General features: G+C 38.0%; 2 protein-coding genes across 3 annotated transcripts; one reads left to right on the plus strand and one right to left on the minus strand.

The window, feature by feature from the left end:
- Positions 1-3,585: 3,585 nt before the first annotated feature.
- On the plus strand, positions 3,586-27,274 carry Serinc1 (serine incorporator 1). The gene is made up of 10 exons (XM_052751312.1): positions 3,586-3,720; positions 13,723-13,884; positions 17,592-17,761; positions 18,671-18,750; positions 18,989-19,126; positions 19,684-19,853; positions 19,959-20,049; positions 23,916-24,060; positions 24,153-24,383; positions 26,193-27,274. Exons 1-10 carry the CDS (start codon positions 3,682-3,684, stop codon positions 26,326-26,328), a joined length of 1,362 nt encoding a protein of 453 aa, XP_052607272.1. The 5' UTR covers positions 3,586-3,681; the 3' UTR covers positions 26,329-27,274.
- Positions 27,275-30,917: 3,643 nt separating this feature from the next.
- Hsf2 (heat shock transcription factor 2) lies at positions 30,918-56,106 on the minus strand. Of its 2 annotated transcripts, XM_052751310.1 has the most exons (13): positions 55,883-56,106; positions 48,538-48,646; positions 48,259-48,386; positions 47,153-47,277; positions 45,275-45,350; positions 43,485-43,546; positions 42,331-42,418; positions 40,240-40,388; positions 39,628-39,867; positions 38,879-38,984; positions 35,034-35,087; positions 32,272-32,356; positions 30,918-31,887 (listed from the first exon to the last, which is right to left on the minus strand). In XM_052751310.1, exons 1-13 carry the CDS (start codon positions 55,973-55,975, stop codon positions 31,592-31,594), a joined length of 1,611 nt encoding a protein of 536 aa, XP_052607270.1. In that variant the 5' UTR covers positions 55,976-56,106; the 3' UTR covers positions 30,918-31,591. The 2 variants fall into 2 exon arrangements, with proteins under 2 accessions (XP_052607270.1, XP_052607271.1); XM_052751311.1 differs by lacking the exon at positions 35,034-35,087 and having other exon boundaries at positions 55,883-56,105.
- Between the last annotated feature and the right edge of the window lie 15,983 nt (positions 56,107-72,089).

A 72,089-nucleotide genomic window follows, 5' to 3' on the forward strand; every position in this document is an offset into this window, starting at 1 on the left:
GAAAAAGGGTGCTTTGTCTTATATTTATATATGAGTTCAAATTTGAATGTTTTAATTTTAATTCTCTTGAACAGCAGGCAAATAGTAAAAGGAGTGCTGTCCATAATTGATCTAATAAATAAACTTCCAAATTCATGTATTGTCATATCTAGTTATTCTATGTTCAACTGTTTAAGCAAAATCCCATTCCACATTACAGTTGATAAATTAAATGAACATAAAGTGTTTTGTGTATTTTTGGAGAATTAAAATGAAAACTTTTACATTGATAAATTACTCAGAAAGAAACCTTTCTGTTGAGTAGTGTAGAAAGAACATATAAATAAATCAGGGATCTTCTTGCATGCAGCAAGAGACACAAATCTTAAATTTACAAAGACCCATCTTCCTCCATGAGCCTAATCAATTATTCTTTGTGCCCCTAAAATTACTAGTATATGAATGTTTTCCATTGCCTTCTTTGACACCTTGAACATTTTTAGTACTTGAAATAATATTCTCCTACAATTAACATTTTAAGAATGGGTTTCCTGCCGGGCGGTGGTGGCGCACGCCTTTAATCCCAGCACTCGGGAGGCAGAGCCAGGCGGATCTCTGTGAGTTCGAGGCCAGCCTGGGCTACCAAGTGAGTCCCAGGAAAGGCGCAAAGCTACACAGAGAAACCCTGTCTCGAAAAACCAAAAAAAAAAAAAAAAAAAAAAAGAATGGGTTTCCTTCAACTGATTACAAACTACTGATGAAACAGAAGCAAGTTTGTCCTTTAGGTTTTATCATAATAATTACGAGTATGATAAGATAGTGACTGAGAGTCAAGGTTATTCACCACCTTGCCTCATAAAAATCTAATCTCATTCAATAAAGTACTATACAGCCAGAAATGTAAGTATTTTCATGGAGAACGTCTTTACCATGAAGAAGCCTGTACAGATAATTACGAAATACTTCTAAAATATGGGCAAAGCCTTATGATTAGAGTGGCCATGTAATTTATCATTCAAATTTGATAATGACCCTAAAATATTTATGGAAAAATAAAGAACTAAGATCAGCAAAAACATGTTTGAAAAAAAGAATAAAGAAACTTCCTATTCCAAATATCACAACTTATTTCTAAATGACTATAATTAAAAGTACTTACAAGAGACACAAGAATAGGTAGTTCAATTCATAAACAGAACATAAAATCTAGAAACAAACACCTGTATATATGGAAATATTAAATATTACAGTAGAGGTACTGCAAGTGAGAAAGGAAGCTATAGTAGTCTGTAAACTATAGTATGACAATTCATTATATGAAAAATTAAAATGTAATTTTACTTAGGCATGTACCTAAGATATATCAAGCTTACCACCACGTGATAAATATTCAAGAATTTCAAAAGTATACTGGTAAACCACTGGCACCTGGAATTCATCCAGTGAGAGGTCTGTACAATGGAAATCAGTACATGCTACATACCAAAGCTCTCCCACCTTCTGGAGGTTACCAGCATATTACTGGTTGAACTTGTATCTTACATCATATATGGATGGGTTAAAAATCTAAGTGAGCCGGGTGGTGGTGGCGCGTGCCTTTAATCCCAGCACTCGGGAGGCAGAGGCAGGCGGATCTCTGTGAGTTCGAGGCCAGCCTGGGCTACCAAGTGAGTTCCAGGAAAGGCGCAAAGCTACACAGAGAAACCCTGTCTCGAAAAACCAAAAAAAAAAAAAAAAAAATCTAAGTGAACCAACCAAAATTCAAGACTTAGAAATTCAAGGAAATATACAGAGGAGAATCTCTTTTAAATCTCGGGATTTGAAAGAAGTTTTGAACAATAAGTCAAGTCATGTAACTCAAAGGACAAATTTGTTAACTCTGACACTTAAAAATAACTTTAAAGTTACATCACAGTAGTCACTGGAGTATAGTACTTTACAAATTAGAAAAATAAGCCCAGACCAAGGAATTACAATTTCTCGCTCTATATTTTTCTAAAAGATTCGTATTCACAATTATAAAAGGCCATCCAAAAATCAATAAAAATAGGTGTGTAGTCCAACTGTAAATTTTTTAAAGACTTGAAAGAGAACCTTATCTAGAAGAGTATATATCAATGTTCAATAATCACAGAAAAGTTTTCAGCATTATCAGTGATCAAGGTAACATGAAGGGTTTCACTTTTTCCAAATTAAATGTGATAAACTCATATGTTAACCAATAGCAGGGCAAACACAAACATCTGTGGAGAAAGAGTGAATTGAGAAACCTAATTTTAAGAGCAATTTGCAGTGTGAAGCCAGCAAACTGAAACTGTCCCAGCATGGATTGCTGGCTGTCCCTAACATCTGCTCACATCTTCATTTCTCACAATAGAGAGGGGAATGAACACAATTTACAATGTTTTATTTCTTGAGGACAGAAAGCATTAATGGTCATGATATTTCTCACCTATTGATGCTTCTAAAATATTTCATATTTTGAAGATGTTTAGTTTTTGAGTAACACATTATCTCCTCTTTGATATGGCATACGTAAGTACCTAGTAGGCATCTATATAAATCATTTTTTGTGTGGAGTTTTTTTCTTGAAAAAATATTATGCCACCCCTCTTCTCTGCCACCTCTTCCCTCTCCTGGTCCCACATAACTGCAGATTCTCTAAAATATCTTCCCAGCAACTGTACAGCACAAACTTGTGCATAGAAGTCATGATCTTTGTAATTAACATATCACCCTATTATTGGATACATGTGAGGAGTGTTCTCATGTAAATTAAGACATGACTGAGACCTATGCAATTTTTTTTGTCAATCTTATGAGACATTTTCTTTTTTTTAATATTTATAGTATTGGCTATTTCAAACTAAAGTTCTTTCCGTGTGTCAAACTCTTCTTACAGAATATTTTCAAGGGCCAATTACAAAAAATAAGAACCAACACTCTCCTAGGACACATTTCAATCATGCATAGATCATCAAAATGAGGATGCTAATCTTAGTCTGGAAAGCTGTCAATAAAACTACTGTACTATAATAAACGTCTTAACTGATTAAAATATTCTCCAGGCACAAACCATATAAAATCTTACTAGGAAAAGAAGTTAAAATGTGCTTCGACAGTCAACAGAAGATCTGAGAGAAAGCATCATATTTGGGGATGAGGTGGGGATATGGATATGTATATACCAGCAAAACTGGTTCCACACAGTGGCTGCAGGCATTATCTGCGTATGTAAACAGAAAATAAAAGGGGACCACAAAACTAGATGAAAAGGGACGTTACGTGGAAATGAAATGGCTAAATCCCAAGAGGACCCAGATCTCTCAAAAAGCAGGAAGAGAACAGTGCTGAGCTCTGCCACCGTCCAGATTCAAGTAGATGGTAAGCAAGGGTCTTCCCCAACGCAGTCTAATTTCCTTGGCTAAGCAGGCTCACTGGGCAAAGCCAGAAACCTATTTCCAGGAGAGCCGGCAGGACGCACTGCTGCAGAGACAGCCTAACCTCCCAGCGAGGCGCACGCGTACCGCGAACGCGCGAGCCGCCGTCCCTCCGCCCTAGCCTGAGAGGAAGTGACGCAGGCCGAGGGGGCGGGTGCGTTCTGCGCCGGAAGTGCCTGCCAGACAGTAAATAAGCACAGAAAAGCAGGCGAGAAGCTGTCTCCATCTTGTCGGCAGACGCTGGGCCCCGGACGCGGAGGCGATGGGGAGCGTGCTGGGGCTGTGCTCCGTGGCGAGCTGGGTAAGGCGGCCTGGGGTTGGCGGCCGGTGCGGGCTGGTGCGGGCTGGTGCGGGCCGGCTTTTCCGTCCTTCCCCCGGTCTGTGCGGCTCCGCTTCGGGGCTGGAGCCGAGCGAGGAGGGCGAGGCCGGGCGGACAGGGGAGCCGCCCGAGCTGCCAGCTCCCTGTGGCAGTTCCCTGCGGTGTCAGCCTCGGCCGTCGCTGTTCCAGCTCCTTCCTCCGGTGGGCACGTCGTCTCTTCCTGTCCCTTGGTGCCCGGGCGACCTCGCACTGCGGCACTGTCATTCCCGGAGGCCTCTTTTGTTCTGACGCGCAGCCTCCGGGGAATCGGGCCCGTTATTTGGAACAGGTTTGATTGACAGCGGTGTCGAAGGTAGTCATCTCGTTTTTGAAATAAAATAATCTCTCTTAGTACCTTCTTCAGCTTTAGGGGCTTGAATCCTCATACTTCCAAATGTCTGCTTCTAGAAAAGCTCTTCGGTTTCGTGGTACTTAATTTTTTTTTTTTTTTGACGTAAGACATGGGCGTGCAATCTGAAAGTCGATGCTTTGTAAGGGTATGCTGCGTTTCGTTAGACAGTACAACCATCTTTAGTATAATGGCAGGATTTCGTAACCCAGAGGGCACAGACAACCCCATTCCCCAATAGACAAAACATTGGCGAGGCAGTTTATAATAACGAGCTTCATTGCTTTGGGCGAGGTTTTATGGATTCAAACCTGTGATTTCTAAGTTTAACCCTAAACAATTTTCTGACTTACCAAATGGTTCCATTGCATGTACATTAACGAACATACTGGCCAATTTACATGCTTCGTCTCTTAAAATATGCTTTGGTATAACGTGAATTATAAATGCTTAATTTTTATCAAGTACTGTGTGGAAGTTCTTGCTCCTGCAAGCTATTCTCTTGAATTTCTATTTGCAGTCGGATTTTAGAACTTGACCATAGAAATTAAGAGAGTCTAATGGGGTCTGTTGAACCACCTATACAGAAGGCAGAATTTAGTACAATAAAAATTAATAAATAAGCCCGGGTGATTGTGGTGCATGCCTTTAATCCCAGCACTCGGGGAGGCAGAGACAGGCGGATCTCTGTTGAGATTGAGGCTAGCTCCGGTCTATAAAGTGAGTTCCAGGACAGCCAGGGCTACACAGAGAAACCCTGTGTCGAAAAGCAAAAACAACAACAACAACAAAACAAAAAAACAAAAATTAGTAAATAAGGGTGTAGGAAGATGATTCAGCTAGTGCTTGTTGCTTTCTTCTAGATAATGGAGTTTGGTTCTCAGCACCCGCCTCTGGATGTTCACAACTGCCTGTAACTCCAGCTCCAGGGAATCTGATTTCCTCTTCTGCTCTGACCTTGTCTCCCCCCGGGAACATTCTACCACACAGACACATATGCATACATATAAGAATTATAAATAGAGCCGGGCGGTGGGTTCGAGGCTGGCCTGGATTACAGAGTGAGTTCCAAAGCTACACAGAGAAACCCTGTCTCAAAAAACCAAAAAAAAAAGAATTATAAATAGTTATTATGAAACTTTTCCTTTTTTGATATGTTGAGTTATTTGATGTGTAACTCTGAAATTAGTTGGTTGTGATGTGGGCATAAAGCAATTCTATTGAGATCATAGGGATGGAGGGATATGAATTCCCCATTTTATTATTTTCCAGTTCACTTATGAGCACCTATTTTTGATCTCAAGGTCAGTGTTTCCTTTTTTAAAGTTTTAAGCAATTTTTTGTATATGTGTATTTTAAGTCAATATGGCCTTGGAAAACACCATGGGATAAATTACGTTAGTATTTCTACAACTTAGATTGCCACTTTTGTCCACTAAAAGAATGCCTTTGATAAAACTGACACTGCCTTGCCATCATCTTTTATTAGCACACTGAAAAGGTAGTAACAATATGCAGGGTTAAATCTGACAGGAGCTAAGTGGTCACGTTGTTCACCCTGATTCTGCTTCCTGATGACTGAGCTGAGGATTCATGGTATATAATTTGAATCATCCCTTTTGTTCTGTATGCTTGTCTCTATTTTAATTATTGAATTTCAGTATATATCTGTAAGTAGAATTTGCCCTATGACACAGTATCTTTTTCACATTTCCAAGTTAATATGCTCATTTACTTGAAAGCTTTTGATAAAATAAAATTTTATTCAAATATTTCTATCATTGAAATCATTAAATTATGTAGCTATAGTTTTCCTGCCTGGCCCACAGTCAGGACAAATCTCTGTCACCTGCCAGTCCCACAGCTGCTCAGACGCAACCAAGTAAACACAGAGACTTATATTGGTTACAAACTGTATGGCCATGGCAGGCTTCTTGCTAACTGTTCTTACAGCTCAAATTAATCCATTTCCATTAATCTATACCTTGCCACATGGCTCGTGGCTTTCCGGCATCTTCACATACTGTTTGTCATCATGGCAGCTGGCAGTGTCTCTGACTCAGCCTTCCACTTCCCAGCTTTATTCTCCTCCTTGTCCCGCCTATACTTCTTGCCTGGCCACTGGCCAATTAGTGGTTTATTTATTGACCAATCAGAGCAACACATTTGCCATACAGAACATCCCACAGCACTTCCCCTTTTCTTTTTTTCTTTTTTCTTTTTTTTTTTCAAAAAGGAAGGTTTTAACCTTAACAAAGTAAAATTACATATAATTTGGGAATTTGGGCGTAGCTTCTCTTACTACTTCCTGCGGGAGGGGGGCGCTGTATCTTATGGGGACACAAAGAAAATTTTAGGATTATGGAATAGTCCATGAGGGTGTATTGTCTGAGCCAGTTGCCTTCAAACCATTCTGGATGTTGGATCATCTGGGCCATGGTGTCATCGGAGACCTTTCAGGGGGTCTTGGCTGGTCAAACCTGATGTATCTTAATCTGGAACAAATCCATAGCCTCTGGCTTTCTGTGGGAACAAAAGCAGAGTCTCCTTTCCAAAGCAACATATCCTTATATCCAAATTTTGAAGTCAAGGTACCTTTAAAATACACATTTTGGCATAACTCAACAGCTTTTACAATCAAATGTTTTTCTGCAGTTAAAAATCCCAAAGACAACACAATCCAGATTCTCTGTGTAATATTCATCTTCATGTGGCTTATTTTTTATATTAATTTTACTGTCTCTTTAAAGACTTTATTTTTTAAAACTATGTAGGGCGCCATTAACCCATCTTTTAAAGGCTTACTATTTGAACAATTTTTGCAGACTTAGTCAAATTTAGTAATTCTTCCCTTCTTGTTCATAAAAGAATTACAGAATATTGTTACTGAACTTAAAAAAGTATGAAAGAAAAATTACAGGTAAGGATCTCTGGACCTATTATCCAATCATAGATCTACAAATATTATCAGCTACTAATTAACATACCTTTCTCTAAGCTGAGGTCAACATTGGTGTTTTGAATAGGATTGTTTTTTTATAATTAGACCTTGTAAACAATCACAATCTATTCTTTTCCCAAATTAGTTAATGTAGTTAAATAATTAAGAAGAAGTAGGTAGGAATGACCAGATACTGATTTCCTGCCATTGTAGTTCAATGACCTTTTCTTCCTTTTTTTTTTTTTTCTTTTGGGGGGTGTGTAGAAATTATTCCTGGTTGCTATGGGACATAGAACAGTTTGGTGGGACTTGTCAGCTTTATAATGAAATGATCTAGTATTGCCATTTCCAGCAGAAAGCTCATCTAAGGCTGTTGGTGCACTGGAGAAAACTTGCAGCTTCCTGTCTGCAAAGGATACCTATATTTGGGGAGCCAAGTGTGGTGAAGTGTCCATTCTGCATATAAAGCATGATTTTATGTAGTTAGTACCTTGTCAGCTCTACTTGGTGCTCATCTGTCTACCAGGGGCCTTGTTTTGTTCTCCTCAGTTCTGTCTTTCCCTCTTGAGTTTTACATCTTTTATTCCTATCTCCCATGTTGGCCAAGATCCTCAATGTAAATGTAAACACCCATGCTTGCCTTGTTTTAGATGGCAGAAAAAAAAATGCGTTTGATTTAAATGTAGATGAGAATGATAGCTATTTTGTAAATTCCTTTTTTTAAGCCTAGGATATTCCAGCTCTATTCCAGTTCATAGGCTGAGGGTATTGAATTTCATCATGTAGCTTTTCTGCATGTATTGAGATGACCAGGTTGAGGTTTTTCCTTAGTTTTTTTTTTTTTTTTTTTTTTTTTTGGTTTTTCGAGACAGGGTTTCTCTGTGCAGCTTTGCGCCTTTCCTGGGACTCACTTGGTAGCCCAAGCTGGCCTCGAACTCACAGAGATCCGCCTGGCTCTGCCTCCCGAGTGCTGGGATTAAAGGCGTGCGCCACCACCGCCCGGCCACCTTAGTTTTTTAATACAGTGAATTAAATTGGTTGAGCCATATTTTTGCCCCACACTAAAACTTAACTTGGTAACAATATTCTATTCCTTTTATATTTCTACTTGATGTGCTAAAATTTAGTTATTAATTTTTATGTTTATGTCCAGGATGATATTAATCTATTGTTTTTCTTATAGCATCTTTAGATTAGTACTAGTAATTCATGTCTATGTCTTCAGTAAGAATATATATTCAATATCTCTGATAGTTTGCATCTTTTAGATTTGGTTTCCTTCCTATTTTTGTTCCTAAAAAAGTCCATCTTTTGCTTTAACTTTTGAAAACTATTATCACTGACTACAAAATTAAAGTGTTTTTTTTTCTCTCTCTCTTTCAGTACTGACTTTTGTCTGTAACTATTTCTTATCACCAATGTTATTATTGTCTTTTTTCCTCTATATAAATATGCCTTTATTTATATTATTTTTGCCTGGTTTTAAGATTTTTCTGGTTATTACTATTTTTAAACAATCTGTTATGGTGTTACTTAGTATAATTTTTTATCATGTTTATTTTGCTGAGGTTTTATTTAACTTGGATATGTGAATGTGTAGTTTTTATTGAATTGAGGGAAATTTGGTAATTATTTCTGCTGGAGTTCTCCCTTTTCTTCAGTCCTTCAGAGACTCTAATTTCACTCACATTAACGGCTCGAAGTTGTGTCATAATGCACCGATCCCCTTCTTGAAACATCTTTTTTTTTTTTTTTTTTTTTTTTTTTTTTTTTTTTTTTTTTTTTTTTTTTTTTTGGTTTTCGAGACAGGGTTTCTCTGTGTAGTTTTGCGCCTTTCCTGGGACTCACTTGGTAGCCCAGGCTGGCCTCGAACTCACAGAGATCCGCCTGGCTCTGCCTCCCGAGTGCTGGGATTAAAGGCGTGCGCCACCACCGCCCGGCCTGAAACATCTTTTTTATGTTGGGTCATTTCTGTTGCCGTGGCTTCAGTCAGATTCATTAGTCTTTTCTGTTTATTGGTATTGAGCTGACATACCTTTTTTAAATCTCCAAATATTTAATAGGGTTCTTTTAAATTATCTTCCATATCACTCCTTTCCGTGCTTGAGTTTCCCTCAACTATCTTGAGTGTGTGAAGTGTCCTTAACAATCGTATTAAAAGTCCTCTATAAATGTTCCCCTTCCCAGATTAGTTTTTGACTACTTGGTCCTCGTGGATTTTATGTGCCTGCTCTTCTGCATGTCTTCCAGTTTACTGTTAGATGTCAGGTATACATTTTACCTTGATGAAGGCTGGATTTACTTCTATGTTAAAAACTATTTTTGGGTTTTTTTCTTGGACATAGGTGAATTACTTAAGAGATTTTCTTTTTTTTTTAGTTTATCACAAATCTTTTATTCTTTATTGTTTTACATGTAGGTGGGAAGAAGATTTAAAGAAGCAGGACAAAGAAAAGGGGGAGGAAAACTGTGTAAATATAAATATCAGTGGACATAGGAGAAAACAGTTGGTTTTTTGTGTTTTGTTGTTGTTTGTTTCTTTGGTTTTTCTTTTTCTTTCTTTTTTTTTTTTTAAATGCTGAATGCCGTTTATTGAAGGAGGGAGGAGGTCTTGAATACAGGCTTACAGCACAATGGGAGGACCCTGGAGGGCAGAAGTTCGCTACAGATGTTTTACAATCTTGCATCTAAGCTGTTAACGCCCATTATGCAGGATACAGGTGAAACCCGGGAGGGAATTAGCATAGGGAGGATATCAAGGTCAAGGTCAGCAAGCAAGGCAACAGTTATCCACAGGGGCCAGGGCCCCTACAGGTCCCCCTTTTACTAATAAATGAGCTTCTGACTTAGGTTGCGTGGGACGTCAGCAGGTCACCTTACCCATCATGGAGACGCCTGCCCAGGCCACACAGGCACTCTGTCTTCGGTTGGTGAGCGCCCCCCAGGCATTACCCGTCTCTGAATACTCATTATCATACAGGCTCAATCGTGTGTGAGCTACAGAGTTAACTGCTGCCAAAGATCTCAAAGTGTTGCTGGGCTTGCAGTCTGTGTGTTCGACACAGAAAAGACCAACAGAAGTCCTAACCTACCCATAGCCATTCCCTTCCTTAACAAGCCTTACTGCAAATTGGAGTCCTTGTAAAATGGTATCCCAAAGGCAAATGGAACTTGAGTTTATAAATTTATAGTTTTAAAAGCCAATCGAAACGTATATAACTATTGAATTAAATTTATCATGCCCAATAGAACGAAAGATTAATTAACTGTGGTAGCTACTTTTGCTGCCAGGGTCTCCACTGTGCTAGCTGTAGTAAGCAATTATGAAATAGTAATCCCAGAAACAGTAGCAGTGGTGGCCGCCTCTGCTATAACAGCAACAACAGCAGCAGCAATGTCAAATTCTCTTCTGGAGTGTGTGGGCATCCACTGACATGGATACAACTCCAGGAACACGAACCACCAAGGTCCATTTTTATTGATCCCAGCATGACTTAATCAGGCAGCTCTGCAAAAGAACAACTAAGAACCATAAAGAAAAAACAGGCAGCTCACAAGGAGCATAACTAATGGTCTTATAATGGCTACATTTAGGCTGATAAATTTTTTTTTTTGGTTTTTCGAGACAGGGTTTCTCTGTGTAGCTTTGTGCTTTTCCTGGAGCTCACTTGGTAGCCCAGGCTGGCCTCGAACTCAGAGATCCACCTGGCTCTGCCTCCTGAGTGCTGGGATTAAAGGCATGCGCCTCCAACACACTGGCTAGGCTGATAAATTTTAAGGTATCTTCAAAGGGGGCTAAATGAATTTCAGGAGGCCAATAAATGTTGCACAGAGCCACTCCTGAAAAGTATGTATTATACCAGCTTGAAGAGGATTTTGAAAATGAAAAGGCTTAGCTGGCATGCAACTGTTAACAAATAGAGGTCAGTGACCTTCAGGGTTATCTTTAATCTCCAAGGTGTCTGGGTGACACGTTCTCAAACATACTTGAAAAAGCAGTTACCATACATTACCTTCTGGAGATTCCAACCGCATGGTTACAGTTCCTAGGCTTACGTTAATGCTTGCCAAAGTTGGCCATATTGGGCTCTCAATCCCCATTGGCATCAGAAGGGGAGAGTTTATCTCAAAGGCCCAATAGGTCTCTGCCATGTTGGGCTTCAGCAGTAGCCACAGGGTGCACTCAGCACTCAGGAATCCAAAGAGGAACCTCATTGTCCTGAGGAAAAACATAAACAGAACTGCAGGCCCACACCAATACCAGATCAGGTCTCCTCCAAGTGCCAGTAGAAAGATCCTTCCATCGCTCCAGAGGGTGATTTGCAATAGGAGCCCTCCAGTGCTTATCTGCAGCGGATACTCCAGCAGAATCCACCAATAAAAAATTTAAAATATATAAAAAAGGGAAAGAATAGAATGTGGAGAGGAATGAAGAGTCCCTAGTTCCCCCTTTTTACTTTAGCGAAATATGTTTGTTTGGGTTTTTTTTTTTTAATAGTTTAAAATTTTCTTTTTTATTTTTATTTTTTTAAATTAATTAATTTTTCTATTATCAGCTTGATATAGTATAAATTCTTACCTTAATAGTGAAATGTTTCATTGAGGTTTGCTCAGTAATTGAGTAAAACCAAAATTTATTTTAAGCCATAGTCATCCTAGGGTCCCCTATGCTATATATATATATATATATATATATATATATATATATATATATATATATATATATATATATATATCCTCCATGGTTCTGTGGGTTGTAGTCTGATTGTTCTTTACTTTATATCTAGAATCCACTTATGAGTGAGTACATACCATGTTTGTCCTTCTGGGTTTGGGTTACCTTACTCAGGATGATTTTTTTCTAGTTCCATCCATTTGCCTGCAAATTTCATGCTGTCATTGTTTTTCTCTGCTGAGTAGTACTCCATTGTGTATATGTACCACATTTTCTTAATCCATTCTTCAGTTGACGGGCATCTAGGTTGTTACTTAAGAGATTTTTATGTCTTTGATGCTTGCTTTTTTTTTTTTTTTTAAATAAATGAGTACAGCCTATTTAGTGCTAAGAAATTCCAGTAGTAGTTAGTGTTTCTCTACCCAACACCCATAGCCTCCTTGAGTAATTTGTTCGGGTGAATGTGACTGTGCCCAGCAGATAGAGCTAGCTTGCTTGCCCCATTGCTTCCACTGTGGAATCCTGCCCTAGGAGTGCTAGCTGCTTTCACTTCCCTGAATTCCTAGCTCTGTCTCAGCAGGTGGACTGTTGTGCTGAACCATTCTCCCAGTTAGAAAGATGGGCAGATTCTATGGTTTACATCATCTCCTTTCCAAAATTACTACCTTGTATTTCTTCTTTCCAGTTTTATTAGTTCATAATGTGTTTGAAATACTTAATTTTTTTTTCCCATTGCTAAAGCAAAGGTAAGTCTGTTCACTGTTACTTCATCTCAGCCTGCATTTAGATAATTATCTCAAGTACTATTCCCCATTCATAATTTCATTCTCAGCTGCATCTTTTTGTTCCTGGATAGCATGATGGTTAGTTCTTTTGTTTCTTCCCGTTCTTTCCTTCAGTATCCCTGTGATCTGCTATTTTCTCATTTCATTGCTGAGCTAGTGTGTGCACTCTCTCTCTCTCTCTCTCTCTCTCTCTCTCTCTCTCTCTCTCTCTCTCTCTTGTTTCTATAGCTCAAATAAAGTATACTGGCAGTATATTTCCTTCTCATTCAGTTATTTTTATTTAAAATGTCTTATTTTTTATCTTGTAGTCATAGAATTCTTTATTTTTAATTTTTTAAGTGAATGTTTGCATAATCACTGTGCCATCTATTTCTGTTCCTGAAGCATAATGTAAAACATCTTTGTGTACATCTTAACAGTTATATGGGCTATAGCAATGTGTTTACTACAACACAATTTGCCTGGAATGTCTGATTCCTTTCCCCAGGAATACCCTGGTTCATCCAACCTAAAGTCTGACTGATGGAGTTCAGTCCAGGTTATGGCCAGACCTTGTGAGAATACTTAAACTTTGTCTTTTTGAGATATTTCTTGTTAATGCCTATACACGTTAATCTCTTGGTCAAGAGCCTATTCATTTCCTAGTTTAGCATAGAGTTCATTAGAGAAAGTTAGCTAGTTAGCTAGTTGTTAACCAGTTGTTCACTTAGCCTGTTTTTTTAAAGCCTGTTCTTATAGTTTTATAGCTATAAACAGAAAGGTTGAAAAGGAAAAAATAAGAACACCGATTTACTTTGGTGTTGTGGTGGATGATATTTCCCTACCCTGCTTTGTTGCCTCCCTCTTCTTGGGTTGAGAATTCCCAGAATTTTAGGGCTGTACTCTTATCTGGGAGGCAGGGGCTGGAGGTGAGCTTAGTAGCTGTGCTGTTTATGAATTTCCATTTCTTAGCTAAATCTTGGTTGCTCTTGGTTATCTCCCTTGTTTTACTTGGTGTGCAGGACAAGGGCTGTTTATTGTTAGTCCTTGCTCCATCTTTACCTCTAGGTTTTAGAACATTAGATAATGTATGTGAATCAGATATTTTAGTCTTTTTTTTTTAATGAATGTCACTGTTTATCCCCTTTTTCAACAAATAGAATGTACATTTTTGTTGAACCATGTGAACTGTGCTGACCTTTACTGTTTTTCCCAGATACCATGTCTGTGTGGCAGCGCCCCATGCTTGCTGTGCCGCTGCTGCCCCAGTGGAAACAACTCGACCGTGACTAGATTGATCTATGCACTTTTCTTGCTTGTTGGAGTGTGTGTAGCATGTGTAATGTTAATACCAGGGATGGAAGAACAGCTGAATAAGGTCAGTCTTTCATTTTACTCCGAATGAACTGAAATTGTAGCATATACATTAATAACTTTGGGTACTGAAAAGAAAGTAATATAAAAATACAGTAATATGTAATCCTAGTTTTAGTAGGTCACATTCTTTTAGGGAAGACAATATGAAGTAGCTTGTTCAGTTCTGTGATGGCAGCACAGAAAACGTTCTTTGGCTGTTTCTGTGGTTGTTTACTTCCCACCAGAACTAGATGGTAGATTCCATTACTGCAGACACCACATGCTGTGGTCTCAGGACATAAAGAAATCAGGCTGGAAGTGGTCTGGATGCCTCCTTCCTGCCACGTAGCCTTCATCATACCAGAAAGTGCTGTGCAGGCTGTTGGGAAGAATTATCACCAGCAGTCTTACTCAGTTGTTGATTCTGCATACAACAGTAGCAGCCAGCCAGGCAAGATGTCCACTGGTACAGTAGTGGCAAGCCTGTTAGAGATGGCCAGTTACTTTGTGATTAATTTGAGGCCCACTGCACTGGAAGGAATTACATCTGGTATTGTAAATTCTTCTACTGGAAGCCTTGTTGAAAGCCTGTGACTAGAGAGTGTTGGGCCTAGTGGGGATTCTGCAGCTACTGTTTTACTAAATAAACTACCCATCAGATTTCCTTCTAAGTAACTGTTCTTCAAACCTATAGATCAGTGGTATTGTCAGCTTTGGTCAGAGAAGCATACCTTCAGAGGCCCATAAACTGGTTTGAGTGTTGAAAATAACTTGAAGGTTGTATGCTCAGCCATAATTAGATTATCTGTGTCACTGCTTCCAAGGCTCGGTGAACATTGCTTAAGTGGGGACAGAAAGAATATAAGAGCCAGAGGAAAATGAAGAGTGGTGTCAAATCCCAACTTTCAGGCATAACACAAATTCTACTTGCAAACTCACAGCATCTGGATGTGCACAGAATGTGCACAAGATTGAAGCCTCTAACATCCAGTGATGGAGAAGGGAGGGAGATGCTCACAAGATTCTGCCTCTTCTTGGAATTTACTTGCAGTTAGTAGTTACTGGAGGAAAAGATAATTTCTTCAGTGGTGTATCCAGTGTAAAGATGCTCATGGTGCTATAAAGAAGCCTACAGTGCTTCCAGAAGCAACTCTAATGAAATCATTGGGTCAAAGAACAAAACAAAAGATCTAAAGTAGAAAAGGGCAGATAGGAAGATGACAGGGATCAGCAGGAGGGGAGTGAAACAAGAATGGGATGGGGTGAATATGATCAGGTATATAATATGTGTGTATGAAAATGTCATGTTGAAAGACATTCTGTGTAACTTATATGTCAATAAGAAAGTAAAGAAACTGTACTTTGGTAATGTCGTTATAATTGGAAAGTGGACTGTGTGTGTGTGTGTTTTCTTTTTGTTCCTGAAAAGGGGACATTTTAAAAATAAGTAAAATGTAAGTGCAGTGCCTGAAAATGAGGAAGCAATAATGACTAGGAAAGGTTTTGAGTCATTTTGTCTGAAGATTATAAAGACAGAAGTCAAGCACTTAAATAAATATAGAGGCTCTATGATAGGATCCGTGAGGGAACAGGCCTCAAATAGATGTGATTGATGTTGGAGTGACTGAGTCGGCCGCCTGGCATTCCAATATTGGTAGTGCTAGAATTTCATCAGTCAGGTTCTAGTTCTTGGAGACCAGGGGCAAAGTACTGCTCTTAACCCAGAAACAGAGGCTGGAGAGGCGGTCCAGTGCTTGCTGCTCTTCCAGAAGACCAGAATTTGCTTCCTAACATCCATTGTTGGGTGGCTCTTGGCTGCCTGAATTCCAGCTCCCAGAGGTCTGATGGTCCTCTTCTGGTCTCTGTGGGTACCAGTAGTCATGTGCACATATGCACACGCAGACACAATCAAAAAAGAAATCTTAAAAAAAAAAAAATGAAAATACAGTCATTTTCATTTTTTTTTTCTTCAGTGAGTTGGCTAATGGGAACAGAAGGGAATATATAGTCTGTAACATGTTGACTTGAAGCTGTCATATACTTGTGTGTATGTAGTTTAGGCTGCTAAAATACTACAAAAAGGTGGTTTAACAGAAATTTCTTTCTTACGTGTTTGGATGTGGGAGATTTGAAATGAGGGTGCCAAGGTTTGGTTCCAGTGAGGATCTTTTGTTTGCAGTTGACTGTTGTGCATTTTCATGTCGTAAGGAGAGAAGTAGCAGGCTATGTCATGCCTTTTCATATAAAGGCACAAATCTTTTAATGAAGGATGAACTTGATGACCTCATTATTGTCCCCTTCCTAATCTTGTTCTATTAAGGATCAGAGTTACAAGATAGGAATATCAGGGCCAGTTAGATGGCTTGGTGGCTGTGGCAAAATGTACTTGCTACCAAGCTCAATGAACTGAGTTCCATCTAATCTCCAAAAGTGTACTATGGCATATGCATATACCTAATTAATTTTAAATAGATGAATTTTGGGCAGATGATATAGAGGCCCAACACTGTTCACCTATGAGGAATTAGAAAACATTAGTTCAGATCAGAGTGAGTATATGTTTTGAGAACTGGAAATAGAAATCCTGGCAGCAATGCTGTAGAAAGCCATTCAGGGTTAGCGCTGCTAGAACTGCATCAACAGCTCTTCAGGGAGTTGACAAAGAGGAAACACAGCCCTGGAGGAAGCGGAGAGAAAAACCACAAGTATACAGGATTTAGACAGACTTGTTGGAAAGACTGTCAGTGCACCAAGGGTTAAAGAAGGTCAGGACTTCAACAGCTGTTGGATATGACGGTAAAAAACTAGTAGCTAAAATTCAATATCCTTGGAGTACTGGGACTAGGGTGGGAGAAATAGTTTATTCTTATAATACATGTAGTTTTCAATAATACTGACACTTAACTCACAGAAGCTCCTTTTTTGCATCCTGATTTCACTGCAACTTTGTGTCTGTGAGTGTGTGTTGGTAGCGATCAAGGCCAAGGCCTCCTCTGTATTGCATGGGAAGGGCTCTATTACTGCACCTCTCCACCCTACCCAGTTACCTTTCTGAAATGGTCACTGCTGTTTCTCAGGATTATGAATTAAAATATGAAGTATTGTCAGCTCAAGTTAAGTCAATCTACCTATGATCAGAAATAGCACTGAAAGGTCTTATACTCAAAATGGATTTAAATAGCATTGGCCCTAAAAAGCCATTTTAAAAAAATGCTCTACAGTCTTAGAAATGACTGTTTTATGTAATTCTTTAAGCTTTTGTTCATTTCTTCCCACTTATCTTACATATGTAATTCAGTACTTCACAATAGAATGCAAGTCTCATAAAACTTAGAATTATGGTATGCTATAAACGTGCATTTTTGTTTTTATGTAACATTCAGATACATATTTAAAGATTTAAAATCTTCAGCTCAAAAAAATAATCATCCAGCCTAGATATGGCCATTGTTAGTTTATTATCTATTATTTGCTCATTTGGAAGTTTTAACTTTTTTTTTTTTTATTGGTAAGTCAAAGTCTCACTATGTAGCCCCAGCTGGCCTGCTTCTGCCTCCTGCTGTGCTGGGATTAAATGCTTGTGCCACCATGCCTGGCCCTACCCCCATTAAAATGCAGCAGGGTTATTTTGATTATATTTATTTGTATGGCTTGTAAAGCAGATTACAGTTTACATGAAACTTTTAGTTCATGAAAAATATTGATCATAAGCCCATTTTGTTTTCCTAGATTCCTGGGTTCTGTGAGAATGAGAAAGGCGTTGTTCCTTGTAGTATTCTGGTTGGCTACAAAGCTGTGTATCGCTTGTGCTTTGGCTTGGCCATGTTCTACCTTCTCCTCTCTTTACTAATGATCAAAGTGAAAAGCAGCAGTGATCCTAGAGCCGCGATCCACAACGGGTAAGCCTTGAATTACTCGAGAGAAAAGTCTAGAGAGCCTTTTTCTTCCTGGCAATTTTGAATTTACCCAAAGAAATTTCAAAGCAGAGTCATCTTGACCATAAAAAGTTTTAAAAACTCTGGTTGATTTTCCTAGAGAAAGCCTTGCTTTGGATATTAAATAATGGGTAGTGAGTCATTTATTGGCATCACCTCTGATTATGTATCTTATTTTCAAAGGAGGATGTGTATATGTGATTAAAGGAAGAGGTGTTGATGCCCCTTCTTTTAGCTTCTGGTGAACCTGTCCTATTACATAGAACTCTAATTTTCCTAGATCTACAAGGCAGCCAAATCGAAAGAAACTTTATTCCTCAACAAGCATTGATTTTTCTAGGTGATTGTTTTCACAACTTAGTGAAAAAAAGTGCTAATTTAGTCAGTCTCCTTTAATATTGAATATCTCATCTGGTAGTTTATTTGAATGTTTGAATTGTATCTATTTCTTCCTACAAACTCACTTTTCTTAGTATGTTTTATTGCTTATTTGTCAACATGCTATGCCAAAGATGGAATAAAAATGTAATATCACATTAATAAAATTTTACCATTTTAGTTATTAGCTGTTTTGAATATAGGCACTTGTCATAATTTATTAAATTTATTAAAGCAATTCATTTGTGAAATAAAATGGTACTTTATATATTCAGTCCTTTGGAATGAAGCCTATATTCTTAAATGAATTGGTGATACGTCTTTCTTAAGATCAGCCTTACAATAGCCTGTGGAATGGTTTTTTGTTGTTGTTTTCAGTATATGCTTAAAACTTTTAGGTGAAGTTTAACTGTTCTTTAAATGGTTCCGAGAAGATTTACTGTTTGAGTTATTGTTGGGGGCTTATTATTAAAGATACATTTCTTTCTGTCTTAGATTCTGGTTCTTCAAATTTGCTACAGCAGTTGCAATTATTGTTGGAGCTTTCTTCATTCCGGAAGGCACTTTTACAACCGGTGAGGATTTAAAAAAAAATTCTTTGATAATATTTTTGTTTGTTTGTTGTACAGGATGTCGTAGTAACTGCTACCTGGAGTTGTCATTCTCTTACTGTTTGGTTTTTCTTTTATGCCAGTTGCAAAATCAATTTCCATACAAGTTTGTTTTCCCTTTTTGTATCAAGATTATTAAGAAAAATAATAAAAACTAAAGCAGTCATTCCTTCACTTAAAATACATTATTTTTTCCTTTCAGTGTGGTTTTATGTAGGCATGGCAGGTGCCTTTTGTTTCATCCTCATACAACTAGTCTTGCTTATTGATTTTGCCCATTCTTGGAATGAATCATGGGTTGAAAAAATGGAAGAAGGGAACTCAAGGTGTTGGTATGCAGGTAAGCTTTTATTTCATAGAGGATCCTCAGTGTGGTGAACATTGATGAGGACAGAAGAGTGTGCAGGGAAATCCCTTAGGATTTTTGTGTTCTAATTTCCTATGAAGAGTGACTGTATCAGCAACTTATTGAACATTAGTAAGTAATTTACTAATTTACTTCCTAAGTAGCACTGTATCTGGGGACTAGTAAGGAAACCTAAAGATCTGTGAATAGCTGGAATGATGTACAGAGTCTATTGCTTAAAGCATATATTTTTGCAGACAAATTTCCCAGTACATTAAAAGTAAAATGTTAAAGGGAAGACTACTAGAAATAACATAGAATTGTGTTAATTCAGCAGAAGCAGTAAACAAAGAAAACAAAAACTTGGGACCACCTTATAAAAGTATAAAGGCTGCCTAACACCTAAGGGGATTTCTGTAGTAGTATGATTCTAAGAAGCTTGAGTTAATTGGTTAGTTACATAAAATCTAAGATTTGTTTAAAAACAAGTACCAGGCTGAATTTCTAATATTTTTATAAAATCTAATAATTCCATTGTATTTCTTTCACAGCCTTGTTATCGGCTACAGCTCTGAATTATTTGCTGTCTTTAGTTGCCATCATCTTATTCTTTGTCTACTACACTCACCCAGCCAGTTGTTCAGAAAATAAGGCATTCATTAGTGTCAACATGCTCCTCTGCATTGGTGCTTCTGTAATGTCTATACTGCCCAAGATCCAAGTATGTACTTCCTAGCACTCATTTTTATGAAGCCTTTAATTTTCTAAATTTTCATACATCAGAATGTCAGACATTTATTTGTATTACTTAATATTTTATTTGTAGGAATCACAACCAAGATCTGGCTTGTTACAGTCTTCAGTAATTACAGTCTACACAATGTATTTGACATGGTCTGCTATGACCAACGAACCAGGTATGTTTTATTTATAATGAGTTTTGCAGTATTGACTTTTTTATTCAGAACTGATCATTTTAAGGGAAGAAGTTACCTAATTAGGCTGGTAGAGGAATAAAGCATGTAAATAGTATTACTTCATCTTTAAGGTATTACTGTTTTCCTTTTCATTTAGTTTCTTCTTTCACTAACAAAATGATATGGTTCTAAGAAATCCTATGAAAACATATATACTTATTTTTTATAGTGTGTAAGATAGTTGTATATAGGAAGAAATAAAGTATTTTCAATTTTTATGTTTTGTTTGAGACAGAGTTTCACTTTGCAGTCCAGGCCAACCATGACCTCTTGGCATTCCTCATGCCTCAGCCTCAAATTCTGAATATGAACCATTCCTAGCTTTAAGTGTTTTCTCAGTTGTAAATTTAATTATAACTTTTCCACATTTTTTATAACTATCTTGTAGTAGATAACTGGCTTTGTAATGAATCTTTGTACTCATCACACTGAATTCCATGGGAAATAAAATTATGTATGTCCTGAAAGGACAAAGAAATTACTGATTTTAGAAAAGAATTTTTTCACCTGTAAAATCATATTTGTATAAAATACTTTCTCTGACTCTAATCATACTGTTTACAAACTCATTAAATACTTTTCCAGTTGTTACAGAGACAGAGATCTTAGTGTATAGAGACTCCTCTTCCCTCACTCCAAAATAAGTAGTTTTAAAATATCACTAATGATTTGCTCGAGAAGTTAGCCTTAGGTAGTTTTCATTAATAAAGTGGAGATTGAAGATTTGGATTTGTTGGAATCAAAAGTGAATATATATATTGGGCACTTAAGTATATGCTTATCCTTTTAAAATGGCAAAGAAATTGGTAGGAAAGGCATTGTATTTCTTTTCTTTTTTTTTCTTTTTTACAAGATAGATTTTATCTCCTTGAGTTTTTTGAGGGTAATAGACACAGTAGACTCAAGTAATAGATAAGCTCAATGCTTTAAGGCTGTAGCTGTTTAGTTGGAAGCAACAATGCTAAGGGCACAGTTTTACTGAAGGGTTGTATTTCTTCACAGCGTCCTTCCTCTCTAGCTTATAAGAGTAAATGCAGTGAAGTTCATTGAAACAAAAATCTCTTTGTCCACCGTCTGTGGGAAGAATAAGAGTTGTACGTTATGAGTGATGCCAAGAGTAATTTCTGATTTAGCCTTTGTTCTGTTGAAAAAATAACAAGCACAACAGCAGACCTATGGTATCAAGATTAACTCCTACAACCCACCGAGGTGTCCAGTGTATCACCTTAAGGTCACTGTAGGATTCTTTTTATTTTTTTCTTTTATTATAAATAGATTTCTTTCCTCATACAATATATCCTGATTATAGCTTCCCTCCCTCTACTCTTCCCAGTTCCTCCCCACCTCCCCTCCTTTCTGGATTCACTCTTTCTGTCTCTCATTAGAAAAGAACAGGGTTCTAAAAGATAACAACCAAACATGACAAAATATCTAAGATGAAGCAAAAGCTATCATATCAAAGTTGGACACAGCAACCCAACAGGAGAAGAGTCCCAAGAAAGGACACAAGAGTCAGAGACCCAGTCCTTATCAGGGTCAGAAGTCCCATAAAAATACTAAGCTAGTAGTTATAATACATATGTAGAGGACCTGGTACAGAACCCCTGAAGGCCCTGTGCTTGCTCCTTCAGTCTGAGCTAATATGTGCCTTGATTGATTCAGAGGGCCTTGTTCTCCTAGTGTCCTCCATCTTCTCTGGCTCCTACAATCTTTCCACCTCTGCTTTTGCAGGACTCCCTGAGCTTTGAGGGGAGGGATTTGATAGCGACCTTCCATTTAGACTCTCCACATGTCTGGAGAGGGATTGAATTTTCTTTTTAAGACCAGTAGTGTTTGGTTTTACCCTGAAGTCTCTGGAGTATCTAATCTGTGGGTTTTGGTCAACCAAGCAGTGTCGGATATGAGTTCCTTCTCATGGAGTGGGCCTTAAGTCAAATCAGACTGTTTGGCTACTCTCACAAGTTTTATGCTATCATTGCCTTAGCATATTTTGCGAGCAGAACACATTGTAGGTCAAAGGTTTTATGGCTGGGTAGCCTGCAGAGTACATTCCTACACCAAAGAGACTAGAACATAGGGGTCTGTATTCAATAAGTTGTGTGCGTGTTGTCCTCAGCAATGGGGTCCTGGTATCAGTTTGCAGAGAGCAACCCTTTTGTCTTACCAACAGCCTGGGTTGTTTGGGAATTTCCATGGGACCCACTTGGCCAACAACTCAATTGAATGTAACCCAGTTCCACCACTGGAAGCCTCACGTGGCTACAAGAGATGAGAATTTTAATGACTGCTTTTATTTCCTTAGGGATTTAAGGTTTATTTAAATTGTTTATCTGATCTTGCATTTAATTTTGGTAAGTGGTACCTATGGGGAAAATTAGTTTCTTTTAGATTATCCAATTTGGTAGAATACAGGTTTTTAGTATGTCCTTATAATTAATCTAGATTTCATCAGTATCTCTTGTTATGTCCCCCTTTTCATTTCTGATTTTGTTAATTTGGATATTCTCTCTTGTCTTTTAGCTAGAGAGTTTGTCTATCTTGATGATTTTCTCAAAGAACCAACTCTGTCTCATTGATTCTTTTATTGTTCTCTTTGCTTCCTCCTGTTTTTTCCTTTCAGACCTCAGTTTGATCATTTCTTGCTGTGTACTCTTGGGTGTGCCTACTTACTTTGCCTCTAGAGCTTTCAGGTGTGCTGTTAAGTTGCTATGCTAGTATGAGATCTCCCCAGTTTTTCATATAGGCACCCAGTGCTATGAACTTTCCTCTTGGCACCGCTTTCATTGTGTCCCCATAAGCTTGGGTATGCTGTGTTTTATTTTCATTATTAGAGTCTTTAACTTATTTCTGTCTTGACCCAGTTTTCACTCAGTAGAGAGTTGTTCAGTTTCCTTGAGTTTGTAAGCTTTCCTTTGTTTCTGTTGTGGACAGCCATCTTTAATCCATGGTGATCTGAGAGGCTAAAGGGAGTTACTGTAATATTCATACATCTGTTGAGACTTGCTTTGTGTCCAACTGTGGTCAGTTTTGGAAAAAGTTTCATGAGGTGCAGAGAAGGTATATATATGCCTTGGTATTCTGTAAAAATCTGTAGCCGGGTGGTGGTGGTGCAGGCGTTTAATCTCAGAACTCGGGAGGCAGAGGCAGGCAGATCTCTGTGAGTTCAAGGCCAGTCTAGTCTACAGAGCAAGATCCAAGCACCAAAACTACACAGAGAAACCCTGTCTCAAAAAATAAATGAATGAATGAATGAATGAATAAATTAAATAAAAAGAAAAAACAACAAAAATAAACATATAAACATGTTAGGTTCATTTGGTTTGTAATGTTTGTTAGCTCCAGTTTTCTCTGTTTAGTTTTTGTCTGGATAATCTATCCATTAGTGAGAGTGGGGTATTGAAGTCTCCCACTATTAGTGTGTGAGGGTCAATATGTGATTTAAGCTGTAGTAGTGCTTCTTTTACAAACTTGGGTGTTTTGGGCATAGCTGTTCAGAATTAAAATGTCTTGATGAATTTTTCCTTGATAGTAAGTATGTAGTGTCCTTCCCTATTAGTTTTGGTTTGTAGTCTATTTTGTTAGATATTAAATGGCTACACCAGTTTGCATCGTTTTTCTAAATGTATTAACTTTAGGTAGGTTGTCTAAATTGTATCCAGTTGTTGATCAAGATATCTTGGCTCTCATAGGGTTGGAAATAAAGTAATTTAAGTTTTCTAAAATAAAATTAGGCAGGAAAAACCCCTTAATATCCTGATTTTTTTATACTGCTCTAACATTTATTTTGACTTCAATGTACTTTATAGAAACAAACTGCAACCCAAGTCTTCTAAGCATCATTGGCTTCAATAGCACAAGACCTCTCCCAAAGGATGGGCAGTCTGTGCAGTGGTGGCATCCCCAAGGGATCATAGGACTGGTTCTCTTCCTACTGTGTGTGTTTTACTCAAGGTAAGAAAGGCTATACAATCTTTTACAGAGAGTGTATTTATATAGATTAAGGAATTACTTATTTTTAAAAGTCGTTTTTCTTTTTCATGCAGCATCCGTACCTCCAACAATAGTCAGGTTAATAAGCTGACTCTAACAAGTGATGAGTCAACACTAATAGAAGATGGGAATGCCAGAAGTGATGGATCTCTAGAAGATGGTGATGATGTCCACCGAGCTGTAGATAATGAAAGGGATGGCGTCACTTACAGTTACTCCTTCTTTCACTTCATGCTTTTCCTGGCTTCACTTTATATCATGATGACCCTTACCAACTGGTACAGGTACTCACATCTCACATTAACTTTGGGTAATTTTGGTGGTTTTTTCATGACTCTGTTGTAAAATATGTGACAGTAAGTACTTGAGTGCATGTGTACCTGGTGTGTGAAGGCCAGAGATGGAACACCAGATAGACTAGCTAGCTAGCCAGAAAACTCTGGTGATTACCCTATTTCCATCCTTCCCCTAGTGGAATGACAAGTGAGTGCCACCATACCTGGCTTTTTAAAAATGTGGGTTCTGGGATCAGACTCCAGTTCTTATGTTTGCAAGGCAAGCCATTTCTCAAGCTTCAAAGTACTTTTTAATCCTCTGATGTAGTTCAATATTTAGTTAAAATGAATTCTGAGAGTGAGAAATACAGATTTTACTTCCTTAACAAATACACAAATGTGGTTGCCCAAATCTTGAAGTTTAAATGAAAAACTTTATATAACCATCATGTTAATAGTTGATTTAATATACTGTTTAGTTATTTTTAATACTGTAAATTTATTCCTAACACAATATAGTAATAGTATACAGTCTTAAAAACAGTGGTTCTTTTAAAACTCTATCATTAAGCTGGGCTGGTGAGATAGATGACTGGTTAAGAGCACTGGCTGCTTTTCCAGAGGACTCAGATTCAATTTTCAGAACCCATCTGGTACTTATTTGTAACTCCAGTTCCAGGGGATCTGATACCCTTGTATAGACATGGGCACCGCATGCTGAGACATACATAGAGGCAAAACAATCATACACATAAAACATCAGATATAAGTTTCAGGTATAAGATATCTGAACATTTTTGAATGTGAATACATTATGTGATTCTATTTTTAGTATTATTCTCTTAACTGTGTTTTTTATCCTTCAAAATTCAGACTTTCCTGAAAAAAGTAACCATTTGTAGTTTTTTTTTTTTTTTTGAGACAGGGTTTCTCTGTGTAGCTTTGCGCCTTTCCTGGAACTCACTTGGTAGCCTAGGCTGGCCTCGAACTCACAGAGATCCGCCTGGCTCTGCCTCCCGAGTGCTGGGATTAAAGGCGCGCGCCACCACCACCACCGCCCGGCTTGTAGTTTGTTTTTAAACTGACTTTGTCTAAAATGATTACCAAAAGATTCTACACAAGATTGACATTGACCTATATAGTTGGACAAGTGTGTTTTCAGTAATTTTTAATGCATATCTGTAAAGTGTATAAAATACTTATACCAGCAAAAGATGGAGAAAAATATTATTCTTCCCTGATGTTTTTGAGGCTAGTATTTATATTTTTATGATAAAAAAGTATATTTTAATCGAAATATTAAACTATATCTTATTAAACCAAGATGTAGGTAGCTCTCCGTAATTCATAAATTTTACTATCAGATGATACCAAATGTTAAAAAATTAGTTTTAAAAATGTAAAATTTATATTTCTGCTTGTATACAAAAATCAGCTAACTTCAGGACATATTTCCTATCTGTCAAATCTGAGAGAGGAAGTAGTGTTAGCTGAGAAGGGAGGCCCATAAACCTTCCAGTCTTGTACATAATAGTCACATATTATTTACTCAGGTCTCATCTGCTCCTATTTAATAACATGTATAATTACATACTGTGCTTTAGAACTATGCGAAAGATTGCCTCAGTTCTGTGCTGTGCTCAAAGGAAGTCTTCCTGATGCGTCAGTATGGAAGGCATGGCAGCAGGATGAGCTACTGCACATTGGTATCCCAAAACCATACAAAGGAAGCTTGAGTGAAGGGGCCTAGTAGTTTGATGGCTTAGTAACACAGTCCATTCACCAAAGTAGTCACTTCTACATTTCCTCGAATTTTAGGTATGAGCCTTCTCGCGAGATGAAGAGTCAGTGGACAGCAGTCTGGGTGAAAATCTCTTCCAGCTGGATTGGCATCGTGCTGTATGTTTGGACACTGGTGGCACCACTTGTTCTTACAAATCGTGATTTTGACTGAATCGGACCTCTGGCATGAAAGCCCTACTTTGGTAATTGTTTATTTGACATTAACAGTATTCCCAATTTTTGTAAAGTTTTATGTGTTGTTGTATAACGTACTGTTTTTCTCTTGCATGAATTAGATTTACTCTGCCATTTTATCCATGTTCTTGCTAAGTGTATTGATGATATGGATTGCAAAGACAGAATTTTGAATAAGGTGGCAAATTAGCAAAGATGAACACTGATAGGCATATCATCTGCTCTGTACATATGAAATTAAAAGTAAAAAAATTCTTGACAGTTGGTCTCAAATTGTGTTAGACCTTATGCTATTTTAGAAACATTACTGTATGGCTGCCTTTTGAAATACTTGGTGTGTTGCCTTACAGGACTCAAAGCAAATAGTTGTTCTAAAATTATGTAAATAAGTCACAAGCTAGTTGTCTGCAAAATGCAAGTCACTTTAGGTTTGTCAGGATTTTCTCTTACTAGGTACAGAATGGTCATGTTCATTGGAAAACAGTATAGGATGTGGAGGAAGGCTAAGGAACAGACAAGAGCCTTCACACAAAGTCTCTGGTAGTGGGTTTTAAAGTGAATAAATACTCTTAGATCATGAGATCTAAGATCTTAGCTTTCTCTGTAAGACAGGGTGGCCTTCACCAACAAAATGAACTTTGTTCTTTACAAACATACAGTTATGGATTTCAGAGATGTTAGCATTTACACAAAGTTTTGAAATGAAAATCATGTGTTAGAAAAATTTTGAAACTAAACATTTGCAAATCAAAACTGGGATTCCTCAGACAGGATGTGAAGTATTAGGCTCTGGGTTAGGGACTTGGGATCCCGTCCAGCTCTTACTTTAAAAATGAAGCAGAAGCACAGACTCAGCTAGCTCAAACAGCTAGTTAGTGGCAAAGTTGAGAAGTTATAAGTTTACCAAAACTAGCCAACATTGACATAAAAATTTTTATATCCAAAATACAGTAATTCATTTCATAAATCATTAATGTTAATTTGTGATATGTATTGCCACTGTTCTGCATGCTTTTTATACAAACATGAAGGCCAGGCGTATAAGGAACTTGTAGAATAGACTACTTACATTATATTACACTATACATTTAAACATGCTTAAAATGTATTTACTGCCATGTAACTGATAAAATAGTCAATTTGAAAATCAGTATGCCATTTAATTTAGATAAAAATGTTTGTGTAAATTAGTTACCTAGTAAAGCTTAGTTTACATTTGCTTCTTAAAAATATTTATTCTGCACATGGAATATAACAATTCCTCTTAATTTCTCAAACTTACTGTGTTAATATTGTGTTTCACAATTTTGAATGCCTGTGTTCTGTCTCTTAAATAAATGAATTCAGAGAAACTGTGTGGTGGTGTTTCCTTAGCATTAAAACCTCAGGTGGGTTTAACTAAAGATTTCTTTTTCCTTGTGTGAAAAGAACGGGGCTCTAGAGAGCAAATACCCACCTTCTACTCTGACAAATTATTTTGAAAGTGATTTTACCCCTTTTGTGTCTGTTGAGTCCTGAAGTTGGTTCTCAAAAGTAAAGTGGTATTCTTACCCCTAAAGAACCTTCGGTAGATTAGCCAGTTCAGTCTAGAGAATGGATTTTAGTTCTGAAAACTGAAAATGCACACCTCTTGTGTCCTCCACCAGCCATGGTTTTAAAAGTTGTGGCGTGTCCAACAATATAATTGGTCTCAGAGTTTCTTTCTGTTGCTGTGAAAAAACACCATGACCATAAGCAAACTGGGGAAGAACCAATACAGAGGCCACGGGGGAGTCCTGCTTACTTACTGGCTTGCTCCCTATGATTTGGTCTGTCTGCCTACTTTTATATCATTCCAGGATGGCTGGGCCCTCCTACATCAATGATGGTTTAAGAAAATGGCCAGAAGGTGGCCAGTATAGTTGGGACATTTTATCATTTGAGGTTTTCTATTCCCAAATGATTCTAGCCTGTTTGTTGTTGATATAAACACTAACTAGTACACAACTGTACTGATAAAACATCCCTATCCATGAACTACTACATTAACTTCCTATCACTATAATGGAATATGTGAGAGAACTTACGAGTCTGTCAAGGTATCATGCCAGTGAGAATCCATGGCAGAGCAAGATTCTGGACTCCTCACCCCTCAAAAGGGGCCAGGATTACATCATCTTCAAGAATATGCCTACAAGGCCCCACCTTCTGTAGTTTCCATCACTGCTCCTTAGTACCCTGGGAACCACACCATAAACATGGGAATATTTGACATCAATTATAGCAGCTGCCAGACTTTGGTATACTTTGTTTGTAAATTCTTTATTCAGTTAGAGTATTTAGGCAGGTAATTGTGTATGAGAGAGAGACAGAGACAGACAGACTGGAGGCCAGTGGATGGCACTGGATTCTCTGGATCTAGTTACAAGTGGTTGGGAACTGCCTGACTGGTGCTGAGAACTGAACTCTGGTCTCTAGCCAGTACAGCAGTTCTAATAGTCAAAACTAGAGAATAGATGTCTTTCAGTGTGCAAATGATTAAATAAGTAACAACTCAAAATCTGGGTTAGTGTATAACAATTACAAAATGTGGAAATGGCTTGTTTATGAAATACTACTTGTAGCTTGCCTTTGCAAACCAAACGTTAACCTGTGGCCCAGTTAATAGCATTTGAGAGCATTTACAACTATGTACTCATTCTGCCTGTTTAAGATAACTTTCAATAAAAACAATGTAATCAATCTTACTATGCTTTGGAACCCACTGATGTACCTACCATATTCCCTATTTTTTCTTTGTGGTCCATTCATCCCCTAAGTATGTATGTAAGATGTAGTGGCTAAACTGCTATTTGCTAGAGACAGCCAGCGTCAAAAGAAACACTCCCCCTGTTATGTAAGTCTCCTCTGAGATTAAAACATTGCATCCTATAGTAAGCAGCTCTTAAGTAGTAAAACTCAAAATAGCTTCAGGAAGTTCCTGAAACCGATCAGATTCACTAGTCCCTTTCCTACCAGAATAGGCAATAAAAGCTGAGCTCCACCGGGCGGTGGTGGCGCACGCCTTTAATCCCAGCACTCGGGAGGCAGAGCCAGGCGGATCTCTGTGAGTTCGAGGCCAGCCTGGGCTACCAAGTGAGTTCCAGGAAAGGCGCAAAGCTACACAGAGAAACCCTTTCTCGAAAAACCAAAAAAAAAAAAAAAAAAAAAAAAAAGCTGAGCTCCCCTTAGAAAAGAGCAAAGCTGCAAAGACTCAGACAAGCCCCAGCTGCTTGAAGAAGAAACCAGCTGAGCCAAGCTAAACCAAAGAGGTTTAGTTAGATCAACTGAGTCACTTAGAAAGGACACTGTCCAACCTGTACCTCATTCCCTTTACATAATGTATTTGCTGTGCTGTTCAATAGTGTACAACCTTTATATTAGGAGGAGAGATCTGAATTTCTCTGAACAGATCAGGCCCAGACATGGGTAGATGGCGCCTAGGAGTCAGTTTCTTGTATTTTGCTTTCAGAAAAATTAAACATGACCTGATGACTAGCTGAATTCTGACATATAATTATGAAAGAGTTAAAAGAATTAACATTATAACAAAATTCCTTTATTTTGTATGAATACATGAAATTTGTTATATCAATTAAAAAATCAAAACTGATGCTCAACGGCCTTTATTAAATCCTGTTTATCCCAGTAAAAGATGTACTTGTGAAAAAAATTACCTTTTTATGTTTCACAACTCACAAAATTTGGACTATTATGTACCAGTGCACACTAAAAGCTTTAACAGATCAACTTCAAAAGCTCAGAACATAATCAAAGATGACTGATTAGTCTAAAGTGGGTATGCAGGAGGGTTGGATGGCTCTTCTATACACTTATTTGGAAAGCCAAGTCTGTTCCTTTTGTGAATAATATTTTTAGAAGCTGTGTACACTTCTCTGCATGAAGCCAGTGAAGGAATACAGACTGGAGGACTGAACGAAGGAGGTCAGAAAAGACCAGGAAATCCTAGATTTCATGTTAATTTATTAGAACTCTAATTTACCACATGGAAGAAAATTCTAATACCTGAAGCACAGTATGGCCAGAAAAGCCTTCTTGAAGTGCCTACTGCCTAATTAATTACATGTACTATTTAGATATTAATTGCACTGCTTCTAGCCTTCTGCCTGAGTGTAGACTTCCTGAAGTTTTAAAGTACCCTGGCCTTAAGGCCTCGCCAACCCTGAAAGAGACGAGTTGATTTGATTCTCTTATCTTGTATCAGGACAAAAAATGTAGGCATTTGGTGGCATCAACCGATAATGTTCTTACCTTGTTTGCAACAATGAGAGGTATTTTTCTCTCAGTTCTTTATTAGAAACATAAAAAGCAAGCCAGTATGCTTTTTAAACAAAGAACATTAAAATACATTAAGATCAGAAGCATCATATTCTTTCCTTACTGCAATAGACAGTATTTTTTCAGATAAAGCACAAGGACCTTGATGTGACCAACACTGTGATAAAAATGGACAACACATAGTTTAAAGCCACCACCTTCATTTCATGTGGGCATCACTTCCAAAGACGACACAACAAATACTAGTACTCAACATTCGTCATATTTATTTACTAAATACCATGGTTCAAAAGAACAAACCCAAAAACATACTTGAGCTAGTCTAAGTGGACGGGTTTAACTGCAACCACCTGTCTCCACGTTCTTTCACATATGTGGAGCTGGAACCCCTTCAGAGATTACTCGTGCACACTTTGCCTTTTCTGTTACTAACACATTTCTCTGAACATAAAAGAATTTCTCTGAACCAAGAAAGACTTGAAATATTACAAGATACAGGCACTTTATGTTCCCAGTTTTACAAATAAACCAAGTCAAAAATACTTTAATAAAACTAACTAGAACAGAGTTTTCTATCTTTAGTTCTAAAAACTTAAACTCAATTGCAAATAAACAAGTTCAACTGGGATTAAATGGTCATATTTGTATATAAAAAAATTCAAATTACTACAACTTGAGAAAATGGTCATTTGAATTCAACTTAAGATATTCCAATAATGTGCATTAAAATTTATATACCTAGGCAGCCGAGTAACATCTGAAAGCTTTGCAAGAGTGTGGTTAGTGAGAAAAGCAAAAGGTGCTTTTATTCCACAGTATCTGATTAAACAAAAAGTAATTTACAAAACAAAGTACCAAATGATACTTTAAAATAAATACTTCATCATTTTGATGAATATATACATAGTGTCCATTTGTGGGTTTTAACTATCTAAAAGTGGCATTTCACTATCCAGAGGTGCAGGAGCAAGTTCACATAAATAAAACAGTGTGGCTTCACTAGCTTCAGCTTCAGTCAACGGTTCCAGGCGAACAAGCTTACTTTGGGTTGGTTCTGGGTCCAGGTTGCTAGCCAGAAGCTCATCAACTTCTACAGGTTTATTTGTAGAGGGTATAACTTCTGATGATGCTGTTGTACTCCCCTGTTCAAGAGCAGAAGCAGGGTTTCCATCGAGGAGTGCAAGAAGTGGAAAGGCAGTATACTGGATAAGTTGTTTATCTACAAATATCATAAAAGATACTTTTATATATCCAAATGAGAAGTTATCTGTCAGCAAAGTTAGCCTAAATTCAATTTAGCTATAAGATTTGTCTTTTAATGTTAAATAAGGGGGAGAGGGGATTCAAACTCCAGGAACCATTACCTCCCATTTACATTTTGTTTGGGTACTATAAACTTAAGACACCATCCAAAGAAGCCAAGGCAGCAGTCCATCTTCACTTGTTTATATGGGTTTCATTTTCGGTAGTGCTACACTACACTTGTAGGATTCAACCCAGGGCTTTACAAATGCTACGCAAGAGCCCAGCCCATCCAGCTGTTGAGTAAGACAATATTTGCATGGTTTGCAACTACAGAAATTAAGACTACTTGAATACCTACCTGGTTTGGACTTGGATTTTCTTCCCTCTTCTGAAACTTGTTGAATGACACTGCTCTTAGTAGCCTCTAATCCCTTATTCTCAGACTAAAAGAAAATAAATTACATGAAAATACTTGTTTTACATTTTACATTCCTTAAGGGTATCAAAAATTAACAACTGATAAAATAACATCAACACATCTGAAATATACTAGAAAGGGGACCATCAGGAAAGATGAACTGAAGAGAAAAATCTCACTGGAATTAACCAGACTGGCTAAGAAAGTTGTCCTCAAGGGCCAGAATAAAGTACCCGAAGAAGGAAAGAAAAGGGCATTTCAGTGATAGGACAGACAGAATTGTCAAAGACTAAAGACGGGAATAAATCAAAGACAGGTGGTTTTACATGCTAGTGAGGATATAATTAAATATGCATTTTAAACAGTTTTGATTAGTAATGCATCCCACAATATTCTTCATGTGACCAGAAGAGCTAGCACAGATAAATGCCTCAGAGTCGTGAAGGATGACACAGTGACATCTATGAAACCATCCCTGCTCTTGGGAGCCTCAACTGTGATGGTTTCTTCTTGTCCTTTCTGTGACTCCTTAGGTTCTTTTATTGCCTTGCGGTTGAGTCTTTCAGCCACTGTCGTCTTCCTTTCTGGCTCACAGGGGATTTCAATCTACAGTGCTGCTGAGATACCAGCACCTTTTCAGCAGTACTCCAACTCCCAGGTGCAGGCGAGGCTCAATTATTTCTGATAATCTTAAGTTCCAGATACTGCCGAGTACCACATGTCTACAAGTTGCTTTAGTATGCATAGTATAACAAACATCTGTATAATTCGTACATCCCTCTGATAGCTATCACAAAGTGAAGCAGTAAAAGTTTCTATGATACTAGAAAGACAATGACCCTAAGATAAAGACTAAACCATTCTAAATATTTAAGTAAAAACAGTCCATCATTTAGAAGTCACAATATATAAATGTTAATACATTTCATACTTGAAACAGGTATTTCCTAAGGATGCCACTGTTGATATTCTAATCTCAGAACCAAGATTATGAATGTATTTATGTATTTTTTCCCAAGAAAGTTCTTATTCATTAGTAGTGGACACTCAGCTACACTAAGGAGTATAAGGTATCCAGACTAAGAAAATATTATGTTAAATGTCATTATACCCTTGTCATGAATAAAATTTAGAGATAAAAATACCAATAATTTGCAATCACTCTGGACTCAGAACTATAAAACATTACTCTTAAAAATATTTTTCATAAAAATAAAAAAGCAATATGCAATTTTCTGTTACTGAGACTAATGAAAATTCTCAAGTTATTGGTTTCTAGAATGAGGACAATCAAAGAACAATGACTCAGTTTTAGCAATAAACAGCAAAGCATATTCACTAAGTTAAAATATTATGTCTTAATAACACTCAATATACTGACAAAATATATATACTATAAGCCTAGCAAATGATGGTGAAATTCAGCTTACTGCCAGTTTATTTGAAATGTCTATCAAAACATTCTTATATGCATTACCCCTATCTGCTTAACCTACAATTACAGCACTGACAGTTGTGACATAAAACTTATAAAACCAAAAACATCTAGTAGATTTGGCTATTTACAGAAATAGTGTGCCGTATGTCAATAACTCAAACAGTGTCCCCTACAAGTTCATAAAGTTTTGAGGCTCTGTGTCAGCCAAGATGAACCTTCAAAAACGTCGGAAAACTGGCCAGGCTATCTCCTTACACATGACAATAGAACATTTCAACTCATCAACTCTACAATCATTCATATTTATTTGAGATATCTCATTTTGGATTACAAAAGACAAGAATGTAACTGACTTCTCTAATCCAAAATTTGAACTTGATTTATTTTGTAATCAGTAAAAAATAAAGATTGACAATTTGGTATACATACTAGATATGGGGAATAAATTTAAGATGATTAAGCTATATAAAAATAACATAGATTTATAAGCATCTGCCATGAAAAACTGTCCTTAAGAATCTCCTGTCGCCGGGGCGGTGGTGGCGCACGCCTTTAATCCCAGCACTCGGGAGGCAGAGCCAGGCGGATCTCTGTGAGTTCGAGGCCAGCCTGGTCTACAAAGTGAGTTCCAGGAAAGGCACAAAACTACAGAGAAACCGTCTCGAAAAACAAAAAAAAAATAAAAAATAAAAAATAAATTAAAAAAAAAGAATCTCCTGTCAATTTCTTAAGTCCAACTGGAGTTCCTATATGTTGAAAAAAAAATATTTTGGGGAAAAAAAAAAGGAGCTTTATACAGGTAAAGCTCCTACCTAGTAAATTTTGCCTTTGCTTTAGTTACTTTTTAAAATGCTAACAAAGTGAAGGAACTTACAGAAGAAATATGGATCAGTTATTTTCAACTGAAAAAGCTGAGAAATTGTTTATGGAAAGAAAGAATATAAAATGTAGAAATTATATTTTAATCATGTATATTTCAAAGAAATATCTGAACAAGCCAAGGCCAGGTGATTTCCCAGCACTAAGAGGCTGATTTTCTACTGAGAGTGAATCCCACATGTACCAGCAGAATTGGGCAATGAAGAATAACCCCATAATCAAAGGCTGATTTTCCATCTAGTACTTTACTATCTCAATCACACACAAGGTAAGGATATAAAATGTTTTCTGTAATTGAGAGTGATACTGCTTTCTATGTATGTTTACTAGGACTTTTTCATATTTTTATAGCTATGGGTCCTGAGCAACATGAATTAAAACTTACTTTTGTATTATTGATGTAATCTGTGGGATTCATCTGCACAGAACTAGTGAAAAGCTGAAAGACCAAACAAGAAAGATGATAAGTTTAAAAAATATTTTAAAAGATCTGTGTGTTAAAAATTTCTATACAACCATGTTGAGTGAAGGGCTGTCACTCCTACACTGGGAAGTTTCCACAGATTAACACAAGGTTGGAAAAGCAGGAAAGCAGAGCGAAAAAGCAAACAGAGGCAGGGCGAGCTGGCCATGCACTAGATGGGAGTTTTATGTTGTAAGGATTTCTCTACAGGGGGATAAATCATCTGAGATAGTTTCCCACAATTCTTATCCCTTCCTTAATCTCCATTCAATTTCTTATCTTTTTTCTCTCCCTAAACATCCTTGGCCATATGTAGCACCAAATGCTAAGTCCCATGTCTTTAAACTAAGCATTCATTGAACCTACTCTGACAGTGAAACCTAACATACATGACAAGTGGAGCCCTGACAAAATGCCATACCTACTTCGTTTTATGTTCCACATAGCAAAGGAAGTTGGTAAGTGTCAAAATAATGCCAATGAGCTATACTCACAGTCCAGCCAATTCATAAATACAACTTTTAAGTCATCACCATGAAACATTCTCTCTGCTCTCCAGGAGCTTACAATCTACAAGACAATACTGACATTAAATAGCTAACTCATACATGATCGAGTTTCACAACAGTTAGTAGAGCTTTAAAAGCAGAAAGGCGTTTGGAGACCAAGAAGGGAGGAAAGCACAGACACAGGCATAAACATGATGCTACGAGGTAGGTATCAGCAGTCCCAAGAGAAGACAGCAGAGTCCTGAGTTACAGTTACACCAAAAAGGTAGAGCATGTTCTAGAAATGGTTCAGACCAACCCAAATAACACAAGTTCTGACTTGAACAGTTATATACACAAGTTTAAAAGAAGCAGTGCAAAGCTATTCAGTGGATGAGGTCACATCCTATCAGGAATAAGACCCCTAAGAATAGTCTGAGCACTGAAACAGAAATTAGGTTCGCATTTTATAAGAATGACCAAAGTCAATGGTTCACAAACAATGAAATACAGAGGTCACAGTTTTCTTTCTTCTTCCATTCTCTTTAGACATGGACTCCTTTCTTAAAAGACCATAGCTGTCCTAAGAATATCCTCAGTTCCCTTTCATTTTATTTCCCTTTCTTTTCCTATCACCCACTGGCTGCTGAAGAGGTAAAGAGCTCAAATCTCCGGTGGTAGATGACTACTATTTGTATGTCAATTCAGCCTGTGACTATTTTAGAGAAGCCTGATGAAATTTTGTACCTATAAACAGGGTGGTACACCTGAGTGAGGCCAGCAATGTAAGCTTCTCTCTCCCTTTATGCCTCGAAATCCTATTTACTGACTTTGGAGTATCTCGCACATACTCGCAGAAGATAGATGGGACAATACACAGTTCACATATAAAGAACTGACACAACTTCTTCAATTGTGAGGCCTGATGACCTCCTCCTGACTCCACCCTGATATAAGAAAAGAACTGAACTTTGTAAAGAAAAGCCAGAATTCTACAATGCACTTAGTGGTTTACATTTTGACGATCTTCACCACCCATTTCAGAGAACAAGTAGACTTTAAAATTTATGACACTACAATCTAATTAAATAATCTAAAGACAGGCACATAAAGCAGAATATCCCAAAGTTATAGAGTGGACTTTGAGCCAAGTTTGCATTTAAAGTATTAAGAAACAGAGATATGCACATTTCAGAACAGCATAGTAATGTCAAAATGTTTTCACAGAGGAAGAACAGAGAGACAAGAAATAGAGGGAAAAAAAAAGATACAAAATTGAGTGTTCCAAAGTAGAAGAAATCAGGAAAAAAAAAAATTCTTACAGGAAAAGAGAATAATTAGGAAGATGCTGAGACCCTCATATGGAACTCATCTATAACCCTAGCATGTGAGAGGTGGATGCTTAGATACAAGACCAGTTTACGTTATATGAGATCTTGTCTCAAAAACAAAATGAATTCTCTTGTAGACCACTCTATAGTACTAAAATACAGCACTAATAGTAGGGTTAATTATTTGTAATTCTTCCAACAGTCCTTCATGTTAAGCATTAGCCCTATTTAATAGATGAAGAAACTGGGAAAGAAAACTTTTCCATGTTGGAGATGTAGCTCAGTTGGGAGTGCTTGAGTAGCACGCATGAAAATATATGTTTAATCACACCACAGTGTAAACTGGGTGTAATGGTCTAATGCATGCCTGTAATCCTATCACTTAGGAGGGAAGCAGGAAGAACAGAAGGTCAAGATCATCCTCAGCTACATGCCATGTTCAAGGCCAGCTTAGGGAATACATGAAACCCTGTCTTAAAAAAGGAAGTTAATTTTTCTAAGGCCAGTAACATTTACTAAGTATTGAGAAGAATATCAGAACTCAGACTTGTCTAATTCAAAGCATGTCATCTTCCACCAGCCCAGCTGATGAAAAATGGATAAAGCAAACAAAACCAGAGGGACACTGAGAGAGAGAGAGAGAGAGAGACAGAGAGAGAGACAGAGACAGAGACAGACAGACAGACACACACACACACACACACACACACACACACCTGGGCTTAAGGAGGCATTGAGTTATTTTCTCTAAGAAAGGATACAAAACTGCAAAGGGCCGAAGCTTGAGGCCTGAAGCACAGTGAAATATTCTGAGCAAATACAGAAGTTTGAATATGAATTCAGTAAATGTTCAAAGTAAAATTGAAATGATCCAAAGACCATAGGATAGATAACCAGAATTTTGTTTTTAACACCCACATTCAGAGTTGGGAATGGGTCTGATGAACTCAAGGACTGGTAGGTTACTGCTATCTAGCTGAAATGGGATATCATATGGAAGTTTAATTCACTTACCATGGTAACAAGGTCAGCATGGGAAGAAAATCTTTAAAGACAGTGAAATACAATCCTGAGTGGTACTGATGATTTGGGAAGGGTGTTTAAGCTAGGTGACAGATTAATTTCATGAGAAGAGATGCAAATGATTAATTAACCAGAAATTAGACTGAAAAAAGAAAGGACTAATTCCTTTTGGCATCATTAAGAAGTTAAAGTTTAAGACATTAAAGTGATATATTACGGAATCTTTTGATGTTAAAGAAGGTTCATTATAAGGCAAAAGATTTCTCAGAATAAACAGATCCAGCAAAGAACAAGACTCATACGAGTAGGCCAAAGTTAGATGAATCTAGAAAGCTTTGGCTAGGGTGAGAAGAATGCCAGAGAACAAAAGCAAAATGGGTGAGAAAGATTCGTAGGGCCTGAAATCAGAGAAAAGATTATCAGTCCAGACAATACTGGAGTAAGTTCACACAGACGGTGACAAAGACTGGAATAGGGAATCACTCAAGATATTCAAAATATAGCAAATATAATGAAAGGTATTTTACTAGAAAACATTAACTCCCCAAGTATTAAGAAGTGTCTCTATGATACTCCCTGATTAGGTACTTCTATTACTAACTTTCAAAGATCTTTATTCAGTGACAATGTATTCTAAAACAAGATATACATACAGTAACACACAGCAACAAGTCCAGACACAGCCTGTATTTAGTAGTGGTAATGTTGAAAAACAATGGTACGTTGTTACCAGAGAAGCAACTGCTCCTCAGAGGCACACAGTGATCACATTATCAGTGTCCTATATCCGCCTGTTTATGCTTCCTAATAAAATCATTAATTAAGAAAGTAAAATGCAGAAGTGTAGACTACAAAAAAGTATTGATTTTAAATATATAGATGTACACAAACTACCAGTATAGTAAAGATTATCCAAAATACCTACATCAACCAGAAGATCTGGGTCTATGCTAAACTGTCTTCCTGAAAGCATAGCTTGGAAGTCCTCTAAACTGCAATCAATGCTGTCAAGATAATCCAACAGCTCAACCCTAAAGAAAAAAAAAAAACAATTTCACATTTATTAAGTATTCTCATACTTACATTTCAAATCACTGCTGGTAATCCAGCTCTACAAAATCACCTTAGTGACGTAAGTCCTTACCAGTTCTAAAGACATCACATTTAAGATCTGGGATTTCTAAAAATTGAAAAACTCGTACCTTTTATACCTTTTAGTATTTTCAGAGAAGATGTGCTGCCATAAAGGTGTACTTTCCCCCTTTCTTCTCTATCTCATTAATACTCCTAATATTCAAATTGATTACTTCTGTACAATAAATTACTATATTTTTAATGTAATGTGTCCCTTGATAGATACTACACTAGTATACAGAATTGGTACAGTTAAAAGCACGAATACCTTACAGTTACAAGAATTTTATTTAAAAAAAAATTAATGAATTGCTCAACAAAGTTCCAAGACTACTTATGGGACAATTAAACCCCTGACTACAGAGTTTAACTTTGATCAATACAAAAGAGACAAGACAGGGTCAGCATCTAAAAGGAAGATCACTGTACCACTTGAGCTATCATTATTACTTTGAATTTATAGAAATTTAATATTTACTTCAGGTTTATTATTGAACTGAATACTAAAAAGTAACTCAAAGCTTCTAGATGAATACTCACTTTCCCAAAAGGTTAATGTTATCATTCAAAATGGAATCCATCATGGTCACAGGATCTTCGGAGGGCAGACCGGATGAGCCATTTAGCTGGACAGCACCAGACATAACAGGGCTGCTGCCAGCGGTTCCCAAACTGAACGACTCTCTGGCTAGTTCGTTCTGATCTCCACTCTGAATGACAGGAGCATACTCATCTTCATTGTCATCTTCAACAATCACAATATCAGGATACTGGCTACAGCTACAGCAGTGATATGAGAAAAAAAATATAATTTAGAGAAGGCAAATTTATTTCCATTCTCTGGTGGGATTCACAAATCACCTATTAAAAGGCTTCCTTTTCTGGAGTAAGTAGCTTAATTTTGATAATTCGTAAGATAGAAAACCACAATGAATCAAGGAAAAAGGTTTAACTCCAAATAAAAATCATCTATTTTCATTCTTTTTTTTTTTGGAGGTACGGTTTATCTGGTTCAATACTCTAAATATGAGGAAAAGATTAGTATTTCAAACCAAATATGGAAAAATTAAATTTTTCAAAGAACCAGGGTTTGTAATTTGTTTGCTAAGAACAAATAATGAACATTTTCCCAAATATCTCCTGATTCCTTACTTGGAGGGATCAGATATAACATCCTCATTAGTTTCTGGAATAACTGGAATATTTTCTTCATCCGCATTATCATCAGTAACATCATAAATAATTATGTCATCTGAAATCCGCTCTCTTGACTTTAAACCTTCAGTCCTACTATGTGGAACCTAAAGAATCAGGAGAAAACAAGAACGTATGGACTACTACAAAGGATATCATTAAATAAATAAACTGGACACATTCTATTTACCAAATGTTGAGGACAGTAAACAAAACAGCTTTGTCCTCTGCCCTTCTGGGACTCACATATTAATGAGTTGTAATATCATTTGACAGAGCTATGAAGTATATACCCATATTCTACTTAACAACAAATTGCTTTATTGTAAGAGACCCTGAAGATGACGTGCCCAAAGACTGTCTCTCTGAAGATCTTCAAATTCTAAAGGACTTTATAGATAAACAGTAAACAAGTGCTAGGCCTTCAGAAATTTCCATCATAATCTCACAGCCACTGCACTGACAGTGACTGCACTCTCTGAACCTGCTGTTTACAAGAGGCTTTATTCTTACTCATTAAATAGCTTCACTGAGAGATATTCAGAACTTCAACAATTCCATAGTTAAAGATACTTTGGCTGTTTTACCAACAACTTGTTCTTTTTAATGTTAAGAGGTAGCCCAGGCCTGTTACCCCAACTACTCAGGAGGTTCAGACAGGAAAATTCCGAGTTCAAGACCTGCCTGGGCTACAGAGTGAGTTCAACAGCAGCCTAGACAGCTTAGTGGGATCCTATCACAAAATGAAAAAAAGGAGCTGGGGATATATGTCAGTGGCACAATACTTGCCTAACAAGCATGGGACCCTAGGTTCAATCTCTACTATCACCAACAGAAAAAGAAAAAATGTATGGGTACATTCAGGTCAGTTACATTAAGAAGTTCAATTCTCTAAAAGTAAGCAAATCATTATTATAGTGCAAATTTTTTTAAAGTTTTAACACTAGATGACAGAGGTAAAAGTTGAAAGTGCTTAAAAATACATAAGTTCTATTTTTAAAAAACCATCTAAAATACATGAAATACTTTAAAAATATGTAAATTTCAGTTAAACTAAAACAACCAAACAAAACGAACACTCATCTACTTATATAAGATCAATCCAAAACTCAGGCTACAACTACTTGGTTTAGAAAAAGAAGTGGGATGAACACTGATATTAAGTTGACACTGCTTTGTCCCAGAGAGGGTAAAATAAAAGATAAATAAACAAAATCTCAATAAAAGTTCAATAATAAATCTGACTCAATATTTAAAAATCCCAACATTCAAATTAACAATAGTAACTCAGTGGTACAGCATTTGCGTTGCCATGCAAGAACTTAGATTTGATATCTAGTACTATCAAAAAAGAAAAAAAGGATTATCAACAAGAAAGCAGTATCAAAAAAGAGGCTTAGACTAGCTTGATGTTAGACTAATCTGCAATTAGATATGTCTATAGAAAAAATACAAGTATACAAAATATTTGAAATTGCTAGAGAAAAGCAACCTAGTCAGTACATTACTTATCACAGAAGATGAAAAGGAGTAAGTAGCAGTGAGTTCCACAATCATATTATACCAAGACGACATTATCATTCTGTTCAATCTATACAGCAGCATAGCAAACTGCATTTGTTTTATCAATTCCAAAAGTAATGAAAAGGCCACACTGCTGAGATACAGCTTAGTGGTATGCTGCGAGCTTAGCGGGTAAGAGGCCCGTGTTCAATCAAACCCTTGTATCAAAGTGCAAGTCACAATGCAGAGTATTGAAATAACATCATCTGTATGAAATTTAGACATATGCAAAATAGCAGCAATACTCCTGAATTCACACATAAAACACCCATGGCAATAACAAATATTAAAGCTTGGAAATAAACAACTATTTTGTAATGATTTATTTCTTAAAACACTTAAAGCAAATAATGAAAATGTCATGATTTAATAGAGCTGGGGAATGAGCACTTACATTATTATTCACTAAATGTCTTTGACTGCATGAAATACTGCCATAATAAAATTTAGTTTGAGACAATAAATATAAAATACATTAAAATTTACTTTATGATGGTGATTATCAGTTGGTTCTTTGACTATGTGCTGAAATAGATTCTTCTTTTGAGCTCCATTAGTGTTTAGAAGTAGAGGCCTGTAAACAAGAATAATAGTTATATAATCCCAAGAGGAAAAATAAAAGGGATTTAAGGTTTCTAATAATTTACTCAACACCTCAAGCATACTTACTTCAATAGTGAATAAACACCTTCAATAAAAATACAACAGAAACTCCTGAATTCCTTACAACACATACTGAGTGTTTTTTCAGTGGCATCACAGAAAGAGGCAGCAGACATTATAACCTGCTGAAATCTTGGCCTTACAGGTCATTCTATCTGTGCCTCTCTCAGCTCTTCTGCTTTAGGTGTACCAATGGCATAACCAGCTAATATAACCATCACAACCTATCATTAAGATTTGAAAAGACTGGGTCAACCATATTTAAAATAAACCAAATATTTGATTCTCTCCTTATCCACAACAAATGACCTATTTTTAAAGAGTTTTCCTCACTAATGCTACTTTAAACTGTTAATATGAATGAAAAATCATTTATTAGTAACACCTTCAAGTGTACAAAGTGACCATCTAGCCTAGCCTCACTTCTCAAAAAAACAAAACAGAACAACAACAACAAAACATCAGCATGGAGCTGGGCACGTAGGATAAATAGGTTGCATATTTCCAAAATAAGTAAATTTTTGAGCATTAGTATGGCATAAATGGAAAAGTCACTTATATTTCTGTGATGGGCCATGGTCAATTAAAAGCATCATTCTCAGCCCTTTTAGCTGCTTGACAAACCAACTACCTAATGTATAAAATTATTGAAGAGATAATTACTTTCAGACTACATGCATGCATGAGGTATGCCTAATACCTAAATGAATTTTGAGTTCAGACATAAAGTTTATCACAGACATCTCATATGTATGTAAATATCCCAGAATCTGAAAAAAATTACAATTTCAAATACTTTTACTATCCTAAAAGCATTGTGTTAAGGGATGCTTACCCTGATAAGACTACTCTTGAAGTGCTAACATAATATAACAAGGGAAAGAGTTGTTCTTTGGTACCAGACATATACTCAGCAAACACAGGTACTCATGATTAAACACCAAACAGTTTTTAAATCAAAACTTAAAAAAACTTACCTTTTACGTTTTAAGCTCACAAGCTGATTATTCTGAACCAATGTAACAATAAACTGGACAATCTGAGAGGAAAATGTAAATAAAATTCTTTCATCAAAGCTTCTGTCCACATCCTATCAGTTACTACCCAGCTTTCTGCCCTTGTGCAGGGTTCTCAATAAATGATTCTAAAACACACACCAACTAATGCTCAGTCACTTTAAGTTCTCACAAGTTAACACTTGAGATCTGCGGTTTCTTTAGGAAGATTTAAGTGTGATGCAAAGACAGACAAACTGGTGTTTGATAGACAACATTCTCCTAACTAAGGTAATATCATTAGAGGCAAAAGTAATTACTAACTCAGAATAGATCATAATCTTTCAGATCCAAAAAAGTATAATGGCCAGTTTTATAAATATTACTGTTGCAATACATCCATCTAAGCTTGCCCAATCAGACATTTATATCAGCCGTAAATTTAAAATATCTGATTAAATTTAGAGTGAAAACTACTAAACTGATAGCCCTGTAAATGAACCTTATTTTATAAGTTTGTTTCTTTAAGTAAGATATGGCCCAGCAGCACTATTCTAGTGTCTTCTTATACATTTAAGTCCTCAGCCTCAATATAGAAATTTCCGATCTGAATTCTGATGGGGTCCAGCAATGAATTTATTAACTGTTTAGTCTTCTAGGTAACATTTATGAGAACTACTCTGGCTTAGCGTAGGACCTGAAATTTTACTGTCAGCTTCCTACCTAAAGATGCCAAGTCCAAGTGCAGAGAGTGGGTAACAATGAAAAGAGTGCTCCAGGGTCTGAATAAAGGCCAAAGTGGTTGGAGGACTGTCTTAGACTCTGTAGAGTTGTATATGCGTATGGAATTTAACATGATCAAGAAAGAATGTATCACCTAAGTCTATCATATAGCATATAACTTCAAAACTGAGCAGAAAAGGTATTGGTGAAAAACTGAAGTGCTGAGTTAACTAACTATTTCACCAACTATCATTGCTCTGGGGAAAAAAACTCAGATTAAGTAGTTAATATTTATCCAAAACGCTGTTTTGTGAAAAACAGTAACAGATCTTTTCATCAAGTACAAAATTAAAAACACCTGTTATTTTAACTCAACTTTCCTAAACAGGGCTATGCATTAGAACTGCCTACAGAAGTTTTAAAAACACACATATTAAATGAAACACTGGGAAATGAATTTTATTATGTCCAACCTTAATGCTATCTTATTTTACAAAACTAGTATACTATTTGACCATAGGCCAAATGTGACAACTGTTATTCATCTCCACTGTAAGCCTGGTTCACTAGATCCAAATCCTGTCACTCATAAGCTTATTTTTAGCTCAAGTGCCTTTTCAAGCAGGAACAAGATTCCTCTCTCCCTCACCCTCTCCTCAAAGGAACCTGTTGCTGAGTCCAGTTTACTCCTAAGCAAAAAATAGACAGCTTCATTACGCTCATGTTTCTTTTTTAATAGCTAGTGGAAGTTGGAATATAAAGATTAAATGACAAGGACATGATGCCATGGGCAGATTCTAATTCTTCCATTAATTTTCCTCAATATCTTGAATTTATTTTGTAACTTTTTAAACTACTTTTATACTAAGCCCAATTATAGCACACACTGGAAAAAACACCGTCGAACTCCCAGGAAATTTGGCCAAGTGACTTAAAAATTAACTATGCCGATCAGAGTAAACAGCAACAACTACCAACAGTCCACAAACAGTAAATTGTCTACTTATCAAGCAACTGTAGAGCACTGTGTGGGCAGGGAGGCTTCTTACCTTCCTAATAACTTGCTGCTGCTGTGCGTGCTTTGCTCTTAATTCTGACACCTCCTTCCAAAGGGACTCGTTTTCACTGTATTAAAATTTATTTAAAACCAAACAAGAAAGATTTGGTCAGAAGACCAAGCCACATCTTTAATCAAGAAAGCCAGAGAATTTCACAACTCTACAGGTAGGCAGACAGAGGTAGGAGAACTACGAGTTCAAGACCAGCTTAAGCTACACAGTGAGACCTTGTCTAAAGAAACAAATACTACATAACTATGCTTCTCCTATGCTATAATTATTTGTTCTCAACTGTATTATCTACTAGTCACGGCAATATTTGTAAAAAGCCTTAAGATACATAGTTGCATGCATATAGTAGCAGGTAATTTATTCCTTTTGATAACAGGGCTTGGTACTTTTTGTTTAAAAATAAACTAAGTTTAAGCAAGAGAGCAATTATATACAGATTTTGATAATTCCTTCAGGACACAAAGGAAAGGGACACTGACCAGCATGCGACATGCTCCAGGCACTATGCTCAGCATCTTACATGTATGGAACACTTAAACTTCCATAAACACTGCCATGATCTTGCTATGTAGATGAAGTGATGGAACTCTGCCTAATATCATACAGATAACTCTGCACCTATTAAAGGAAACTCAAACCCTCTAAGGAAGCACAGAACACTTCCAAGCATTTCAAAAGAAGTCCAATAACTTACCCAATAGCTATAATTCCTTTCCCTTCTTACTTTCCTTTGTAAAATCGAAACTGTAGTTATTAAATACTGCTGAGCTAATAAAATACAGAGGATAATCCAACTATCAAATGCTTATTTTAACTTCTATTAACATCCTCAAAGTTATCTTCCTCAAGTTATCTGTACTATTATAACAAAAGGGCAGATTCACATATAGTTATCAGGAAAGAAAATTGTTACAGAATGATTAAATGATCAAATTCTTGAATTAACTTAAAGGATGCTACTAGCGGAAGACAGACAGAGCAAACAGCACAACTAGTTAGATAAACAAGCAGTACTGGAAAGTGGAAGGCTTATTCAAACAAGGACTCGGAGTCCAAAGTCACTCATGAAAACATTTGAATTAGGACAATTAACAGCAAAACTGTGAGATGGAATGTGTGAAATAACCACCCTCAGGCTCTTGTTATTAAGGGAACTCCTCATATATATAAAAATAAAACACACCTACTCTATATACAAGCTAACAGTGCGGCAGTTAAGAAAATGCTACTAAATAATGTTATAAAACAAGATAAGCCACGTTTTTGAGGAAAGAGGTCTGTGGAACCCTCTCCTGGGTCTATGTGCAGTATCAAGTTGGGCAACTGTGTGTGTGTGTGTGTGTGTGTGTGTGTGTGTGTGTGTGTGTGTGTGTGTGTATGTGTGTGTTATTTCCCATGCCCTACTTTTTCCTAATAGACAGGCCACAATTAAACATACATTTTAAGTCACTTATATATGATGACCTTATGAAAACTAATCTATGTAAAACTGTATTTACTACACTATCCACTAGTTATATGTAAGATTTCTAATGTGTGCCCTCATTTACGTGTGAAAATCACATGAAAACTAATCTATGTAGTACTATTTACTATATTATCTTAAAGACTTATCATTTCATAAGCAAGACTAGCTTCATGGCAACATTCTATAGTCTGACAACCATAATTAAAACCTGCTATTAGGACAAAGTCTACAGCTACAAACTAAAAGTAAAGAGAACTGATACAGAAAACAAGATGACCTTTGATCTTGGTTATTGAGGATTAAAGTAAAACACCAGACACTCTCCAAACCCCAACACACACGCCCCAACCTCCATAATATTAGGATTATATTTGGAAATAATATTTTACCTTTTTAATTCTGAAAGCCTGGACTCAATAGTTTCTTGTTTTATTTGAACCTTCTGAGCACTACTTATAATTTTTGTTAAATCTTCCTGACGAATTTTATTTTCCTCTGGTTTTGAAGATGAAACCTTCCAAAAATACAAATTTAGAAAATTAAATATATACTAATTGTAATTCAAACTTCCTATTATGAGAAGTTTCTGTATCCTATTAAAGAAGTAAGATGTGGTTACAAATTTCTAGATAAATTCTAGAGCAAGAATAAACTTTATAGCTCAACACAAGGGAAATCAAGGACTAACCACTTTATTTTTCACCCTTTCCCTAGCCTACTTTCTTCCATGGGCTCTTCACCTTTTGTTTCTATTCTGCAGTATTTAGGATTGAACTCAAGGCCTTGTTGATTTTAGATTAATTAGACTTACATATTCTAGCCGTTGGGCTATAGGTATTCCCCTGCCTCATTTTTACCACCACCTCCTACATTTTTGGTGACAGGAATTGAAGCCAGGGTTTTCAGGGTGCTAGAAGTGCTCTACCACTGGACTATCAATATGCCTATTCTTTCTTTTCTATATACCTTCTATGGATTTAGTAAAGACATCTCATTTTAGCAGAAGACAGTTGCTATTTTTCTCTGCCAACTCAAGAGTAAGCCCTCCTATTACACTGGGTAACTCTACCCTCTGTGACTCCATGGTGAGCATTTTCCTTCCCTCGTTAAAGTGAAGACTGTATTACTCTCAGCACAGTTGAGCTCTGAAATAAGTGCTGGGAACAGATGAACAATTAATCAAAGATTTATTAGTCATCTCCATAAGAAATAGCTCTGTATTTCTGCATTCATTTTCATTATTCATATATCTGTTATTATTGGGGGGTTACTGAGACAAGGGTCTTATTCCATATTCCAGGCTGGCCTGGAAATCACTTAGACCAAGCTGGACTCAAATTTGCAGCAATCCTTCTGCCTCTACCTCCTGAGTTCCGGGATTACACGTGTGGACTACCACAACTGGCTTTTTCTGTATACTCTTAAACCCAGCAGCTTAAAAAAAAGTTGTGCCTCATGTCTATAACCTAATTAATGCACGTTAGCAGCAGCTCACCTTCCTTTTAATGTTCTCCAACAAGTCATCCTGGCCTTGTTTGAAGTAAGGATGCTGAAATTCAACAGGGCCATCTCTTTCCTGTTTTATAATTCCAGAGTCGATATGTACCACTTTACGGAAGCCATCTGACAAAGATTCAAATTTACATGACTAAAATTAGACAACTCAAAAATTAATAAAGCTTATACAGAAATATACTTTATTATTTTCATGAGAAAAACTGGCTCAAACAGTGATTGTTAATGGCATTAGAAGCAAACCACTGGTCATACTCACACATATTTAGTTGTCTCACAAAGCTGGCCATGTTATTGTGTTTGAAGTACTTGGGAAGAATTTCTTTTGCAAATCTCTGCTCATCCAAGACCAGAAAACTTTGCCCATTCTAAAAAAGAAAAAAAAAAAAGCCCACAAATGTCACTTAGTTAAGGTCCTCTGATGAAGTTATATATGTGAATCTAAATCAGCTCTGGTAAACCTTTCCAGATACATTCAGACCAACATTCTATTTATGGTAATGGGGGAAAAAGGCATATATATATAATATATATATTATATATATATATATATTTTATATATATAAAATTACAATTCAAATTATAAGAACATTTTAGGTCTCAGCATCAAACCAAAAACTGCACCATACTCTGTGATAAAATATTGAAAGAATTTCTACTGCCAGGCTGTGGTGGCACAGGCCTTTAATCCCAGCACTCACTCAGGAGGCAGAAGCAGGTGGATCTCTGTGAGTTCGAGGCCAGCCTGGTTTACAAAGCAAGTCCCAGGACAGCCAGAGCTGTTACACAGAAAAACTCTTGTCTTGAAAAACAAACAAAAAAAAGAATTTTTACTAGGTAAGCAAAAGGTCTAATATGTAGACAGTACTATTAAGTTATTTTAAAGCTAATATAAACAGACAAAAACAGAGAAATCATCATTTTAACACTATCCAGAACATATGTAACAGTGTAATTAGTATATTACACTGAAAAACTATAAAAGAATTTAGAAAGATTTCTGGTTACAAGATTAATTAACTGATTAATTAATTACTGGGGTCTACATTTAGAGCTAGGCAAGTACTAACCCACCGACCTGCATCTCCAGCCCCCTTTTCATTTCTAAAATAAGATCTTTAATTATATGTATGTAAGTGTTCTGCCTATATCTGTATGTACACTAAAAATATGCCTGGTGTTCATGTAGGTGCAAGGAATGCTTCAGATCCCTGGAACTGTGTTACATGTGCACCAGCATGTGAGTACTGGGAACCAAACCTAAGTCCTATGCAAGAACAAGTGCTCTTAACTCCGAGCCATCTCTCCAGCCCTTAGTTTCTGAGACAGTCTCATTAGTTGCCCAGGCTGGCTTAGAACTCACTCCAGGCCTCGGCCTATAAGAAGCTACAACAGGCTGCACCACCATCACCAGCAGGTCAGGCTAGCTTCTAGATTAGTACCAAGAAAACAAGATACTCATATGTACAACAATACAGTTGAACTCTTACCTGACATCATGTACAAAATTTAACTCAAAATAGCTAAAAAAAAACTAAACACATTAGCATCAAAGATCTGAATCTTGCCAGGTGATATGGCACACACCATTAATTCCAGCACTCAAGAGGCAGAGGCAGACAGCCAGAACTACATGGAGAAACCCTGTCTCCAAACACCAAACACACACACACACACACACACACACACACACACACGAGAAAAACTTCATGACTTTGGAACTGCAAATGATTTCTTGAATACAATACTGAATACAGGCAACATTAGCAAAATCAGAAATATGGGACCATATTGTTTAATAATTTATGCATACTGAACATCAACAAGAGTAAAAAGGCCTCCTGCAGAATGGTAAAAAAGATTTGTCTATCAGGTATGTGACATATATTTAAAACAACAACAAAAAAGCCAATTAAAAATAAGCAAGGTCTCTGAGTATCATTTTTTCGAAAGATTCATAGTTGCAAATAAGTGCATAAAAGATGCTCAATATTCACAAATGGTTAGGAATACAAAAACAATAAGATACTACTTCCCAGCAATTTAGAATGGCTTTTATAAAACAAACAAAAAAAAACTTGCTAAAAATAAACAAAAAACAAAAATTAAAGAAATACTCAAAGAGCTAATTCCTACTCTATATAAACACTCCAAAACTAAAAAAGAACCTGAAGAGATATCAGCATTGCATGATCCCTGTAGTATGTCACAAAAGCCAAAACGTGAAAGCAACTTAAGTGTTCTTCATCTCATCAATGGTTGAGCAAAATGTGGTACAGAAATATTATTCAGTGTTTCAAATAGAATTTGACATGTGTTACAAAATGGATGAACCCTAAGGACATTATGCTATGTGAACTAAGCTGGTCCCAAAGCAATAAATACTGTATGATACAACTTACAGAAGGTATTTTAAAAAGCCAATTTCTTAAAGGTAAGTGTAGAATAGGGTGTGACTGTTCAGGATTGAGAGAGGTGACAGTTACTGTCTAACAGGTAGGTATTTAGTAATGGTTTTAAATAAAAATGGCTCCTTAGGCTCAAATATTTGAATGACTGGTCCCCAGTTGGTGGAACTGTTTGGGAAGGACTAGGAGATGTGGTTTTGTTGGAGGAGTATCACTGGGGGGGGGGGGGGGGGGTCGGCTTTTTGAAGCCTTCAAAAGTCCACACCATTTCCAGCTAGCTCTCTCTGCCTCTTGCTTATGGATCAGATATAAGCTCCTAGCTAATGCTCCAATGCCATCCAATAACTATGTATAGCTGGAAGATTTTCTAGTCCCACCTGGCTCATGGTCAGGACAAATCTCTCTCACCGGACAGTCCTGCAGCCACTCAGACCCAAATAAACACACACAGGCTAATATTAATTAAAACTGCTCGGCCATTAGCTCAGACTTACTACTGACTAGCTCTTGCACTTAAACTCAGCTCATTTCTATTAAACTACACATCGCCATGTTTTCCATGGCTTTACCTCTGTGTCATTACATGCTGCTCCCTGGACAGCAGGCTGGTGTCTCCTGACTCACTCAGCCTTCCTCTTCCCAGAATTCTCCTTGTCTGCTTATCCCGCCTATACTTCCTGCCTGGCTAATGGCCAATCAGCATTTTATTAAACCAGTATACAAAAGCATTATTCCACAGCATTTCCCCTTTTCTGTTTAATTAAAAAGGAAAGTTTTAACTTTAACACAGTAAAATTATATATAACAAAACAGTTATCAAGCAAGAATTACAGTTACAATATCTAGTCTATTTATATTTGGCAAATTCAAATAAAATACTCTATTTATCCTATACTTGTGAGTCTAAAGTTTCATATCTAACTTACCTTTTATCATAACTAAGGAAAATTATAACCATCTAGTCTTCAACTACATCAAAGACTTCAGAAGGATATAATATTACCTAAGTAAATAGGAAGTGCATTGTAAGCAACTTCCAAAAATCTAGAATGACAGAGACAGCTGGCTGCCTGGACAGTCACCTAAAGTTCCCTAGTAATGTTGGGGTATCCACCTTCAGCCCATAGGCCTAGTCCCTTAGTCATTTTTTTTTTTTTGGTTGTGTGTATGTCCTGTAGAATGTCTGGCAGTCTCCTCTGCAAAGTAGGAACCTGAAGGACCATCTCCCCTTGTTTTAGCAAAATTTAGTGGTCATTTTTCCATGGGTCCTATATGTCAAGTCGATACAACATTTTGTCAATCAGTCTAGGCAAGAACAGTTTCTTGCCCAAATGGCCAGTTCTGTCAAGAAGATAAACTCCATATAGAAGGGTCCTCGATGCCCATCTTGCTCTTTGAAGTAAATAGGTGCTGCCAGGAGCAGACACATCTCACTGTCCAGAAAGTCTGTTTTTAAAACATTTTAAATGCCATATTCTGTACAAACCTAATTGAAATATATCTATGTATACCTAGAAAACTTAACTAACATGACTATAAGTTTGACTATCATAGAAGACTAATTATTAATCTGTATTTCTTAATTATTCATTACAATTTAAATGAGTTACATACACATAATACCTGTGTGTCTGCTATGCTCCCCATCCCAATGGGTCATAGACTCACCTTCTGAACTGTAAGCCTCAAAGAGACTCTTCTATAAGTTGCCTTGGTCTTGATGTCTCATCACAGCAATACAAATTAAGCCATAATTTCAGTTTGGAAAAGATAAAAGTTATTCTAGAGTTGGGCAGTGATAATGGTTATGTTAAAAAAAGTGATGTAATTGAAGTGTACACTTTAACACAGCTAAAATGATTAATTTGATGCCATATTATTTTACTAGAAAAAAAAAAGACAACACAAAGATGGCAGCATAAATTGTCCAAAAAAGGATTATTTAATAAAAGATGCTGGACAACTAAGTAAATGAAAAAGCAGTGAGATGAATCCTTCAACCAGCTGAAAAAGTTTATTCTACATAAATTTAAGACATAGAAAAGAAAAAGCACATTTCTCTCCATAAAACATTAAAGAGAAGACAATGTGAAACTACAATAGAGTAAAATATCCCAATAACAAATTATCAAAACACATGGGACCTTTATATAATTAAACATTAAACAGATCCAAGGAAAACAGAGCATTGTAAAGCTGCTAATTCTCCTTTAACTCAACCAATACATTAAACTGCCTCAACTTTAAACTATCTTAATTTTCAAAAGATTTTTAAAGATGAAGAAATACAATTACAACAAGTAGGTAACTATATACTTGTTATAAAGGAACTCCTATAAATAATAAAAACATTGATAAAAAAATCTACAATACAAAATTTCCACAGAACAGGAAACCTAGTGGCTAATAAACAGAAGAAAACTTTAGAACTCACTAATTACTAACGGAAATATAAATTAACGCAAAGCCTCCTTAAGGGAATATTTTCTATCTACCCTCCTGAAAACCTCTAAGATGGGTAATATTTTCTTTGAAGTGAAGTGACTGAATGCCTCATGCACAGCTATCAAGGGGAAAGCTGGAGAGAAGGCTCAGCAGTCAAGAGCACATACTGCTCCCCAGTTTGGTTCCTACAACTCATGTGGGTAGGCTCATGATAGCCCTTAATAATACCAGCATCAGGAAATCTGACACTCTCTTGCCCTCTGCAGGTACCTGCACTCAAGTGTGTACACACACACACACACACACACACACACACACACACACAAATCAAATCTTTAGAAAAGAGAAAATAACTCTTTCCTTTAAAAGAAAGAAAATAACTTTTTTCAGTTTTCCATCCAACATCAGCTTAAAGTTTTACCATTCAGTATTGGCATTGTTTTTTTGGAGAAATCTGTCCAAAGAAACTAGGATTAGCTCTAGATAACATTTACCCAGAACTTCCTATTAGTTGTAGAGGGCAACACTGATATAGAACTAAAGACAGTACCGGCCTGTATAGAAAGTATACTGCAGACAGTGGGAGAGTCTGGAGCTCAGAATTTTGTTAGGCGTCTCATCTACCCTGTACACACATAAGCATTACAGCCCACTAAGCATGGAAATAACTATACAAGAACCTGGATGATCTAGATGATCATCCACCAGGGGTGTCCAACCTTTGACATTACAATATGACTTTGTCATCTACAAATGTGTTGGGCCACATTCATTGTTATCCCAGGACACCTGTGATACCATTTCAACCAAACCCATTACATTTTGTAGCAGCTTCATTGATTTAAACCTTAAGCACTAATTGTGTCTCTAGAACAAATATCCTACTGAGTTTAGATTTTGACTTGCCTATTGGTATATTAGAAATGGGCAGTTAAAATATAAACTGAGACTTAATAATGAGATAAATAAAAATAATTAAGTAGCTTGTTTCATGTAATAAGACTTCATATTTAAGCACTGGTTTAAATTCTCCACATTTTAAATCGATCAAAAGAAAGTTATTAAAATGTTTTGGCTAATTTGAATTTATTAGACTTACTACTTAGACAATACTCTTTAATTAGAACCAATTATCAATGTATTTGAGTAGTACTTTTAACAGCACAAATAAGCAGCCTTTTGCAAGTTAAAGAAGTTCAATAAACTCAGCTTGGCTGGGGAAAGTATTTCAGTCCAATTTCTAATGTTAAAACACAGCTGAGTAACAGTCTGTACTGATCCAGCCTTGTCAACCTTTAATCCCTCTGACTGATGAAAAGCATGAGACATCTGTTTATTTTAAGTACACACTGGTAGCTACCTTTCTTACTTTCACTTCTTTGTACCAAATTCACCAAATACTTAATATACATAACCTGCAGGGGGTGGGGCGGGGCACCTGGCTGACAAATACATAAGAAAAGTAAATTCTAGAAGTTTAAAAAAATAAATGACACCAATACCACGCAAAATTCAATATCGTTGTCAAAATAACAGGTACTCCACTGTTCGCTATTAAAAGCATGTAAAACTGAAAACTAGTTTAACAAACAAAAAGACACAGAAACAGAGGAAAGAGATATCATAATAAGCTGTTACGTTTTCACTTACTCAAAAACTGTAAACATGAAAATACCCACGAAGAGGTGATCGTCTACAGTCAGAGCGGCCAATCCCCTTCATAAAGTGATTCCAATAATCTAAGAATTGAGCCTACTAAACCAAAGGCACAAGGGATGTAAATAATCACTGCAAAGAATCTTTGTGTGGAACTAGGAAAGGGGGGGGGGGGTGTCCTTGGGTCACCTAGGCAACGCATTCATCTTACGCATAACTTAGACCAGGCAAGATACCGGGCTTGATTAAGGTCATCTTTATTTATAAGTAGAATCTGGATCAAACTGATCAGGGAGGGCGGCCACATACCACTCCGCCAGCAACTACTCAGTGAGATTTAACGACTCGTTTTTAACTCCTCGCTAAGTTACCAAGCATGGTCTCCGGCCACTTTCACTAAAATAATTAAAAAAAAAAAAAAAAGCCGGCTAAACAAATGGTCCAGTCTCCAAACCACAACTGGTTCATTTCCGTGCAGTTTTAATCCGAGTCTGTACATTTTTTTTTCCCCTTTCAACATCATAAAAGATTCCCCACCCCACCCCCCCACCCCCCGCAACGCGAGGGCGAGCAATCCCCGCGGAGGTGATTTCCTTCGCGAGGAAGACCCGCGCTCGCCCTCCTGCCCGCCCTCCCGCCCGCCCGCTCCAGGCTCGCTCGGCGAATGACCACCGCGCCCGCAGCAGCGAGCAGACGGCGGAGGATGAGTGTGCAGAACGCGCGGCCGCGGGGCCGGTGCCGAGCGTGCGAGCGAGCGAGCGAGCGCCGGGCCGGGCCGGGCCGGTCGGTGGGTGGGTCGGCCGGCCGGCCGGCGGGACCGTTACCAGGGCGCCCCTCCCCCACCGCGGCCCGAGGCGAGCGGAGCCGGCCGGCCGACCGAGGCCCGGCTCGAGGCTCACACAAAGCCGGGGGGTCCGCGTGAGTGGGGGGGGAGGGAGGGAGGGACGGACGGGGGAGGCCGCGCGCTGCTGCCGCCGCCGCCGCCGCCGCAGGCCGAGCCCAGCCCAGCCCAGCCCAGCCCAGCGCCGCGCGGCCCGGCCGGTCCCCCCTACACGGGGAGCACACCCGGGGGCCACGGAATCCCCGGACCCGTACCTGGCTCCAGGTGATGAACTCATTGGTGTGGGTTTCCTCCACCAGCGTCCACAGCTTGCTGAGAAAAGCCGGCACGTTGGAACTCTGCTTCATTGTTAGCCAGGCGCAGGGATTCCGAATTCTACTCCCGAACGCGGAGGTCGCTGAACGGCGGCGGCGGCGGCGGCGGCGGCGGCAGCGGCTTCGGCTTCGGCTTCGGCGGCGGCAGCAGCTGCTCCCCGGGAAAGCACACCGCGCAGGCGCGGCGGCGCCCGGGCTCCGCCCCCTCGGCGCCGCGGGGCGCGTGGTGAGGCGGGGAGACCCCGCGGCCGCACGTGATGGACAGGGCTTCGCGCTCCACCCAGGCGCCCTGCTCCCGCCCCGGGCCTCTTGGAGTCCAATCCGAAGCCGCGGGGGTGCACCACGGAGCAAGGCGATTGGCTGCTGCTGCGAGGAGGGGGTGGGCGCAGGAGGTCCGCCTTGTCTTTTACCTTTTAGGCAAGACCCCTCTGAAAGGGAAGGAGGTTGGGGACCGGGGAAACCTTGTTTGGCGGATTCACGTGGAAAGCGTTTGGGTGCACGGGCTGTGGCTGGCAGAGTGCAGAAACGCCCCCGGGGCCGTTGACTCATAAGTTTGGCCGGCAAAGAGTAATTTGCTCCGGTCTAAAGGAAGGAATAAATCACATGCGGCAGAGAGGTGCTCCTGAGCAAGATGTGCTAGGCCCCTGGTTGAAGCTATCTTAAAAATAATGAGCCTTGTTTTACATTTTGCAATGGGAGAAAATGGCTCGTTTGAGACACTTTTTAATCAAAACCTGAAGCTTAAATAATAGTATATATAATAGCAAGGACTCAGTAAATGAGCTATTATAAGGCAGCAACTGTTAAGAGCATCTTACACGCTGTTTTTAATTCAGCAGACATCAGGTGCCTGCCATAAACCCAGTTCAAAAGCAATTAGTCTAGTTCATAGTATTTGGGTCAAAATTGTTCTGTGTGTACCTTACAGAGGTTTCCTCTGGCAATGTGTGATTTGCAAAACCTCCTTAATTTACTAGCACAGTCCCCCGCATTTCTTCACTGAGAATAAGACTTTTAACTACTCAGAGTGGCTGTAATAATGTAAACCTCTGAAAATACTTTGAAAGTAAAGAATTCTTTAAAGGTTCTTTAAAAAAAAACAGGAAAAACAGATGAAAGAATGATTTGCAAACAGAGGTAATAGTTAACACTCCATTCTATTCCAGGTTGGTTTACCTCCTGGGTATATGTACAGTAATACATTAAAAACAATAACTGAGCATCGTGTTTTGGACCTGTAAGTCCAGCACTCTGGAGGCTGAGGCAGAATTGTGGAGCAGGGGAGGCCAGCCTGGGTTAAATATGAGCTCCAGGTCATCCTAGCTACATGGCAAGATCCCCTTTCTCTCTCTCAAAAAAAAGGAATCATACATTATATATGTATATAATATATATAATGCATGTATATACATATATGTACAACTTTCAGTAAGAATATACTAAACATAGTCATATACAGCACTGTTTGCTACAAAAAAAATGAACATATGACAGGGTAATTATGATAAAAAAGACTAATATTTGATGAGACCTTATTTGACAAGGGCTTTACATGTGTCATCTTATTTAATCGTCACAACAACCCAAAGAAGATTGTTGTTATTTAACTTTTTTTGCTCTTTTGGGGGGCCTGCCACCCAGCTCCTAAATAAATCACAAACAGAGGCTTATTCTTTTTTTTTTTTTTTTTTTTTTTTGGTTTTTCGAGACAGGGTTTCTCTGTGTAGCTTTGCGCCTCTCCTGGAACTCACTTGGTAGCCCAGGCTGGCCTCGAACTCACAGAGATCCGCCTGCCTCTGCCTCCCGAGTGCTGGGATTAAAGGCGTGCGCCACCACTGCCCGGCCAGAGGCTTATTCTTAATTATTAATTCCTGCCCTTAGCTTGACTTATTTCTAGTCAGCTTTCCTTAACTTAAATAATCCCATTTATCTTTTGCCTCTGGCTTTTATCTTTCTCTATTCCTGTATACCCTTCTTTGTTTCTTGCTCCATGGCTGGCTGTCTGGCTGGGTGGCTGGCTGGCTGGGTGGCTGGGTGGCTGGGTGGCTGGCTGGCTCGGTGGCTGGCTGGCTGGGTGGCTGGCTGGCTGGCTGGCTGGCTGGCTCGGTGGCTGGCCCTGAAGTCCTCATCCTTCCTCTCTTGTTCCTTCTTTTCCTCCCAGATTTCTCCCTCTATATAGTCTCTCTGTCTGCCAGCCCCACCTATCCTTTCTCCTGACTCGCTATTGGCCATTCAGTTCTTTCCTAGACCATCAGGTGTTTTACACAGGCACAGTAACACAACTTCACAGAGTTAAACAAGTGCAACATAAACAAAAGTAAGACACATTAAAACAATATTCTACAAAGATGCTGCAAAGGGTCTGATTCAGGTTGGTACAAAGTCTATTCAATCAATACAAAGCCAATCAGAACCAACCCTGTTACCAGATTTCCAAAGTGGGTTGGATACAAGTTTCCAATTACATTCCAGTGTGACATTGTGTTGTTTTCCCTCAGTTTGGGAATATAATCCAGTCCTAGAGCCTCATAGATACAATGCCAGTGACAATCCTCATATATTTACTTCACAAGACAAAGATCAAGTAAGTTGCTGCTTCTTCTGGTCTGTTTCTGAAATCTTAGAAAATCTTTCTGAAACACGAATCTGAACAGTCTCCAAACCAGCCCATGGCCTTCCCTACTTTCCAGAATAAGTCCTGCCCCCTTAAAATGGCACAGAAGATCATTAGTGATCCCACACCATCCTCTAGCCTGTTCACTGTCAATCACTCGTCATGTCTTGGTCACATGATAGCTGTACTGCAGGTAACTGTTCACATTCTTTCACATCTCTTTATAATTCTGGAATGTTGTTGGCTCTGCCATGTTCCTTCTTAACTTGGGAGGTCAAGCAGAATTCCACACAGAACTTATGATGTCTGTTCTATGATGAAGTTGTCAACTTCATTACGTCTGGAATTACAAAAACCCCCAAGTAGCTGGGTACACCCAGGAGGGCTTTCTCTTGATTGAATGATTTAAGGTGGGAAGACTTGCCCTAAATCCAGAGCTTTTGAAATGGGAAGATCTGCCTTAAGCCTGGGCCACAATGTTTGCTGGCAGCCTGTACAGAAGAACATGGAAGAAGAATAAAGTACTTGTTCTTTTCCCTGCTTGCTCTTGCTGGCAACATCATACCTTCATAGGTGTTAGATCCTACTTCTTCAGGGCTCTGACATATACTGAAGAACAGCTGAGACAACCAGCCTCGTGGTCTGAACAACTACTGGATTCTTGGATTTCCCTTTGGTAGACAGCCATTGTTGGATTAGCTGGACCACAGCCTATAATCCACTCTAATTAATCATATATATATAAAACATATACATATATCTTATATATATATAACACAGTATAAATAATATGACTTATGTAAAATATATTAAATGAATATATGTATTCATTTATCAGTTCTGTTTCTCTAAGAACCCTGACTAATGCAGAATACATCTGTTTTTGTAAAACCTTACTTAATAATCTTGTATTATCCCATTTAACATAAAAGTATATATTTTTATTTACATACTTTTTATTATATATTGTAAAATTTATTAGACTTATACTAGATTATGAAAATATTTAATAGAAACAGTGTACATAGTGCCTTATGTACATTTGCCTATCTCATATTTGTTGACTCAATCAATAAATACATAAATAGGTAAATGTTAACCATCTGCTTAGTCTTCCATGACCAACAACTCTAGATTGGTGGTTCTTCCTGTGTGTCCCATAGCTTGTGAAACTTTGCCTTCAAAATGTTGATCATACTCCAGTTGCTCATTTGCCTCTCAACACCCTCATTAGTCTGGCAGACTGCTGACCCTGTGTACCCTGTATATCCAGCACTAAACACGGTGCTAAAACATAGGGACTGCACAATAAATATTTGTCACATGAATAATTTCAGCTTTAAAACATCATTTGGATAACATATGCTCTACCTAATAATCAAGAAGGCCCTTTCAGTTTCCTGTCACTCAGTGCAAACCTTTTTGTTTACCAAAGAAGAAACTGGCAATGGGGCCTGAAAGGGTAGGCGGGGATAAGACTAGTGCAAATTAGAGGCATATAGCTGAAGAGCTATTAGCATTGAGAAAATATCAGAACCTTGAAAAAGACAAATAATAATGGAATGTCATTGAATCCTACCTTTGAAGTCACTTGTGGTGTCAAAACGAATTACAGGGACAAAGTGCTTAAGCCCCCTTTAGGAAGGTATTTCTACAAGTGGAGAACTCGCAAGAAGACTCAAAGTTCACTACATTTTTTTTTCCCCAAGGAGGCTGATGTCTTACTTTGCTTTTTATTTCTGTGATTAAAAACACCATGACCAAAAGCAACTATGGGAGAAAATAGTTTATTTCAGCTTACAGTTGTAGTCTGTCATGAAGTGAAGTCAGGGCTGGAACTCAAGCAGGAACCTCGAGGCAGAAACAGAAGCAGAGGCCGTGGAGGAATGCTGCTCACTGGCTTGCTCCCCAAAGCTTGCTCAACCTGCTTTCTTATAGAACCCAGGACCACCTGTCCAGAGGTGGCCCTGTACCCAGTAAGCTGGGCCCTCCCACGTCAATCGTTAATCAAGAAATACCCTACAGACCTGCCTAAGGCAATTGATGGAGGCATTATCTCCACTGAGGTTCCTCTTCCCTGATAATTCTAACTTGTGTCAAGTGGACAAAAAACTAACCAGGCTAACTGCCTGCCTTGTCAGTTTGTCACGTCAATACAACACTATTACACAGTAATTTTTTACTTGTTTATCCCTAAGATCTCATATCAATATCAACATCATAATAGAAAACATTCCAACTTTGAAAAGTCTCATAGTATTTAAAAATTCAAAAAAATTGAAAAGTTCAATCTTTTTAAAATACCCAAAGTCTATTAATTGTAGGCACCTGTAAATCAAAATGAAGCTAAACACCTTCTTATTTCGAGAGAGAAGAATCAGGGCCCAGTCACAATCAAATCAAAGCAAAACCAAGCTCCAACGGTGTAAATCAAATCCTATACCTTAACTATTTGCACCTGAAATTTACTCATGATATTCTGGGCTCCAAAGAACTTAGGCAGCTCCACCTCTTGGGGTCTGCCATTCGCAGACATGCAGCATCTCTTATAGTCTTAGGCCAACACCATTCTACACTTACTGCTGTTCTTGGCAGTCACCTATGGTTCAGTCATCTCCAGTATGTTTGGGGTCTGCACCACGACTGGGCTGCACCTTCACCAATACCTCTCCTAAGCCTTCTTCAGGGACTCTGACCCAGCTACATAGTGCCAAACCTCCGCTTCTCTCCCTGACTCTGTAGACCCATGCTTGTCACTGCAACTGAGGCTGCACCTTTACCAATGGCCTCTCCTGGTGCCAAACCTCACCTATTCTCCGTGATTTTTCCATACCTTCAAAACCAGTGTCACCTGGAAGACTTTTCCACATTACCACGTTCAGCTGACAGCATGAGATGCAGCCTTGGCCGCCTCTGAACCCTATCTTCTGTGTACTGACTATGAGGAAACACTCCCAGAAAATTCCACTTCAGTGACGCTGAGATCTTCTTAATCACAGCTGACTTAACTCCAGCTAACCAGAGTTATTTGTTCCAGTAAAAGTTTCACTTCAGTGGTATTCGTCTCTTCTTAACCACAGCTAGTTCTTCAGCTGCAGCTGACCAGATAGATACACCAGATTCTTAATACAAAATATCACATGAGTGCCTCCCATAGAGTCTTTGAAGCACTCTCAAACTTCCCCTCTGAAGTGTCACAAGCCAGGCCTCCATATCTTCCAAGAAAATGCACTCTTCTCAATTATCTTCCAAGTTTCCACAACAGCTTGTTAATCCCTCAACACTAACTGTTGTTCTCCACCCCCTCCCGCCCCCAGCAAACTCCTTCCACAATCCTCCCCTAAATAACATGGTCAGATTTGGCACACCATCCCCCACCCCACCCCCCATCATTGGTACCAATTTTTTGTCTTGGTTTGTTTTTTATTGCTGTAGTTAAATACCATGACCAAAAGCAACTTTCAGAGGAGAGGGATTATTTCAACTTTTAGTGGTAGTTCATCATGAAGGCAAACCAGGGCAGGAATTCAAAGCAAGAACCTGGAGACAGGAACGGAAGTGAGGGCCATGGAGAAGTGCTGCTGACTGGTTTGCTCATCTTGTTCAGCCAGTTTTCATATACAGCCTACCCCAGGGGTGGCACTGAACAAAGGAAGCTAGGCCCTCACTCATAATCATTAATCAAGAAAATTCGCTATGGGTGATAGGATGGTGGCATTAATTAAGGCCTTCTCAGATAAGTAGTGTCAAGGTGATAACAAGCTACCTAGGGCAGCTGAGCAACATCCTTCTTCCCAAGGCCACACTTGTGTGTGACAAGCATGGAGGGGGATGGGCTAGTGTGGTTTGCAGCAGGTATTGGCTTAAAATGCCGCGTTGTGTTGAAGTGGTAAGAATCTAACTGACCTTCTGGTTAAAGTAATGGTATACTCTAGGTTCGTCCAGGGTATATCTTAAGTTATTGAAAGTCCTATGCCCCCAACAAGGCAGGATGGTTAATCACCTCAGCTCTAGTCTCGTTCAGTCATTGATGCTGGACAGGAAGCAAAACTTGACAAGTTAAGCATCGAGTATCAACAGGTGACTTAAACACTTGAATACCAGCTGTACCAGTGAGTTTTCATCAACTTGACACAAACTAGAGTCCCCTAGGAAGAGAGAACGTCACCTGAGGAATCACCTCCCTCAGATTGGCCTGTGGGCATGTGTGCCCGGCATTTTCTTGATTACTACATGATGTAGGGTGGCCCAGCCCATTGTGGACAGTGCCACCCCTGGGTAGGTGGCCCTGGGTTCTGTAAGGAAGTTAGCTGAGGGAGCCAGAGGAAGCCAGCCAGTACGCTGCATTCCTGCATGGTTTCTGCTTCAGTTCCTGCCTCCAGATGCCTGCCCTGGCTTCCTTTGATGATGGACTGTAAGCTGTACTGTAAATAAACCCTTTCCAACCTGAGTTGCTTTAGGTCAGAGTGCTTATCACAGCAACAGAAGAGCAGCTAGAACACGGGCTTTAGCCTTTTCGGAAACTGAGTGGAGGTATTCTTTGACAGGCACTCCAACAGATGGCTGATAAATGGATTCACTCTGTATCCTACTCAAAGCCCTGACGGAAGTTTGCTTATTAAAAAGGAAACAGGTCTAGACAATTGAAAGGTCTGGAAATAGCAGAAAAATGGAGTTAGTTGGTAAGTGACTTTCAACTGAAGCCTTCTGTTACTTTCAACAGAATAGAATCATATTAAGGCTACAATTTCCGTTCTCCTCATTCCAGTTGAAGGTGGTGGTAAAAATAAAGGAATTTGCAGTCCATCTTTCTAAATAATTGTTTAAGTCACTTGACAACAGAGATATGTGAGCCACCTCAAATATTAAATGTGTTGTATATGGATTGAGCTCAGATGTATATAGACTCTTAATTTGAATACTATATTAAAATGTAGATATTGGCTTCTGAAAGATGCAACCACTATTATGGATATGTCATGATCTGAGAAGTGTGTACAGAGATGTAGGATTGATGGGAACACTTCTAACTTCTTTGCTGTTTAGCTAATATAAATGGTACCCAGGCACCAGCTATATCGAGAAAAATTTCCTTTCTATTCTATTCATTCACAGTGTGTGTTATGATACAATTGAGATCAATCAAAGGCTCAAGCCATGTCCCTGGGATAGGATTGCATAATAGCAACCTTCCAAATTGGGGTTTGATATTGTCTTAATCATGACTTTGTGGGACATGAGAAATGATTGCTAAATAGCAAAAACCTTAATGTTTATACCTGTAATTTATAACGGTTGTTAACATTTATTCTAATTTTCTGTAAAATACCATTTAAACAGTATTGTAAAGGGTAATAGTTCATTGTAATCTGTACTCTAGTGTAGGTTAACACTTGAAGTATTGTAATGATGATGAATGTGTATTTTTCTGGCAGTTAATTAACATTAGAAAGATTTATCAAATGCCTACTATATGAAAGCTTATCTAAATTTTTCTTCCTTTTTAAAAGAACATCAGAAGATTTTTTTAAAATTATGACAGAGGATGTAGAAATGAAGTTTTACTTTTTGATAGTACAAATAAAGTTTAGAGTATGTATATCAACTAAAACCAGTGTTTTCTTTTGAACTGTTGGACCAATTGGGAGTCACAGTATCTTGAGTGACCACCTATAGCTTGGTGCAGATACCCACATCTTTGGGTTCTCATAAGTTCTACTGAAAGAGTTGAGTGGCTTGAGGCCAACCTAAAAAATAGGGGGCTGGTGTGCGTGAGTCGCACTGAGTCATACTGTCTGCGTCACTGGGCGAGCTGACGAATGCTGGCGGTGGTGGCGCATGCCTTTAATCCCAGCACTCGGGAGGCAGAGCCAGCCTGGTCTACAGAGTGAGATCCAGGACAGGCACTAAAACTACATAGAGAAACCCTGTCTTGAAACAAAATAAAACAAAACAAAAGAGGGCTACACACTATTTTTAGAGTACTTAAAGCCTGTGAATCAAATTAACAAATCATTCAATAAAATGAGTTCTTTTCTCTACCTCTTAGACTGCATGTTCATAACAACAGATTAAAAGATGGATAGAGCCACACAGTTTTTCTAAGATTAGTCTAGAAAGTGAGTGTGTGGTTCACTGATAGAGCTCTTGCCTGCCTCCCAACCACAGGTATTATTGTCTGGTGTTTTAATGGTGAAAAGGTGGTTTTTAAATGATGAATAGCATAAAGATACATAATGATTTTATTTTATTTCATTTTTTGAGACAAGGCTTTTCTATGCAGTCCTGGTTAGCCTTGGGACTTGGTATGTAGAACAAGCTGGCCTTGAACCTACGGTTTGGAAGTTTCCTTAGCTTCACAGGTGCTGGGATTATGGGCACACTCCGCCATACCTGTCTGTGATTTATATGATTTTTAGCCATATAATTTAAATTATATAATCATAGCATATAGTTTTACATATATATATATAGTTATATGATCATTGAATACAATTATTGTTATAAATATTAACTTCAGTGAAGTCACTGGTTGGTTTGTCCTTATTAAAATTATCACATAATTTGAGTTCTGTTGGGAGAATTGATCAAAATATGAAAAATGCAGTTATATTCAAAGCCCAAAAGAGTGAATGTGCTTTTCTTTCTAAACTATTGAGCATTGAGAAATTATGAAGTTATGCTCATGTATTTAGATTACAAAAATTTAGAATTATAAAATTTTAAGCTACATATGAGCCTAACAACTTCAAATTTTAAAATAAAACTATCCACAAAGAATTGATATTTTAGACTTAATGTTTGGGCAATATAATCAAATTTTATTATATTTGAAAAAGTGAATTAGTTCCTTATACTGAAGCCGCTTCTGTGTCTGATAGCGGCAGACTTCACAGCCTGGAAACTGTATTCAGGTCATTTGGAACTGAAGCATTTTCCTGGAGTCTTCCATTGCTGGAGTGGTACAGAGTGTTCCAGGTTATTAATAATGAGTGTTAGAACTCAAGTGGTAAGAAGTATCCACTTATCTCTTAATACATTTTTCAATTTTATTAACCAATGTATTAATTGTTTTTTATGTGGCTTTGATAGTCTGGAATTTCTAAGTCTTGGCAGAGACCCAGCTTTCCAGAGGCTGAAGGTGGATTCATCACTTCTCTGCTGCAGTGGTTTGACATTGGGAACCGAGGCCACTTACAGAGTAAAGCGCATGCCCGCGTTTACAGTTCTAGAGGGATAGGAGTCCATGATGACAGACTGGAAAGGGCATGCTTGAGTTTACAGTTCTAGAGGGATAGGAGTCCATGACAGACTGGATGGCAGCTGGAGATAAAAGATGAGAGCTGACATCTGGAGCAGCAAGCATGTAGAGAGGCAAGGTGCAAAATGGTACAACACTTTGAAACCTCAAAGCCGGTCTAGCAAGGCCACACCTAAACTTACCCAAACAAAGCCACCAGCTGGAGACTAAGTATTCAAATCCCTGAGACTAATAGACAACATTCTCTTTCAAACCACCATAGAGGGTAATAGTACTGTTTTAACCAACTGACTTTTGTCTTGAAAGGCAGTGGACGCCTGTAGTCACTGTAATGTCTTCCAGGCAACACACTTCTTCGGGTTCATACAACATGATAAATGACTTTTTGTGCCCTTGGGCTGACTCATCTTTGTTATGTGTGGAAGAATTCCAACTGAGACTTATGTTCCTGGTAACATTCCACATCATTGTGAGATTGTGGAAGAATGACCAACCTTTCCCCTAACTCGAATTCTTTGGGGGCAACCAAAAAAATCCTGTCATTGTAAATATTAAATCAGTTTAGTTGAATTCCTCTAAGTGGAAATCTGACAAATTCTCTAAACTTGCGTAACAACACAGATTCTTCTTTCAACCAGGAAGGAGTTCAGTGAAGAAGCTGAATTTCCGTGCTGGCTTGTAAAGTTTATGACACGTGACCTTGTAGCCCCTTTTAGCGGTTAGGGATATAGTCTAAGATCTTACCAGCCACTTATGGCAGCTTTACTATGTGATGAACTCCTATTGTTTCCATATAGATTGTGTCTCTCTTATTTTCTTGATGTACTAGAATAGTTAGTATTTCTTACCAAGCATTTACACAGGGAAACTCATTTGACAACCTGGTAGCAGCCTTCCAGCTTTTCTGCATAATTAACAATTCTGCATCAGAGACTATATATGTTTATAGTCACACGATGGGTTTATTGACATTTTTGCTCATAGATTTTTAGATTTGTTGCTGTTTTCTCCTGCATAAGAGGCAAGGGTTTTATATAGGTTTGCCTTGATTCCTGGATTCAGTTGAGCCTCTTGCCTTAAACCAGCTGGGCCCATAGGCATGCACCACTGTATCTATCTAAACTTTTTAAAGTTTACCTTTAATGACTATAGTTAAATGTGTGTGTGTGTGTGTGTGTGTGTGTGTGTGTGTGTGTGTGTGTGTGTGTGTGTGTGCATGTGTTTGGGACAGGGGAAGCTGACCTTGATGAACTCTGTATGTAGTTAAAGATGCCCTGGAACTATTGAACCCCCTGCCTCTGAAGTGCAAGGTTTTATAGTGTTAAATACATTCAAACTGTGAAACAAAACTGCAGAGCTCTTTTGTCTTGAAAATACATAGCCAGGTATGAGTGAAACTACCACTTTCCCTCCCCTGCAATTCCAGACAGAGAACACTTTACTTTCTGTCTTTATAAATAGGGTACTCTAACTGCGGCCTCTACATAGGATTATACACTATTTGCGTGTGTGTGTGTGTGTGTGTGTGTCTTATTTCCCTTGGCACAATGTCTTTAGGGCTCATTCTTCTTGTAGCATTTGTCAGAATTACCATCATATTTAAAGTGGAATAACACACCTTTGGGAGCATACATTTGGATTGGACACTAGTTGCTCCCCATTTTTGATTATTGTAAACTACAGGCTATGAACATTGCTGCATATACACAGTTCAAGATAATTATCTGTTCTCACTTGACAGCATATAGAAATTCTTTCAAGCTAACTGGCATAGCTGTACTTATATCACTTACAATAATATACTTATATTACTCCTTTTAATGATTCTATGGCATTCTGTGGTGTGACTATCATACTATAGTCAGACACTTTGCTACCAATGGGCATCATTTTCTCAGGGCTTTCATCAAATTTTTGTTCCTTAATGACACTACACACAAGAAAAATTGCTTAGACATAAGTATTTAAATACTAGTGCTTATATTTCTCTGGATTAGTGGATTTAGGTTTTTTGGGTATAATCGGAATGGTAAATCTAATCTTTCTAATATGGTACAGCATGTAAAAACAGAATCTTGCTGATTAAAAAGTCTCACATTTGAGCCAACAGAATGCTATTATATATGCTTCCAAGGAATGATGCGCCTAGCAACCAGAAATGTCAACAGCATGCTTCTATGGCAATAACAAATGTTTAAGCTTCACAAAAGAATCTAATACTCAGAGTTCAGGCGAGATTTCATCACTGGCTAGAAATGAAAGAAAATACTTTACTTCTTTGTTATTTTAATAAGATATTATTGTAACGCCAAGAACTAAATTTCATTACTTGTGACATTTTGGACATTGGTTGCTGAAGATGTAATTTTGTGTTGCTCTGGGACCAATTTCTTTCTGCTGTAGTGTTCACTGGGTTAATTTATAATTCTCCACAACTATCTCCTTTGGTCCCACTCAGCTGTGAGATCAAAAGGAAGCTAACAAGTAATTATGAAGATGTTTATAGAATTGAGACCCAGGGAAGTTTCTTCATGTTCTCTTTGATTTACCATCACTGTGTATGTGTATTGGAGCTTATGGTCTTTCTACTACTTCATAATTAATCCTCCTCTGGCTCTAAAGGAATTCAGATCAAACTTGATTCCAGGTGTGTTGTATCTGATCCATGTGAAATGCGTGCCTGCTATTCCCATCTCTATCTAAAATGAAAGCCTCTCTTTTTGTCTCTCAAGTTTCTAAATTGGTGCAGTTATAGTTTTCTGATATGTATTCCAATTTCCAGGCAAGATGCTAACCAGGCATCCAAACCTACCCACTTGGCTGGGCAGCTTTCTTGGCTCTTAGCTGTGGGCTGGTAAATGAATGTTCACGAAGATTTGAGAGGGCAATTGAAAACTAAGACTATATATGAAAGTAAAGTTCTACTTTTCCCTCAATGATTTCTAAAATCTCAGTCTGGAGCAAACAAGTCCTCCTTACCCCAACAAAGGCATGCTCCAGTCCCCTGTTTATCTAGAACTTAAAAATAACTGAATATTGCCACCCAGAGTCTTGTTTCACCAGAGAGCTCATTTGGATGTTAAAAGTAAATGTTACAGACTGATTTGTTCACCCTCCCAGAGTTTCTGTGTAGAAACCTCAGACTGTGACTGTATTGCAGATAAGGCCTTTAGCTATATAATTAAGATAACTGAGGGCATGTGGGAGGATCTGGTCCAGTATCACTGGTGTCCTCTCAAAAAGAGTTCAGGATACAGAGGCCATATAGACTGAGAGGGACTATGCATGGACACAGAAAATGCAACGATTTTCAAGCCAAGATGAGATATCGCCAAAGAAACCAGACCTGATGACACCTTGCTCTTGAACTGCTTGACTCCAGAAAAAAATACATTATATGGTTTAACACACATAGAGGTAATTGTAATGGCAGTTAGATCTCAGCAAAATCAGGTGAGCAATGGAGCAGCTCTGGAATCTTCAGTCTCCTTGTCTTAGGTATGAGTGCTGTCCAGTTAGAGAATTCACCATGCCCTCTGGATATGGCAACTGGATTTGCTGGCCATCTGGTCCCAGCTGCTTTGAAGCTGGGCTTCTTCCCTAGCACTGGTCTTTATGTTTGCTCTTCACACATCTCATTTCCTGCAGCTGAGATGACTAACATGCACTCCACAAAGAGGTTACCTTCCTTCAGTCAGATCAAAACTTGGGGTTACCCTGAAAGGCCAGCTGCTCTCTGTGTGAAAGCAACTCTAACAACATATTTTACTAATATACTTGATTTCTAGTGGTGGGATACACTGTGAAAGATCATCAATATTTTCATTTTAATAGCTGAAAGTTAATGATTAGATGAAAGTTTTATTCTAAGGCTATATAAACAAAGCATTTTCACTTATGTTAAAATTAAGGTTATCGATGAAATATTTGTTAACTACTATAAAAAGCTTAACACGTCTTCATATCTAAGGGAAAAATAACTACTGATGTTTTGGATGGTAGACTGTTTTCCTCTTGTTTTCACTGTTTGTTTGTTTTTTTCTGGTGGTGGTTGTTCTAGGGATTGAAACCAGGGCCTCACAGATGCCTGACTGCTGAGCTGCAGTTCCAGCCCTTTTTTCATTTTTTTTTTTTTTTTTGGTTTTTAGAGACAGGGTTTCTCTGTGTAGCTTTGCGCCTTTCCTGGAACTTGCTTTGGAGACCAGGCTGGCCTCGAACTCACAGAGATCCGCCTGGCTCTGCCTCCCGAGTGCTGGGGTTAAAGGCGTGCGCCACCACCGCCCGGCCCAGCCCTTTTTTCATTTTTTATTTTGAAATAAGGTCTTGTTAAGTTACCCAGGCTAGCCTTGAACTTGCCATCCTCCCGAGTCAGCCTCCTGAGCAGCTGGGATTACAAGTCTGCACCAACAGACCTAATCTCCTACTTTTGAATTATTCTCTAACAATAATTACCTGGCTTGGCGCTATTGACTTTGAAGTATAGATAATATTAGAGTATGCCACTCCCATAATTCATCTCCTCCAAGTAAAGCCAGAGTCCTTCCAAGGTCTGCATGTATCTACCTGCTTTGTCTTCTTAACAGCATACCCTCTCCCCAAACAAGCTCATCTTTTAATGGCATTGTCTGTTTCTGTCCAGATGCACTGGATACTTTATCGTTCATCAAACATGTCAGAAGAACTGCGCCTAGGGGCTTTCCCCATAGAGGCTTTCTGTGCCTGGAATGTTAGTTTCCTAGGTTTCCTGGGAGCTCCTTTTGTTTAAGCTTTTGTTTAAATATCTCATCTTTTCCTTGAGGCCGGTCCCGAATTGCCCATCCCGAATTGCAACTGTCTCAATATCCTCCCACCTTGCCGACTTCAAAATCTTCACTCTTCCCTAAGGTGCAGGAATGCTGCTGAGCACATGCTTGTAATACCACTACTAGAGAGGCAGAAGCAGGAGGATTGCTGTCAATTTGAGGCCAGCAAGGTCTATGTAGTGAGATCCAGGCCTGCCAGGGAAGCATAGTAGAAAGTCCTTGTCTCAGAAGAAAAAGGGAATGTTGGCTTGCTTTTTTTTTTCACTAGTGTATTCCAAAATTCTGAATGTGTACCAGCACATTACAGGTTCTCAATAGATAACTTGTTGAAAAACAGATGTACAACAAAGAAAAGCAAATTTTTAGGGAGCACTCAGTCAAGTTAGTGACAGGAGCTGACGAAGAACGTGGCATGAGGGTGGTTTATTAATATCGTAGTACAAGAGAGCCAAGAAATGATTCTGTCACAAGGGAAGAAAGGATGGATGGCGCTTTTTGAAACATGAAATAAAAAAAGTCAAATGTTTTGCTGTTCTTAGAGCTTTGAGTCTCTCAATAATGGATGCTTATTCAAGCTTTTCCATATCCCTTGTTAAAAAAAAAAAAAAGGTGTGTTGCACCATTGAAAAATATCAGCGTTGATAGGTTTTGGGACTTTACACATCATAAGAATTTCTGATCTTCTAAATTAATCAATTTTATTTGCATCGTTAGCTCCCTTAATATTTCCTTGATTAACTCTGTAATATGCCTTTTCTTCTTCTTTTTGCCTTATTTGTTCATTTAATAATTGTTCTGCTTTACACATTTGCTTAGCCCCAAAGTGAGAATTACTACTCCCCATTTGCTTATATCGGTGGAAGATGCTTACAGGAAAGAGCACACACTTAGTTTATAGATACAGATATGGATCTTAACCCCTCCATGGTCGGTAACAATATGATTGAGAACCTCTGGGAATCTCGTCCCCTTATAAAACCTCACAAGACTGTCATACAAATTATAACAATAAACCTGAATGGATAAATATTTGATAGTAGATGTCAAATGAATGTTCCCATTATAAGCGAGCAACCTAGAAGCAGGAAAATCTGTTTGTGAGAGGAGTTTTTCTCAGTTCTCTTTCAAGCTTATGCATTATTTTCACGTCCATTAACCAGTATAGAGGCTTGCCGCTCATGCTACTCACTCCACTGGAAACACTGATCAGCTAATGCTCTGTGAGTGCATTTGCTAGTGTGTATCCTGAGTCCTATTAGTTCCAAGGAAAGCTAAACAAGCATGACAGCAGTTTACCATCCCTTCCAAGAGGCGTCCATGATCTAGTGAAGACACAAAAGGAGAACACACAAAATAATTAGAGAATAATAAAATAGTATCCAGGCAACACTACTTAGGAGTACAGTGAAATAGAAGAGCAGAGAGGGTTGGAGCGATTATAAGAGCTCCTGGCAAATAACGTTTAGTATG

Source organism: Peromyscus californicus, unplaced genomic scaffold, assembly GCF_007827085.1.
Source record: "Peromyscus californicus insignis strain IS unplaced genomic scaffold, ASM782708v3 Scaffold_22__1_contigs__length_63687245, whole genome shotgun sequence".
Taxonomy (NCBI): Eukaryota; Metazoa; Chordata; class Mammalia; order Rodentia; family Cricetidae; genus Peromyscus; species Peromyscus californicus.

What these genes read in the sequence shown, in the direction of transcription:
- Serinc1 (XM_052751312.1), top strand. Translation starts at nt 3,682, where the DNA reads ATGGGGAGCGTGCTGGGGCTGTGCTCCGTGGCGAGCTGG. An exon ending in CTATACTGCCCAAGATCCAA is followed by an intron (nt 19,854 to 19,958) that starts GTATGTACTTCC and finishes TTTTATTTGTAG; the next exon opens with GAATCACAACCAAGATCTGG. An exon ending in CTGTGTGTGTTTTACTCAAG is followed by an intron (nt 24,061 to 24,152) that starts GTAAGAAAGGCT and finishes TTTTTCATGCAG; the next exon opens with CATCCGTACCTCCAACAATA.
- Hsf2 (XM_052751310.1), bottom strand. Translation starts at nt 55,975, where the DNA reads ATGAAGCAGAGTTCCAACGTGCCGGCTTTTCTCAGCAAGCTGTGGACG. An exon ending in CTGATAATCACCATCATAAA is followed by an intron (nt 40,389 to 42,330) that starts GTAAATTTTAAT and finishes CTGATTCTTTAG; the next exon opens with GTTCCACATAGTAGGACTGA. An exon ending in GTTATATCTGATCCCTCCAA is followed by an intron (nt 39,868 to 40,239) that starts GTAAGGAATCAG and finishes TCACTGCTGTAG; the next exon opens with CTGTAGCCAGTATCCTGATA.